Source organism: Nelumbo lutea, chromosome 8, assembly GCF_056320005.1.
Source record: "Nelumbo lutea isolate HS-2025 chromosome 8, American lotus-T2T, whole genome shotgun sequence".
Classification (NCBI taxonomy): Eukaryota; Viridiplantae; Streptophyta; class Magnoliopsida; order Proteales; family Nelumbonaceae; genus Nelumbo; species Nelumbo lutea.
This window is the reverse complement of record NC_142691.1, coordinates 20,578,341-20,650,429: the sequence shown is the minus strand read 5'-3', so window position 1 is coordinate 20,650,429 and position 72,089 is coordinate 20,578,341. Positions and strand designations below refer to the sequence as shown.

The 72,089-nt window shown below is 38.0% G+C and overlaps 1 protein-coding gene across 11 annotated transcripts; it reads right to left on the bottom strand.

Moving 5' to 3' along the window:
* Window positions 1-22,771: 22,771 nt before the first annotated feature.
* LOC148843232 (uncharacterized) lies at window positions 22,772-51,912 on the bottom strand. 11 transcript variants are annotated; one of them, XM_088960123.1, is made up of 6 exons: window positions 51,705-51,912; window positions 50,797-51,046; window positions 50,696-50,727; window positions 37,788-38,155; window positions 37,651-37,684; window positions 22,772-22,987 (listed from the first exon to the last, which is right to left on the bottom strand). In XM_088960123.1, the coding sequence occupies exons 1-5, from the start codon at window positions 51,716-51,718 to the stop codon at window positions 37,677-37,679; spliced, it is 672 nt and encodes a 223-aa protein (XP_088816249.1). In that variant the 5' UTR covers window positions 51,719-51,912; the 3' UTR covers window positions 22,772-22,987; window positions 37,651-37,676. The 11 variants fall into 11 exon arrangements, with proteins under 11 accessions (XP_088816249.1, XP_088816244.1, XP_088816246.1 ...); XM_088960118.1 differs by having other exon boundaries at window positions 37,788-38,162; window positions 50,696-50,729; window positions 50,800-51,070; window positions 51,705-51,909; XM_088960120.1 differs by having other exon boundaries at window positions 37,788-38,162; window positions 50,696-50,729; window positions 50,800-51,052; window positions 51,705-51,908.
* Window positions 51,913-72,089: the final 20,177 nt, after the last annotated feature.

Sequence of the window (72,089 nt, the reverse complement as noted above, 5' to 3'; positions counted from 1 at the left end):
ACGCACTAAGGAGCCTAGTGAACTCTAGTATCTGTTCTCGACAAGCTACTGATTGTGTTAACAAGACATTAAAGAGTTTGAGTAGATTGGATGAAGAGATATTATCTACTAATGAGGTTCCCATTATTGCCCTGCTTAAGAAAACAGGGTTCTCTAGTTCTATTGATGGGGTTTTTTATCATTCTTCGAAGGGAGATACATGAACTTGAAAATTGAAACCACATCGAGATTGTTTAACAAAAAAGAAAAAAAAATAACAAACAAAAGAAAGAACGATTGGGATTTTAAAAGAGAAACGAGACATACAGTAAAGCAGGGGGATGGTGGGATTGGAAAATTTTAGTTGGCATGTGGGAGTGAAACCTTTAAAACTTTACTCAACGCAAAATCACATCCTTTGTCCCTTTTTTGTACCAGACCAATGGTAATCTACCACGTTAGCCTATCTTCCCATTTTAAAAGTAAAGTGAGTTTTTTTTTAAGGGAAAATTTTGGATTAGTACCATGTATTTTGGGTATAGTGCTAATTTGGTCCCTAAACTTTAAAACGTGACAATTTGGTATAAAAAATTTCTAAATGCGACAATTCGGTACTTGCCATTAATCAACCATTAAGTGGCACGTGAAAAGATTCATAGCGCAACTGCCTATCAAATGCAAGCATCATTCGGTCAGGGTACTCTTCCCTTGTCTTTCAAATGAACAAAGTACCCATACTAGAACCAGTTCCTCCACCTAGAGAGTGACAAACTTGAAATCCCTGAAGACAATCATAGTTCTCAGCCTCCTTCCTCAAGACATCAAGAACGGAATCGATAAGCTCTACAACCACCCTTCATCTCTCTCTCTTCGTCCTGTCTTGTCTCTCTTCAACATTCTCTCTTCAAGGTAAAAGACAATGAACAGTGTTTTTAGAAGGATAGTTTTGACATTTTAAAAGTTTTAAAGCACACATGTCATCATTTGTTATGGATAACTGAAAGGCTACTAATGGTAGGTACTAAATTGACACATTTTGAAAATTTGGGTACTGGATTGTCACATTTTAAAGTTCGGGACCAAAATGGCACTAGGCCCAAACATTTTGAAAGTTTGGGTACTAAATTGGCCCTTTTAAATGATATAGTAGATTGTTGTTGATATGGTGTAGAAAAATTTCTATACCAAGGGAACAAAAGATGTGAACTGCCTTAATGCATCTCCTATACGTGTTATTGGTAAGGCCCTCTGCCATGCACACAGATTGTTTAATTTTAGTAATTGATAATATAAAAGATGTTAGGGAATTTTTCATTGGTCAAAATATAGGGAGGTGACATAAGTCACAAAATCGGATCCCCCCAAATCCATAACGCTCCCCAACCCTAGTGCAAGTTGGATTCAGTCCCAAGTATCCACTACAACCAGTAGGAGCCCTTACAATCAACCAGTTGAAACTTTAACAAGGGATGTTTAAAACTAAATTAATAAAATATTTCTATTTATTGTTGTATGTACAACAAAAAAATAAATAAAAAGAAAATAGAAAGAAAAACATAAACATCTTAAAAATCATTAGTACAAATAATGATATGAATAAATTACTTTTTAAAAATTCATGAATAAATTTCTAAATTGAAATGAATAAATTTTTTAAAATTTATTGATATGAATAAATTATTTTTCAAAAAAATCTGAATTTATGAAAAAATAGTTTTCAGTAAATTAACTTTCACTAAATTTAATTACCAAAACATGAAAATTAGTTTATGGAAATCATTAAATTAAAATTTCACAATAAATACCAAAAACCAGTGTAAACTACTGATAATTTTGAAAATTATTAATAATTAGCAAATATAAATTATCGATACTAAAGTTCTCCAATAATATTCCAACTTAATAATTACCAAAAACCTATGTAAATTACCAATAATTAATTAAGGAAATTACTAAAAAATTTCAATTTAATAACTTTAAAAAACTATTAAATTTTCTAAAAAGTAATGAAAATTATAAATATAGTTAAAATTCCCCAATAATTTCCAATTAAATATTTAACAATTGCTAGAACACCAATGCAAATGAAAATAACAATAAATAATTTTTATTACGAAAATTAATTCCAAAATCAATAATTTACTAAAATTGTATAAAAGTACTAAAATGTGCTGAAAATTAATTTATTAAATTTTGTAAATAAATAATTATCTCAAATCAGCCCCCACAAGATAGCCCCCCACAACGTCCCACAGCATATCCCTGTCATGTATTGGAAAAATCTCCCGATGATAATACCAGAAATGATGTTGTCATCATTGGGAGATGTTCCCAATACATGATGGGGATGTGTTGTGGGACATTGTGGGGCAATCTTGTGGGGGGGCTGATTTGAACTCTTCTTCCTTATAACTCAAAGGCTTCATATGCAATAATAATTATTAATTACAATAATTAATCATTATTAATTATTAATTTATTATTATTACTACTTATTAAATAACAATTAATAATTATTAATTAATTAAGTAAGTATTAATTAATTATTAATTATTATTACAATTTGTAATATTATTTCTTTATTAAATTACATAAAGTTAATAATTAATTAATAATAAATTTTAAATGTTAATTAATTATTATAATAATTAGTATTAGTTATAAATTAATTATTAGTTAAATATAAATTATTATTATTAATCATTAATTAATTATTATAGTAATTAGAAGTAGTTATAAATTAAATATTAATTATAAATGATTAGTTGTTAATTAATTATTAATTATGAAATTAATTATTGTTAATTAATAAATAATTATTAATCATTATAATAATTTTTTATCGAATTACATAAACAAATAAAATTTTTCATATATGATTAAAATGGACAATTGACAATTTTAGGAATTAAAAATTTAGAAAAAGATTTTCTGCATTCAAAATTGAGAGAAAATAAAAATTCACCAATATCAATATTCCCCTTAACAACGTAATTACTGTACTTTTAAATATCAAGTATCAGAAAAAAAAAAAAAAAAACAAATAAGCCTTAATCATTCATTGAGTCATAAATTATTGAGGTTTATGTTTGAAGAAAAATTCAAACATGTCTTGTCTTTTTGACTATCATGTCTTGCCGGCATCATATATTTTTCCATTATCATATCTTGTCTTGTCTTTTCATTATCATGACTTTTCTTACCCTTTTTTTCCTTCCATTTCTTTTGGGGCGATCGTTCAACGTTTTTGAATTTTCCTTTTAAATATCTATAGGCTTTGAAAGAGAGTGAAACCGCCATTTTTTTGGGATATAATACCGCCAATCTTGTTTTGCCCCTACTTTGTCTTATTGAATAATTTAGAAATTTCAAAAATGAATTTGTCCCTCTTGGACGACTTGTTACAGGTCTTTATTTATATAAATATATATAAACACCGTAACATGATAATCTATAATTATATTAATCATTTATTTCAACGAATATTATGTTCCACCATAAAGATTTCGCTGAAAATTACAAGATAATAAATGAGTATTACCAACTAAATCTACATGAAACAGATGTTCAAATACTGATTCGCATGAAAACGGGTCAAAGAGACAAATTAACTGGGTCGAATTATCCACTACCCGATCCATTTAACTAAAGTGACCTGTTTAATTGATCACTGATCAGATATGATTTAATGGACCCATTTCTGAACCATTTGGTAATTTTTGACACTTTACTGTTTCTTTTGATAATCTTTAGGTAATTAACTGTTTTTTCGGTAATTTTAAGGTAAGTTACTCTTTTCTGGTAGTTTTTAACTAAAATATATTACTATTTTATATAATTCACTGTTTTGGGTAATTTTAACTATAAAATAATTAATTAAAAATTACCTAAAATTACTTTTGGTAATAATTAAAAACATATTAGTAAAAGTTACCTAATTAGTAAAAAATTAATGTTAGGTAATTTTTACTAGTAATATTTTACTTTTTTTAGGTAAAAATTAAGAATAATTTTTAGGTTATTTTTAAGTAAAAAAGTATGACTGTTTTATGTAATTTTCTGTTTTTTGGTAATTTTTAACTAAATTTAATTAATTAAAAATTACAAAAATTATTAGTGTTTTTAATAATTATTATACTTCATTTTATTAAAATTTTAAATTTTAATTATAATTTAATTATTTATTTTCTCGATGTTGAAAAATACCAACAAATATTATTGTTTTTAATAGTTAGCTAAATCTGTAGTGCTTAATAAAAAATTAAAAAAATTCAATTTAAAAATCTATTTTTTTTTATTCATGTCTAACTAAAAGTTACCAAACATTAATTCCAAAAACTTTACCAAGTATTATTGTTAATATTACTATTAAAAAATACCAAAATTAGTGTTATTAATTATGTACAAAAATTAATAAATTAATGTCATGGTTAATTAAAAAGAATTTATAAATATTACTGCTAATTATTAATATTAATAAATAACAGTAATATTTCTATTATTAATTTTATTGTTAATAATAGTAATAATTTTTATAAATTAATAATTATAAAGTTTAAAAATTAATAACTATTTTCATGATCATTACTATTAATAAATTAATATACTTGAAAAATTATAAGAATCAAATTACAATTATTAATAGTTGTAATAAATTAATAACTATAAATTAAAATTATTGTTATTAATTATGTTAATTGATGAGTCCATTCATTTTGTGTTTTAGTTTTTCTAATCGAATTGGTTTCATTTACATTTATGCTTCGAAAATTCTAGTGGGGACGCATGCTATGCATGGGCTTTGTCAAAAGAATTTGGGGCAAAAGGAGGTAGGAATGTAGCTTGGGTGGGTCCAATTCAAGCTTGACCTAGCTTAATCAAGGCTTTTGCACAAGTTGGGCTTCAGTTTTCGAACTTCTAGTTAGGCTTAGGCCAAAAAAGTTATACCTAAATGAAAATCAGGTTTGGTTTGTGTTGAGTCCTTAGGCAGCCCGAGCTCGACCTGGCCCAATTTGAACCTACCCAACATTTTATGATATACATATCTACTAGACTTGTTCATGGGCAGGGCTCGGGCTTGGCTTTTGCCAAAATTTGAATGGGCCTGCCTCAAGCCTGAGCCCGATACAATATAAATTCAGACTTGAAGCCTAGCCCATGAACGATTCTATTATCTACATATTATCAATATATTCTACTCGGAAATTGGGTTACAAAGCTCAACATGTCCAAAGCCCAAACCCAACTCAAGATGTGGGGTTAAACTTGGGTTGGGCTTAGGTTGGTAAATTCAAAATTAACCTTAGGTTGATAAACTTGGGCCTTGGTTAGTAAATTATACATTAATACTGTCATTTTATTTTTGTTATTTATTAGTAAATTATCAATAATTATTGAAAATTACAAGTAATTTTTCTTTTATAAACCCAAGCCAACTTGAGCATAATCCAACATCTTGGGCTAGGTATAGGCTTGGCTGTGTAGAGCTTTGTAGCTCAATTTCCAGGTAGAATATATTGACATATGTAGATATGTAAATCATAAAATGTTGGGTGGGCTCAAATTGGTCATGTCGGGCTTAAGATGCCCAAGGCCTCAACTCAAGCCCAACTTCATTTTAGGTTAGGCCTGAGTTTTTTGGCTTAAACCCAACTTATGTAAAAGTTTTGGTTGAACTGAATTAGGCTCGGGTTGGATCCACCTAATTTGCACCCTACCTCCTTTTGCCTCAAATTCTTTTAACAAAGCCCATGCATCGCACGGGTCCCCACTAGTGTTTTCTAATTCTATGTTAAATAATGATACCCATATCAATAATTAATAGACTTTTAATTCATTAATTTTTATTTATTTTAATTTTCATTTAATTAATAGTAAAATATATGTTGACAGTAGAATTAAATTATCTATATTAGTAAATTATTTATTATTTGAATATATCTAATGTAATTATTATCTCATATTTTAGTTATTGTTTACTTATTGTCTAATAGTTATTAGTGAATTAAATATTTATTATTATTATTATTTTTGTTGTTGTTAAAATGGTAGTTAGTACTTAATAATTTTAGTTTTTATTTGTAAATAATAAAATAATTATTTATTTGTCAGTCTAATAATCAATAGTAAATTTCATAATATTTCATTATTATTTTGAAATTTATATTAAAATATTTTGTTATTTATTTATTAATTTGTTATTACTATTAAATTGAAAAATATGTAGCAATTATTTATAAACTCATATTACAGTATTAAATGTTAATATTTTTGAAATATTATTTTTTGTTTAAATTGTGTAATTTAATAATTAATACCCATTTTAAGCAATTATTTATTTATTATTTAAATAATTATTAGTAAATTTATAACTAACAAATTTAGTAATTAATAGTCAAATGGTTTCTATTAGTAAAATTAAGTTGGATATACTAGAAAATTATTTATTATTTTATTATTTTTAGCTTCATTATTATTTAATATATATTTTCAATTCAGGTGAACTGGCCTCGCTTCTCAGGCCAAACTGGTTTGTTCTATCTAACACAACCCAAGAGGCGAAATATGGTATGGTTGGGTTAGTCTGACATGGGTTGGGTCAAGCTAGGTCATTTATTAGGTCCAACAAAGCGGGTTAACTCATCTTAATTCACCGAGTTAACATGCTGAGTTGATTCGGCGGACTCAATCTACTCACAATGGGACTGCTCGTGGAGCATCTTGGAGCGCCTTCAAAGTTCAAACCATTTTGTGGACCGTGAGCCAGTGACAGAAACAAGGTTTGAAACCCCTTATTCCAGCAAGTCCGAATCTCTTGCCCACGTTTATTGCAATCACACATGGAGAATATCTCATCTTCTGCATAATATTATGCAGGGGGAGATGTTCCCAATTAATGGGGTGTGGTGTATTGTGGGTAGGTGTGAGCAGGAGATCCGGAGTCTATTCCAGTATCTCTGGCCACCGGTGAGTCGGTGACCACCTAGGATTGATTGCCACTCGCCAATGGTCAATTATTAATTTTTGGTAAATTTTGCTACTCACCAGGATTCCCAAGAGTTTGCCCACTTCGTCCCACTGCTATACAATTTTGGAGGCGTTCAGTTCTTTTGAGGAGATGTCCCTCCCACAGTTATGGAGGTCGTCCTTCCTCTAGTAAATTTTCCAACAATTTCTCGAGTTGGTGTTGTGTCTCATGTGGTTCTAACCAGTTTATTTCAATTCTTTGGTGTATCTTCTCCTAATTACGTACCATCGGTTGTGGATTCTTGGGAGTCTAGGGGCCCGTTTAAGGAACTCATAGACCGCTCGGTCTCGCCTAGATTGTTGGCTTCCTAATACTGATCAATTTGTCGAGCTAGGACATAGCGGTTGAGGGCAGTCACTTGCCTTCCCAATGGGGGTGGGGCGGTATCATCAACCAGCCAGGTTCTAGAGGAGTTGCTTGTGGGTAACCACCAGCTCGAGGCTTTTACTATTTAACATTTGTGATCAACACCATGATTTCTCATTTAGCAGAGCCTCTAGATGATGAGGATAGTGAGGGCCTGTTGCACATGGGAAAGATTCACTTTCATGAAGCCCAGGTGGTGGAGGTTGACAGACTTGTAACAGCATGGGCAAGCTCCTCAAGGAAGCACCTAGCTAGAGAGCTTGAAGCCACCCATCGCTCGCTCGGCAAAGATGGCACAAACAATGGATCGACGCATGGTATACGTACCAAGCTGAATTGGCTTGTGTGGAACTCATGCACCACCTCCAATCGTCTTGGCCATTCTTGGAATCCCCATCTCCTCCTTAGGCCAAGGGATTTTAAACCCTGGTTACAATTCAAGCCATTCTGTAACTTCCAGTCATTTATACAAGTGCTTTACTTTCAAGTCATTTATACAAGAGGTTACCATGGGTCGACATTGTCTTACCCCTCCCAACTCTTAAGATGGAAGTCTTGGTGGATGCATGCTGATGAAGGAAGATTTGGCCCGACCTCTTGACCACTCAACACGTGGCAGAGGCAACAGCTCGACACGGCAGTATGCTCAAGGTGCGAGCCCCGAGAGGAGGAACCAGCGGTCCGAGCTCCCCAAAAGGAGCCCGAACTCTCCCTTTGGCCTCAAGCCTTACGAGGAGCGCAAATGGCAACAACCCGAACTGGCCCGCCGCAAGGCAGTTCGGGCCACACCTCTATCCGAACTCAAGACTTCACCTCGCACACCACTCCAACACTTCGGCTCCAGGACGCCGAACTGAACAACCGTACCTGACTTGACACCAAAGTAGTCCGTATCCTGAGGCGGCGCACCTGACTGACTTAGGATCTGACACTTGACAGCCGCACTTCAACGTTCACCTGCCACCGCCACCTCCAGTCACAGAGACGATTCTAACAAAGAGAGCAGTGGTGGTTGTCTGCCCCAGCAGAGGTGATGACACCCGAACTGGCAGAAGTGCAGAGGTAATGATACCCGACCTGACAGGAGCTTGGGAGTGAGTGCGCAAAGTGGTTATAAAAGGCTCTCTTCCCCCCCAAGAAGGAGGTATGTGATAACTTTGCTCCATCTGTTTTTTATCTTGCCCTTGAGGAAATACTAACTTGAGCTTCAGAGCACTCTTGCCGGGTTCCTCCCCGGAGATTACTCGCTTTCTTCTTCGTTTCAAGCACCTTTTGCTCCAGCCAAAGGCAAGATCGTTGACAGATAGGACCAGCTGGATTGCGCTCCATCAATTGGCGTCGTCTGTGGGAAACGCTTCTAAAAGCCTCCCTCTAAAACTCTCATAACCCCTTTTTTCCAAGAGACCCCAACACTCATGGCTTCTTTCAGCAATGCCGGACGTAGTACGGAGATGAACACCAACTGCCTCTGAACCAACCACAGCTTCCACCTCGGCACCTTGCTCCAAAGCTGGTTAAGCCCTCTCCTCAGGGCAGACGCCACCACCGAGGAGAAGCCTCCCAACTTCAGAACCCCCCCAAGAGCCAGGCCTCATCCCCGGGTCGGGGGGAAAGAAAAATCACCCTCGCCTCGCAGCTCGCTGGCGGGTCGGGAACCTTGCCCGCCAAGTCAGCACCTCGACACTCCAAGTTTGAGCTCCCGCCCACAGAGAACCAATTCAGCATCCTAACGGTGGATTACCAACAGTCCGGGCCCATCGAGCTCGGCAACACAGAGGCCAGCAGCGCCAGTACTAGGCCCACTCAACAACGAAGACGCTGGTGAAGTCGTCGAACTGCCACCCGTCTCCTACCCGAGCTCCGAGGTAAAGAAGAGACAAGCTCGGATGAGGTAAAAGCTGCCCCTATTCTCTCAGTCCCTTACCCCCTCTCATCAGAACTCCTTGTAGTCCCCATGCCCAGAGATTTCAAACTCCCCCCTTTAGACAAGTATGATGGGTCCTTCGACCCCAACGACCACGTCGATGCCTTCCAGTCCCAAATGCACCTGGCAAGGGCCAGTGAATCATGCATGTGCGTGGCCTTCACTACCACCTTCAGAGGGGTGGCCCACACTTGGTACAAGAACCTGGCCCCCGAATCATTAAGAAGCTGAACCCAGTTCGTGCAGGTTTTCACCGCGCACTTTGTTACCAGAGGAGGAGGAGATCAACCAAAGGACCGTAACTGAATTCTTCAAGTGGCACATGGTAGTTAGCTAGCCCGCGACCGTAGCTGAATTCTTCAAGCTCGCAGATAAATTCATGAGAACAGAGGAGGAGATCAACCAAAGGACCGAAAGCGGGATCGAGAAAAGGAAGAGGGAAGGCGAGCCCTCCAACCCAAATGACAGAAGAAGGAAAGATCCAGCCCGGGAGACGAAGCCGAGCCAGCCGTTCCGATCTCCCTTAGCAGCTCGGATGGGCTACACACCCTTAAACGCGAAGTGGGCTGAGATCTTGATGACGATCAAAGATGCCCCGTACGTAAAATGGCCACCTCGCCTAAAGGGAACCCAAACGAGAGGAACAAAAACTTGTACTGCAGTTTCCATAGAGACTACGATCATAGTATCGAACATTGTAATAATCTCTGGGACGAGATAGAGGGACTCATCCGTCGTGGGTACTTGAGAAATTTTGTACAGCATAATAATAATAATAATAATAATAATAATAATAATAATAATAATAATAATAATAATAATAATAATAATAATAATAATAATAATAATAATAATAATAATAATAATAAGACAGGTCGGCAAGGGGAGCACGGTAAGGATGCCCCCGAGTCCAGTAGTAGGCCGGCCGAACCAGCGCAAAGACAATCTCTGGAAGAGAGGCCAGTTCGGGGAACCATCCACGTGATAGTGGGAGGTTTGGTGGTAGCGGGTTGTACTTCGGCAGCGGCCCCGGCATCAGTTTGCGAAGCTGCTCGAGAAGAACAGAACCCTTTGAAGAGGCCGAAGACGAAGGAACCGATTTTCTTCACGGAAGACGATGCGCGAGGGGTCCACTACCCCCACGATGATGCGCTTGTCATAAAACTAAGGATCAGGGACTTTGAAGTCAGGCGCGTACTTGTTGATTCAGGCAGCTCGGCGGACAATCTCTTCAAGTCGGCGTTTGACCAGCTTCAGTTGCAGAGAAGCGAGTTGAAGCCCGCAAACACTCCTCTGGTGGGCTTCAACGGAGAGGAAGTCAGGCCCCTCGGGAAAATAACAGTACATGTGGAAGTTGGCACATGGCCCTGTGCGGTCAGACTCAACCACGATTTCCTGGTGGTTGCGACCCCCTCCCCATACAATGCCATAATAGGGCGGCCAATCACTCATGTCCTACGGGCAGTGGTCTCCACCTACCACTTGGCAATGAAGTTTCATACAGACTTCGGTGTGGGGGTAGCGCGGGGCGACCAGCTTGAGTCCCGCAAGTGTTATGTTGCCGCCCTGAAGGGAAAAACCAAGGTGACCGACGACCTTGAACTGGAGCGGCCTACGGAGCAAGGTGAAAAATGAGCTTCGCCCACAGAGGAAACGGTCGCAATCCCAACTTCAGCTGCGGACCTGGCTCGGACGCTACAGATCGATGCTTCCGTCCAAGAACCTTTACGAACCGAACTGGTGAGTTTCTTACTTTAAAATTTAGATATTTTTGCATGGTCCGCGGCCGATATGCCCGGTATTGACCCCAACCTTATAACTCACAAACTTAATACTGACCCTGTAGTCAGACCCATTAGACAAAAGAAACGCAACTTAGCCCGAGAGCGCTGGAGGGCGGTCGACGAGGAGGTCGAAAAGCTCCTCGCAGCAGACTTCATAAGGGAAGTTCATTACCCGAGCTGGGTAGCCAACCCAGTGCTGGTAAAAAAGGCAAACGGAAAGTGGCGCATGTGCATCGACTACACCGACCTAAACCGAGCTTGCCCAAAAGATTGCTTCCCCCTCCCCAGAATTGACCGCCTAGTGGACGCGACCTCGGGACATGAGTTGCTAAGCTTCTTGGACGCCTACTCAAGCTACAACCAAATCAGGATGGACCAGTCCGACGAGAAAAAAACCAACTTCATAACCGAGTTCGGCCTATACTGCTACAAGGTCATGCCCTCCGGACTAAAGAATGCTGGGGCGACCTTCCAAAGACTTGTGAATAAGGTGTTTCAGCCCTTAATTGGCACGAAGATAGAATGTTATGTAGACGACATGGTCGTCAAGACACAATTTTCGCATGAATTAATACATGACTTAGATTCTGTCTTCCAAATTCTGCGTCAATTTAACATGAAACTGAACCCAAACAAGTGTGTCTTCGGAGTCACCTCGGGTAAGTTCTTAGGGTACATCGTCAACTGGCGCGGTATTGAGGCCAACCCGGACAAGATAAAGGCCATCCTAGATATGAGACCACCCCGAAAAGTAAAAGAGGTTCAGAGGCTAAATGGCCGCATAGCCGCTCTGAGCCACTTCATGTCCAAGTCGGTAGACTACTGCCTGCCTTTCTTTAAAGCAATTAAAGGCAAAGGGTTTGAATGGACCCGAGACTGCCAGCTCGCGTTCGACGAGCTAAAGAGCTATCTCGCTAGTGTGCCGGTCTTAACCAGGCCCGAGGAGGGCGAGGTCTTAGAACTGTACCTCTCGGCAAGCGACGAGGTGGTCAGTTCGGTACTAATAAAAGAAGTAGATCGGGTCCAACGACCCATCTATTATGTTAGTAAAATTTTGCAGGGAGCATAGACGAGATACCCGCAGATAGAAAAATTGGCATATGCACTGATAATTGCAGCTCGGAAACTCCACCCATATTTCCAGGCTCACCCTGTCATCGTCTTGACTGACAAACCTCTGAGGCAAGTCTTACTCAAGCCCGAGGTTTCCGGTCGGCTGACGAAGTGGGCCATCGAGCTCAGCGAGTATGACCTCCAGTATAAGCCACGAACTGCTATCAAAGCCCAAGCCTTAGCAGATTTTATCGCCGAGTGCACGTTCAGCCTCGAAGTTCCTAGGCCGATTGAGCCCGAGATCCCCAATTTGGGTGAGCCCGGAGCTCCCAGGCCAATAGAGTCTGAACCCCGTGAGGTAGCAGCCAGGGTGGCACCTCTCCTAGTTAGGCCAAACGCAAACTGTGATGAGGAGCCCTGGATCCTTCTCGTAGATGACTCCTCGAACCAACAGGGCAGCGGGGCTGGAATAGTCTTGCGCGGCCCGGGTGGCACGAAATTGGAATACGCGCTACGCTTTGAGTTTGCGGCATCCAACAACGAGGCAGAGTATGAGGCATTGATAGCCGGGCTGGCCCTAGCGCAAAAGGTAAGAGCCAAACACATAGTTATCTACAGCGACTCCCAGCTTGTGGTCAACCAGGTTACGGGCGAATACGAAGCACGCGTGCTAACTATGATCGCTTACTTGGCAAAGGTAAAGGAGACTTTGCTCAACTTCCAGTCACACTTCATCAAGCAAATCCTGAGGTTAGAGAACACTGAGGCCGACGCTTTGTCCCAGTTAGCCAGCATCAGTCACAACGTCATGAGAACCGTGTACATAGAGGACTTACCTAGGCCTAGCATTCTCGGTGGGGCAGAGGAGGTCGCTCCCATCCTTGAAGCAGAGCCAAGCTGGATCGCCCCACTCACGAGCTTCTCGCTAGATGGGACCCTCCCTGTGGACCGCAATGCAGCCAAAAGGGTGCAACGCCAGACAGCCAAATATGTCATAATAGACGAACGGTTGTACCGACAGTCCTACCTGCGTTCCTTGCGACCTGCCGAAGCCGAGCTCGTACTCTGCGACACTCATGAAGGTCTGTGCGGCGGACACTTGGGGGGCAGGGCCCTCGCCCAAAAGGCACTTCAACATGGGTACTACTGCCCATCGATGAAGGCAGAGGCCGTCGAGCTCGTCAGAAAATGCGACAAGTGTTAGAAGCATGCCAATATCCACCACCAGCTTGCCGCCGACCTCAAGTATCTCACCAGTCCATGGCCCTTTGCGCAATGGGGCATCAACCTCCTAGGGCCATTCCCGCTAGCAACAGGTGGGAGGAAGTTCCTAGTGGTGGTGGTAGATTACTTCACAAAGTGGGTAGAAACTAAACCTCTCGCAACAGTTACAGCTCGAAACGTACAAAACTTCTTTTGGAAAAACATAGTATGTCGCTTCGGGTTACCTCGGGTACTGATCTCTGACAATGGCAAGTAGTTCGAGGACATCAAGTTTCAGGAATGGTGCCAAGATATGGGGATTCGACAGAACTTCACATCGGTTGCGCAGCCGCAGGCAAATGGTCAAACAGAAGTGATGAACAGAGCTATCCTCCGCGGACTGAAAGCGCAACTAGATCGAGCTAAAGGGTTGTGGGTGGACGAGCTACCAAGTGTTCTATGGGCTCACCGAACTACGGAAAAAACTGCCATAGGAGAGACCCCCTTTAACCTCACCTACGACACTGAAGCAGTAATCCCGGCGGAGATCGAAGTACCTACACTGCGACTAGAAGCATATGACGATCAAACAAACGAAGACGAGCTACATACCAACCTTGACTTACTGGATGAGGTAAGAGACCTTGCGTACATCCAGAACGCAGCTTACCAGCAAAGAGTAGCTCGGTACTACAATGTCAGAGTAAAAAAGCAAAACTTCCGCGTCGGCGACCTGGTTCTCCGTAAGATCATGGTACCCGAGTTCGGCGTGGGCAAACTTGGACCGAATTGGGAAGGGCCCTCCCGAGTAAAGAGAGCGCTCGGGGGAGCATACGAGCTCGAAACATTAGAGGGCAAACAAGTACCCCGAACGTGGAATGTCGTTAACTTAAGACGATACTACCTATAAATTACCAAGCGAAGTGGACTAGGAGTCGCTATCAGAGCCTGAGGGTTAGAATGACGAGCTAACAAGGACCTCGGTACCATAAGACTTAGTCACCCCTTCGGCATGGGCACGCAAAAGAAAAATGCTAACACCAAGCTGACAGGCAAAGTGAAAACAACAAACTGATAAGGACCTCGACACCTCATCATCTAAGGCATATGGTCAGTTCGGCAACATAGTTAGTTCGGAAAAAAGAGGGTGACCAACTTAATCAAAAGAACGTTTCATTACAAAATACTCCGTGTACATTCAAAACAAAAAAATTTTCCAGCAGTTCGACAAATCTTAGTCCTCATCCTCGGAAGGCACGTCGACGATACCCGAGGGTCCCGCCTCATCCTCAGAATCCGGTTCACCATCAGCCGCGTTGGCCATCTCCTGAGTAATGCGCGAAGTAGTTATGGTGTTGATGTCGAGCTCGGGGTACGTATTCCTGATCATCCACCGGCTCAGTTTAAAACCCCTTCTGTACGAGCCCACCATCAGGTCGTCAAAGCGCGGCGAGGCGATATAGTCTTCAACGACCTTCTTCTTGGCATCCTCGATGCCCTGAGAAAAGATCTCTGTCGTCTCCTTAATATCCTCTTGAAGGTATTCGACTTGATGCTGCAAGTCCAGCCTCAGGTCCGCCATGTGCTTCACCACCACTCCCATGGCCTCGGTGTCTCTCTGAGACCTCGCCAGCCTGGCCTGTGTAGTAAGAGAAGCCACTTCGGCAGCCCAAGAAGCCGCTTCGGCAGTGCGGGAAGCCTCTTCGGCAGCTCGTGCCCGCCTCGAGCTCCTTTCCTCTTGGGCCGCTAAGGCATGGATGGAGGAATTCACCTACCAAAAGGAAAAATAACGAGAATGTTCAAAGAACAATAGCAAGAAAGGTAATGACAAGGAGCCCGACAAGAAGTTGCTGACTTACCACCCTGGCATAAGAGGCAGCATGCCCGGATACATGGCTCAAAGGAAGCTCGGTCCACGCCGCGACCTCCTTAGGGTAAACGGCCTCCCTACTTTTTTGAAGAGCGTGGTTTGGCGACAACACGCTCCTGAACTCGCCTTGGCCTCCCGAGCCTGAAGGCCCAACTCGCGTATAAGCAGACTCGGTGTAAGGAGGAGCCCCTGTATAAGCAGCCTCGGTGTAAGGGGCCCCTGCCGTTTCCTGTACTGGAGGGGCCATCTCGGGCTCCCTGGGCGGATCCACTGGCGGGTAGCCCGGTACCTCGGGCTCCGCATCTCGGGGCAGTTCGGCACGAGTCCGTTTGGCAACTCGCTTCCTCCTCTTCATGACATGAAACAGGTTCCCATCGCGAGTCTTTTCTGCGTTCATCACACCTGCTAAAAGAGATCGACATCAGGAAAATGAAAGAACGGAAAGCAAAACAAAAGGCAAGCCTTTGAGCAAGGAACCTACCCGAACTCAGGCCAGCCTCAATGAGCTTGGCCTCCATCAGATAATGGTGGCATTTTAGCCCAAGCCGTGCCCATTCCCGGAGGCCCTTCGCCGTCTCCCTATCAAGCGTAACACCGGCATCGGGGGCAGCCATCCCCCACCCGGTTTGGAACGGCCACCCCATTGCACTTCGCACCCCGAAGTAGTCCCGTTTCCATGCCGGGACCTTGTTGGGAAGATCGTGTAAAAGCTTGAACCCCGGGCGAGGAGATAGGTAGTACGCCTGCCTATGCCCGGGAAGGGGACCTGCTTGCTTCTTAAGCATTAGAATGGAAGAAAAGATCTCCAGGTCTAAAGGCAAAATCTGTTCGCAAATGAGGGAGATAGTCCCCACCAAATTATGGATAGAATTCGGGTGGAGCTGGCCGACGGTAACGCCGAATTGGTTCATACCCTCGACGATGAGGGGGTGGAAAGGTAGGCGCAACCTAGCGACGAGCTGCTCCCGAAATATCACGATCTCGTCGGGACCATGTTCCCAAGGTAAGTCGCCCGAGGGTATAAAGTAAGTGTACTCCCTAGGCAGGTTGAACTGGGTGATAAGGGAGTAAAACCCCTCAGGCGTCATGGTTGAAGGCCCAAACTTGTCTAACATCTGACCTCAACGGGAGGAGGATGCCAAACTACAGGATGTGACTCGGCCTACGGGTTCAAACTCTTCCTCGAGCTCTACCTCGGGTTCACTAAGGCTGTCGGGGGATGCAGCTCGGTTCGTAGAACCTGCATCTGACCCCTTTGAAGAACTGTCTAAGCTGTCCGAGCTAGACATCGGGAGGAAAAGAATACCAGGAAGAAAGTACTGACTCACCCAGAAAAAGCAAACGGACTACGGAAGGTTGACGCGAGCTAAAACTTGGACGTGAGCTCAAGAAGCAAACGCAGGAGAATGGCAATGAAAAAAGACTGGGGTCCCCCACTATTTATACCCATAGTGCCCGAAAATCGACGGTTCTAATCAATGCAAATCGAATGGCCCACGTTCAAGCTGATCGCACGCCTCCTAAGACCGAGACGTGACTGGCCGCACGTCTTTTGAAACTGAAGCAACGTCGGCGCATGTCTCCCCGCATTAAAGGCGGCAGTGGCGCGTTTTTCAAATTTGAAATAACGCCCGCTGTCACGTCTCCCAGCGACGCGTTTTTTAAATTTTGAAATAAACGTGCATTGTCACGTCTCCCAGCATTTAAAGACAGATTAGCACATTTCCTGACTTTTTGGCACTCGATAAACCCAGAAATCTCCTGACGAACGCGCATTTCGCGCTATCAGTCAAACCAGTTTGATGTACGGGTCAAATCCACCCGCCACCTTGCAAACTCCCCGCGCCAGGGCAAGCCCCTTTTGCGCGAGGAGTGGGGGGCAATTGATGAAGGAAGATTTGGTCCAACCTCTTGACCACTCAACACGTGGCAGAGGCAACAGCTCGGCACGGTAGTACGCTCAAGGCGCGAGCTCCGAGAGGAGGAACCAGCGGTTCGAGCTCCCCAAAAGGAGCCCAAACTCTCCCTTTGACCCCGAGCCTTACGAGGAGCGCAAAGGGCAACAACCCGAACTGGCCCGCCCCAGGGCAGTTCAGGCCACACCTCTATCCGAATTCAAGACTTCACCTCGCACACCACTCCAGCACTTCGGCTCCAGGACGCCGAACCTGAACAACCGTACCTGACCTGACACCAAAGGAGTCCGTATCCTGAGGCGGCGCACCTGACTGACTTAGGATTTGACACTTGACAGCCGCATTTCAACGACCACCTGCCACCGCCACCTCCAGTCACAAAGACGGCTCCGACAAAGAGACCAGTGGCGGTTGTCTGCCCCAGCAGAGGTGATGACACCCGAACTGGCATAAGTGTAGAGGTAATGATACCCGACCTGACAGGAGCTTGGGAGTGAGTGCGCGAAGTGGTTATAAAAGGCTCTCTTCCCCCCCAAGAATGAGGTATGTGATAATTTTGCGCCATCTGGTTTTTTTATCTTGCCCTTGAGGAAATACTAACTTGAGCTTCGGAGCACTCTCGTTGGGTTCCTCCCCGGAGATTACTCACTTTCTTCTCCGTTTCAGGCACCTTTTGCTCCAGCCAGAGGCCAAGATTGTTGACAGATAGGACCAGCTGGATTGCGCTCCATCACATGCCTTTGTTGTGTTTGTTATCTCCTTGCTGCTATAGATATAGTATATCGTAGCTAGTGTCTTACCCCTCCCAACTAGGTTATGACTAAGATACCCTCTCGGGTGATCGGGTTGTCTACAAGTCACTTTCCTTGATGGGTTTTAGTTTCTTTGTGATCAACATAATGTCAAGTTATGACATTTTACCCAAAGGACACTTTGGTGTTTGCTGCACACTTATCCTTGACAATTCAGGAGGCTTAATTAAGCTTCTAATGAGTAGCTGCCTTCCTACGAAGGTACCCTCCTTTGAAGTTATCAACTCCTAATTAAACATGCCCTTATGTGTTTATCCTCTTTCGTTCTGATTCTCTAAGGAGATGAAATGGACACCCTTGGTGGAGCTACTAGGTGATAAATTCCTTAGAAATATGGCCTCGACTCACCCATTCCATGGTTGGAGCTACTTGATTTGTGGCCTTAGGACAAGCCTAGTCAACTTGTGGGCAGGAAATTCCGACTGTTGTACCAAAAATATGTCCTCCCACATTCGTAGAAGATGAAATTCTTGGACATGAATAACCACAATCTGCATCATTTTATTTTGCTTCCCATTGACCAAGAATCCTTTGGTTTTTTTTAGATTTATGCGGGGACGTATATTGTCCTGGGTATCACTTGTACCCATCTCCTAGGTGGATAAATAACTTCCCCCAAAGGGGAAATTTGTCAACACTTGAATGGGACAAAAAATACCCCTTCTAATAATAGATTTTTATAGTTAAAATGATCATTATCTTATTTTCTTGAGAAATAAAAGAACATGATCGATAAATGCACTTACCCCGATAAGTGTTTCCTAGGAAAAATTTATCCAAATAATTGCGTTCACACAGGTAGAATGGGCCCAGTTTAGGACCAAATTCTAAGCACCTCATTTGGGGATTGCAAGCACAGTATTTCCCAGTGACTTCTGTTATTATATGACCTGAGAAACCCGGAAAGCCGATAAACCATGTTTTGTGAAAAACTGAAAAGTTGCAAACAGATTTACATGATCCGAAAATCAATTTTTTGGCAAAGTTATCATTGGTAATTTCTCTCCAAAGCAATGCATAAGTCCTCCCAAATTGGCCCACATTTAAACCGTAGAAACTGTTACTGCGGATGATACATCTGCGGATCAATTATTAAGAGATTGTTCGTAAATGATATAACAGTTTCAAGTAATTGCACATAAAGCCATAATTATTGTTTTTACCAGTCATACTTTAACTATTTCTTATCGTAGAAAAAAATGTATGTTGTAACTAGTTTTCTTTAGGCTGTGTTTGGTTGCAATGCAAATAAATTTGCACTGATGTAAAATTATGGCAGTACAAATGATTTGAGTGTTATAAATTCTAATATATTTTTGTTTCAAATTTTAGCTTATTTTGTTTGATCCAAAATAAATTAAGATCCAAAATAAATTAAGACATAAAGCAGAATAAAGTAAGATCCAAAATAAAATTAAACAAAAATTTGCATTTTTTATATTTACCCTCTCATACATTTATACTAGTGCAAATAAATTTACACTGCAACCAAATCAGCCTTAGCAATCCACTGGTGTTTAACATCCTTGTGGATTCTTTGATAATGGTACGTTATCATAAAAACAACCTACATAGACCCTTGTAAGACATGAGATGACACCTAGAATTGTTGACGGGCAAGGTAACCCAATTGACAGTTTTAGACCCATGAGCTTGGGCTTAGGATCTAAGCACCTATCTAAACCATTTTTCAGAAAGGGTTTAGGATGTTTCAAATAAGTTCATCTGAATCCACCGGAAGTTGATTAGCTTAAAAAACTCTTTGGATAAATTTCTTAAATTATCTTATTGGTTCTGAAATTGACTAAGAGTATACCATTATTGTTTGACTATTGTCTAACCGTATTCTCTGACAATTGATTAGCTCTACCCTTACTATTAACATCCCTTAATATTCTCTCAAAACTTATAGACACGCGTTATGTATATCTTTTTTAAACCCAATTTTGCCTTACCCTCTTCTTCCTTTTAACAATGGCAAACCGAACTAACTCAGTCCTTAACCGGCGGAGATAGCCCCCTCTACCTCCTATCTCTCTCTCCTTCTTTCTTCCCCTTCGTTCACTCTCCTTGTCTCCCCTGTTTCATCACTACCCATCAGTGTAAAGAATCACAGTTGGCAATTGGGAAGAGGTCTTCGGTTGATGGTGCAGGGGGGAGCTTGTCCGAGAGGAATTTCCCTCGGATTTGCATTTGGGAATACAAGGGGGAGATTGTTCATGAAGATGCCATTGCAGAGAATGAGTGAAAGGGCGAAGGGGGGGGGGGGGGGGGAGACAGAGTAGAGAGAGAGAGAGATTAGGGAGCAAGCAAAAAAATGCCAATGCCGCTTGAAGTTGCAACTCGCCCTCGTAAACCCAGAACAAGCGGATCATTCTTGTTATTGCTTCGACTCATTCCCCACTTGTTCTGGGTTTTTTTTACTAATGTGATGTGATTGTTCTGGGGCTCGGCGATACAGCCGATGGAAATGAAAGCTTATGTGGAAGATGCTGGACGAAGCCTTCCCGCCCAGATGCTGCACTCAACCTCTCCTTAAAATTTCTTTACTGGAATCTGGCGGAGTTCCCCCTTGCTGGAATCCGGCAGCGCTCCGGCGGTGCTTTCTGGCGTTCTCCAACATTGCTACCAGGCCTTGGCTCTCCAGCGTCGCTACCAGTAATCTCTACTGCTCCGGAGGTTTGAGATCTCCAGTCAAATACAGGCCAACTAAGTTATGAATCTAAGTTGCAATGCACAGTGCATAGATGGGCTCACACTGAAAGACACCATCGCTGCCAGTATTTCAAGGGGAAATCTGGTTTTCGGGGTGACGAACGATGCAAACGGAACATCGTCGGTGACAATGTTCGCTAATCCATTCTGGACTGAGGTGGCGGTACTATCCAATCGATTGATGATGAACGTGAAGCGGATGCAGAAGCTGGTTGGGGTCCGTTTAGGAGTGGGTTGATAACTGGTATCAGAGGGCCCCGAAACATCCCCAAAAGGCTTCCCTTGTAATACAGAAGGCTTCTTTGGCAATTGATAATCTTGTCAAGGGAAAGCAACTTCCCCAGAAGGGGAGAGCAGGACCTCTGGTTCTAACACTTAATGTCCCCGGTCCTTTGCCACAGTGGTGAAATCCTCCCCCTCTTCATCCCTTAAATATCCCACCCATTTCCATTAAAGGATGCGATCCTAAAACAATTAATCGGGCTTTAGATGCCAATCCAAATTACAATGTTCGAACTTCTTTAAGTTCTTCATACCTTGATGTTCAACTCAGATCTGAACTACCTCTACATCGAAGGGCATCCAAGAGCGATGTCAGTCTCTCGAGAGGGCATATAGTCCCTACGGCTACTATTTCAGTTTAGAGGAAGCGGACAGTGGACGGTTGGTATTTCAGTCTCTCTTTCCTTCAGTCTCCTCCCAACACTTCACACATAGAAAAAGAAGAAATCTGACTCCCCGCCATCTTCTTGGCAATAGATTGGTTGGAATTGAGGGATAAAGGTTGCCCCCGCCCCTGATTTCTGCTGACGGCCGATGGGAAGAGGGCAAATTTTTCATCCGTTGAGTTTTATTTTAAAAATTTGAAAAATAACGATGAACAAATTTGATATTTCATTTCTTTCCATTAGCATTTATTAGGGATGTCAATTTTTAGAAATAATAAGGATGCAAACAGAGGGATAATTTTAAGAAATTTATCCAAACCCTTTTTATTTCCATCGCTAGCAGTATGCTATATTTAATTTGGGGATTGTACTGAAATATTGGATAAAACAGATGGGAGTGACCCATTTTTCCCCTTGACGAAAGGTAGTCTCTGTAACTGTAAGGCCACAAATGGTAGGGTCCCCGGCTGGCTGATTCAAAATCTGGTATGATCAAAGGGGGTATCCTCCTATATGTATGATATTTGCTGATGTTGCATTTGTTTTTGTTCATCAAATAAAATATTCAAATTATTTTTATACTTGGGGGTGTTCTTTTTTTGGATTTTGAGAGGGGGAAAGTTGGTCAATGGGTTCCCATTGACCAAGGATCCCATGTTTTTTTTTTTTTCAGATTTATATGGAGATTAGGGAAAGTTTATTTTCCCAGGTATGATACCCATCTCTAAGGTGAATAAATAACTTTTCCACGTAGGGGGAAAGTTATCAACACTTGAATGAAACAAAAATGCCCCTTTTAATATTGAATTTTTATAGATAAAATGGTCATTACCTTATTTATATGAGAAATAAAAGAACATGGGTAAATGCACTTATTTAGGTAAGTGTTTCCCAAGAAAAACTTACCCAGATACATTTACCCTGGTAAGTAATTTACGGTAAAGCGAACGCGGCCTTGGTTCAAATTTGAATAATATTAAAATACAACTTTAGATCTAGACATACCCAATTCAATTAACCATAACCAAAGAAGCATCAAACCCCCAACTTGCATTTGATATCATGGAGCCCCACGCCCCCATTAACATCAGCACAATCACTTCTCCATGCATCCACCTTCTGTTCCGTTCTTCTCTTCCCCTATAAGCACAAACCTTACCATTTGGGGCAAGGTTCAAAGAAGCGATTCCAACAATTAATACAGGTACTTGTTGTTTCAATAGATACCATCTAAGCCACATGTATTCAAGGAGATCGACTTCTATTAGGGCAAACCTGTGCTCACTCCGTTGTAATATCCTTTTGCAATCTTTCATTAAGAATATCTCTATGAAATGAAATATATAAATATGAAAATATTTTCAATGCAATGCAATAAAGACTTCTCAAACAGGCTTTGCCCTGACTGAAACCGAACTTGTATTGACATCGGCTTCTATCAAGACCTTTTAATATTGTTTAAATGCTAAGGATATATTTAATACTTATCATTTAGAGTATTCGCATTTATCCAAAAACCAGTATGTATCAAACAATCCATATGTTGTCCTGACGCACAACAAATTAGAAGCTGTAGCATGAGTAGCTGTCTTAACATTCCTAGAAACATACAAAAAACTCTATGCCAAAAGTTCAGCTCCAACACCCCACTGAAAAGACCAAAGGTCCCCCTGCATTCAAGACAAAATTATCGTTAAAGAAGCAAATGAAATCAAACAACCCTTTCTTGATTCACACTATTAATGACACCATCACAAAATTTTTGAAAAGTTCCATTCAGAAAGATGTACCCCAATTACTAGTCTTATTATATGCCTCATTACAATTTTGAGGAGATCCACTAGAGTAGAGACTAGAACTAATGATTTCATTGACACAATTTAAGATCCAAAAACACAAATTTTTAACTGAATCACAAACAAAATTATATATATGTATATAAAGAGAGAGAGATAGATAGATAGATAGATATATAGAAATTTTCTCTTTTTTTTCTCTTTTTTATTTTTTATTCCATGTCATTTTGTAAACAACCAATGAGACGTTTTCCTTCCCAATAAAAGAATACCTAAAATCTCTCTCTCTCTCTCTCTCTCTCTCTCTCTCTCTCTCCATAGGTTCCCAATAACCTAAATAATATCCTCCCTGAAAATACCTCCCCCACTTTCTCCTAAATTATCTCTAATTCCTATTTATCATATCCCTCACTTTTTATCTACTAGTAAACATGTACATGCATTTGCAGGTGGCAGAACTATCTATATAATTCATGGGCAGTTTGGTTATAACCATGGTTCAAAGTATTGACAACTAGCTGATATGCCGATAGGCCGTATTGACCTCGGTCGGTGCTTTTTTTTTAGTTTTACTTATATTTTTGAAATCAGTTCAAAGGGGCCAATTTAAGGCCCAACTACCCTCTGAACTAGTGGCTGACCTAATAAAACCCCTATAGGGGCGTATCGGGAAGCCACCGGCATGATATGTATTGGCCAATACGGGTTGATACGTATTGATACTTCGAACCTTGGTTATAAGTGAACGGTTTCTTAAGTGAGAATAAAGGACATATATGGCCTCTTTATTCCCACTGTATCCTTAGACAAGGGGGCTAGAAATGTTCGATGAAAATTCTAGAAAAAATAGGAATTCGCTCTTTTATAGGTAGTATGGATATCTATCTAAATAAAGTTTGAATTAAAATTTTAAAAATTATTTAAATATTTTAACAAAATTATATAATAACTTTAAAATATTTATCAAAAACACAAAAACAACAATAATAGATTTAATAATATAAATATTATTAATAATTTTATATTTCAACAAAACTCATCATGAAATTATGTACAAACAATATAAATTATGGGTTTCTGAATTATTTAATTTAAATGTTATTCAAATAATAAAAATTTAACATTAAAAATAAAATATTATTTAAAATTTTCAATAACAAAATATCGTAAATAACAAAATATTAAAAATGGATAAATAATTATATAACAAGATATTTAATATTATGTAATAACTTTAAAGTAAAAAAAATTAAAGAAAAAATAAATATTTTATATATTATTTAAATATTTAAATAACAAAATATTTAACATGACTAGATTTTAAATAGTAAAAATAATGAAATTATGTAACAAATTTAAAAATTTTCTTAAAAGTAGAAAAATAATTATAACATAATATTTAAATTAATAATAGCTTAATATTTTACAAAATTAATAATGACGTAGTAGTAAAAATTATTTAAGGATTATTAAATTCAATAAATAATTCTTGTATTTATTATATATTTATATATACTAAAATTAATATTTATTGTATTGTTAGTAATTATTTATATTTTGTGATAAATATATTTTCACTCATTATGTCTAAATCTATTTTTTTATTTAACATAAAATTTTCAATATTTATTGGAGATTAAACACTTATTATTTAACATTTTAAATCATGGTTTTCAAAACCGGACCAGACTGGGCAGTTGGACCTGAAAAACTAGGAACTGGTCAGGTGACTGGTTTCGTTTTCCCCCAAAAACCAGATTTGCCCCCAAAACCGCTGATTTTGGTAAGCGAAATGCTGAACCAGGCGATTAACCATTTGAACCGTTTGAACAGTTTTGACCTTTTTTTATTTTTTTGAGTTCTTTTGATTTTTTTATCAGAATGGACCGAATGTTTGGTTGAAACGGTTAGACCGTTGGACCCGTTAACCAGACCCTTGATCGGTTTGGTCATCAAGTCGGTTTTAAAAACCATGTTTTAAATATAACTTATTGTACTTATTGTATATTTTTTATAATTTATTGATTAATATTTATTAGAGATTAAACTATTATTTGAGATTATACTATTTATTGACTAATTTAATATATTTTTTAATATTTATTGTATTTTATTAGTTATATTTTATATTTTCATTATCAATATATTTTCAATAGTTATGTTATTTTTGCTATATATTTTCAATAATTATTGGAGATTAAACTATTGTTATTTATTAGAGATTAGACTATTAATTTAGATGAAATTAGGAGTATTCACAAGTTGGATTAGTTCGGTTATGGGTTGTTTGGCCAACCAAATCAACCTAGTTAGGTTGGGGAGTTGGTCATCCGAAATCAACTAGCCACTAATGAAAAGTGGCCAACTTGGGTTGTATCATTTTGGGTCGATTTTTTGTTTGGTTATCGGTTCAAAAGATTTAAATTGAAAAAATTAAATTTAAATTAAAAAATTATAGTGACATTATTAAAAAATTATATTTTTGATATAAAATTTTTTAGACCAAGAAAATTGGGAATTTTCCACTTTTCCTGTATTAGAAAAATATATTAAAATATAAAATATTAATATATATCCATGGTTGAATCATTCGATTTTGGTCAATTTACAAATGACCAATGCAAAATTGATCCAACCTGGTTGGGTTGGGAAATTGTTGAACCAAAGCCAATTGGAAATACTAGAAAACCAACTTGTCAAGTTGGTCGGAATGGTCAGTTTCATCAATTTGTTGAACAACCCTGGCTGAAATTAATTAGTATTATTTTTGTATTGTAAAAAAATAAAAGTAGTATATAAAATATAAGAAAAATCTATGATGCGAGAAATATATGGTATCGGAAGAGTTTTGACAAATGAAAATCCACCCATGAATTTTGATAAATAACACTTGATTGGCTAGCATACCAGTTGATTGGTTAATAAATTTTCAGATATCGTATCTTTCCCATATCATAGTCAAACCCAAAATATAAATAATTATTGATTATTTAAAAATTAAAAATATAAAATAATTGTATACTCTTATGTGTCTCTATTATTTAGCATTTGCTTAACAAATCCTGTGAATTGTATAAGTCCCCACTAACATTTAGTAAAATGCTATAGAAATCCAAGCAAGAAATCTATCCTGACCTAGCTTATCATCGAACCTACAAATTAAGAAACAAATAAAATCCACCACAATACTAAATTGATTCTCCCTATGAGTGACACCCAACAAACTAGCAAAAAGAACAGTTGTAGCAATAGAACAATAACAAAGCAAATGAATAGTTGTTTTATAATCATACCCACATAAAGAACAAGATTTGATATCCACAATTTCTTCGTCAAAAAGTTGATCTCTAGTACCAGCAAAATCTTTGCAAATTCTCCATAAGAGCCGAGAAGGAATTTTTAGTTTCCACACCTTGTTAATAATATCTTGAACAGAGTTATGAAAAGTATATGATGCATTTCACTCCAATAGAAATTCTAAGGCTGTTTTTGTTTGAGGTGGAAAATCGAAGCAGGGTAAACTTTACACTCCGGTTCGATGATGAGATGTTCTTTTACATCTTAGATGAGTGTAAAATTCCACTTTAGGTAAATTTTACAAAAAATCAGTGGAAAGTTACCACCGATAAAATCCATGTTAAACTCCATCTTCTCAAACTCGATGGACTCGCTCTCTCTCCTTGTTCTTCTTCCTCCCCGGTTTCACTCTCGTCTGTTCCTACATAATACTGCAACTTCCAAAAGTAGCAGCTCTCCCCCTTCTCCCCTTCAACTTCCGTTGGAGACTCAACCATCGGTGTTGCAGATATGTACCCCTTCTTTGCTCAGCCTCCATGCCATAAGCTTCTTCACCGGCGTAAGAAGTTTTCATTTGTTCCTTCACCCAGGTTGGTACCAAACGACAATGAATTGGAGCTCGCACCTCTTCTCAGTGCTGTAATGGTAAACTGGGTTTGACCGGTGTTTCCACCATCTCAGAGCACTTAGGGTGGGACTTCACGGAGCCAGAGCCGGAGGACAGTGGGACAGTGGGACCTCACGGAGTCAGTCAGTCAGAGCCAGAGAACAGTGGGATAGTGGGACAGCCGGATCTGGAGATGAAGAGCAGGTTGTCAAAGATGAAGAGCAGGTTCTCAATAGGCTAGAACTTTTATTTTTCTCTCTTCGCTTGTTCTTGCTGATGATTTTCCTGATCGAAGCAAAATCATCCTTGAGGGAAGAGTTCCAGAGTTCTAGAAGAAGAGTTCCTGAGTTGTTGATGATTTTTCTACTAGAGTTTCTCGAAGCAAAATCTAGTAACATCCTTGACAGTGGTTGTCCTGCTTCAGGCACAGAAATCTGGTAGAGTTTATGCTAGAGTTTCCCGAGCTTCAGGGAAATAACTTCTCTGGACGGGTTCCTATCCAGAAAAGAAAACTTTCGTCTCTAAAGTTGCTTAACTTGTCTTGCAATTTGTTTTCCGGCCCGATTTCAGACAAATTGATCGGTTTCAACGGAATCCGAACTTTTGATTCTTCATTACTACAGCTGCATTTAAAGCAAGGGAAGATTGGTGGCAGTCGCCGTCGGGTCTTGAAGTTGAAGGTAAGAAAAGGGAAGAGGATGTCATGGGGATGGCGGAGATGTGAGAACAAAGCTCACTGGTATCTATGGGCGTTGCTCGCTCATGCTTATTATCAGTGTATACAACATTGCTTCACCTTTTCAGTTGAGACCCAACTTCCGTCAAGACCCAGTTGGAAAATTTACACCATAGAAAACCAAACGTGATCAATGTAAATTTTCAAAATCAGCCGGTTCACATTTTTCCCTAGTGTAAAATTTGAATTTACACCTCAAACAAAAGCAGCCTTAGTTGAAAATATGCCCCTTTGGTTTGCACCGTGGTCCTAACAATTTTATCCAAGAGCCTCGTAAAAGTATGAGTACTCAATATTTCATTTACCACAGGATCAAGAAAAACATCTCTCAACTTTTAAAGATTTCAACCCTCTTCATTAATAGACATAAAATCTTAAACCATTAAATCTTTTGCTTCCCTATTAAGAGGACCAAATAGCAAAATGAAATTTCTAGATGGAATGTTCCAAACATTCAACATTGAAATTGTATGCACCTACACTGCCACATCAACAAACATATTTTTCAAAGTTGTCTTGTACCTAATGGTTTCCAAACATGAAGCAAGACCAACAATTTTTCCCAGCGATTTTATCATGGTTCGTAGGATATTTGGCTGTAAGCATTCTGACTCATAAAGAGTTTTCCTTATTTAGGAACCTCCATGCTAACTTCAAAATAAAACTATTCAAAACTTTAGCTTTCCGAATCTAAAATCACTTGGGCATTCTAAAGCTACACAGTTTATCCCAATTAATAAGAGCATTTATATCCAGATTTGTTCTTATTTCTATAGTCTCAGTTTGGATGGAGTACAAATACAAACGTGTAGAGTTCAAAACCTTGTATTTTGTACTATTTTGCATGTACTTGTACTGCTTCCTAAGTAAGCCGTAACAACAAAAAGACATTTGGATTTTGTCAATATCATTTACACCTTTTTTTTGAAAATTGAATCATCGACACACGGTGACTAGGCATGCCTAGATTGTAATACAGATTTCATCAAAACTTATTTACCTGCATAAGAAATTAAGGCAGCCTTTTTAAAACTAAGCTTACAGTTCATTTTACCACAAAAGAGGAACCCCTAAATACTTAGCATCAAAACTAAGAGCCTTCATTTTAAGCTGCCACCTAATAATGCTTATTCCTTTTGTGGAAATCTTCTTACTAAAGATCAGACATTCAACTCTAAAGGCCTTTCTGAGCACTAAAATATCAGTAAAAAGTAACTCAGGAGCTGATCTACTAATAAAAATACCCACCAATTTATTATTTCTCTCAGCATTAACAAACCTTCCACTACCAAAATGAAGAAATATAGATAAAGTGGATCTCTTTGTCTAAGACCTATATAAGGAAAAATCATTTTACACCAATTCTCACAAAAACCCAAATACCTCATAACCCGCAAAAGATAATGCCATTCAAGACTATTATAAGTTTTTTTGAAATATCCAATTTTATAACCATGACCCCTAGATCTACTGTATCTTTTTCTTGTAATGTATCAATCAATCCATGAGCAACAATCTACCCTAAACAGAAACATCTTGAAGAGGAGGAATTCATCTATGGAATAGGGATTTCATTTTAATGGCCATTAGTTTAGTTAATATTGTATACATACCCATAGGCCTAAAATATGTGATAAAAGTAGGATTCTCAAACTTTGAGATCATAGTAATGAAGGAATGATTTATTTTCTTAAGAAGTTTCTATTTTTAAAGAACTCACCAACAATATTAAAAATATCGTCATTCATATACCCCCAAAATCCTTGGTAAGCAATGGAAGGAATAAAATTAGAACCAGGAGCTTTAAAACCACTTTGCCACCTCCACTTGCCTCCAAGAATTGTTATAGAAAAGGTAAGTGGCATTGCACTACTGGTAATTGCATTTCTAAACACTTGTCTTATCATCATCTATCTCCTTCGTATAAATCCTTCCTTGTTTCCATTTCCAAAGACTTCACACCAAAAATTGTTATAGAGACTCTTTCTCGACTTGAGTGGAAGCAATTCATGCAAGGTGAAATAACAACTCTTTTGGAAAATAACACATGACATATTGCTGGTCAACCTGATGGGAAATAGCTAATCGGTTGTTGTAGATGGGTATTTTCCATTAAAGATAAAGAAAATAGTACTGTTAGGAGACATAAAGTGTGATTGGTTGCTAAGGGCTATACTTACACTTATGGGGTGAATTATACAAAAAGTTTTCTTCTTGTGGCTAAAGTGAATTCTATACATGTCTCATTATCTGTTGTTACCTTTTATTCATGGCCACTTTTTTAGATTGATGTCATGAATGCATTTTAAAGGATAACCACATGAGGAAGTTCACATGGACTTCCCTCTAGGGTTTATCGTGATGTTCAAACAAAGAAGATGTGTACATTAAAATAATCACTATATAGACTAAAACAATTACGCCGAGCTTGGTTTGATTATTTTGGCAGTGCTTTCTTATCGGTTGGCTACAATCAAATTGAAGACTTTTCTTAGTGATGAATTTGAGATTAAAGACTTGAGTGGTTTATGTTATTTTCTTGGTATTGAAGTTGTTCAATTTAAGCATGTGATTTTTATCTCTTAACACAAATATGTCATGGATCTTTTATAATAAACTGGTAAGTTGGAAGTTATACTGATGGACACTCCAATTGATCCAAACCATCGATTATCTAATTCCACTAATATTCCTTTGAAGGATAGGGAAGTGCTTTAGATATTGGTGGGGAAGTAGTTATATCTATGTATGACTTGGGATGATATATTATATGTAATGTTTGTTATTAGTCAGCATATGCATTTCCCGACTAATTCACACTTGATAGTAGCTGAAAGAATATTGGCTTACTTGAAGTGAAATCTTGGTAGAGGGGTTTTATATCCTAATAATGGATATATGTGCATTGAGGCTTATATTGACACAAACTAGGGTTTGGTCTATTGATGATAGGAGATCAACTTCTGGTTTTTACACTCTTCTTAGAGGAAACCCAATCTTACGGAGTAAGAACAGACTATGGTCGTTCTATCTAGCACAAAAGTAAAGTATAGGGTTATGGCTATAAGTGTTGCTCACAATCTAATTCAGCATGATTATAGTAAGAACAATGGGATTGATAGGCATTTCATCCAAGAAAAAGTGGTCATGGGAGTAAGGGTGTCAATTGCACTGGATTTGGTCCAATCCGGTCCAGTCCAATGTGAATCCATTACAAATGGACCTGGTCCAATCCAGTCCAATGAATATTTTGGACCGGTCCAGAGACTGTCCAATGTGTTCAAATTCCTGTTAACTTAGACTGGCTTCAATTCAAACCTGGTCCATTGACACCTATGTTCTTATCTTTTATTAATGGACCAGATATTGGCCCAATCCAATATAAATTCATTTTGGATGGATTAGGTCCAATTCAATATGTCTTATTGGTCCAGTCAATCCGTCCAAATGGATTTCGATTTGGACGGAGTCCAACCCAAAATCAGTCCATTGACACCCCTACATGGGAGAACTATGTCTTCCATTTGCAGTTTTTGAAGAACAATATGCGTTCTCACCAAAGGAGTAGTAAAGCAACGATTAGATAATTATATATGCAAGTTAAGCATGATTGACATTTATGGGGGAATGCTGTTAAGTTGGGCCTCAGAGTTTTGTTTTTATTTATTATTAATGGGTGTCAAATCTTAGTGGGCCTTAGGCCCGTTATGTTTTTTACTCTTCTTATTGCTGCCACTCACTAATTGAGGGCATATATGTAATTTTTCATCTTTTAACAATAAGTACATAAATAAGTGCAACAGCACAATGCTTCCCACGATTCATTCTCTCCCAAAACCCTTCATTTCTCTTTTCCTCTCTTCTCTTTCTCCCTGTTCTCCTTACTTTTGACTTATTTCTAACTTGTTACAACTCTAATGAAGCAATTTTTTTTATTCCTTTTTTCTTTCTTTTTCTTTTGTTGTAATCACCAACTAGTCAATAAAAGTAAAAGCTTATCAGGGTTTCCTATAAATACAGCGACTTCCTTTCCTCTCATTCGAACAGGTGAAGTTACCACTAGAGATACTAAATTCAATCAATTTAAATTGGTATAAAAAAATTTGAAAAATCCGGGTTGGCACTGTTCTAGTTAAAATTTCCTCTCCTATTCCCACTATCACTATCATCATTAATTCATTACTAAACAACTCACAAGATACACTAAAATCACAGGGAATTTGTTTAAAAATCATTCAAGAATTGGAATTATTTACTTTTCCTTTCATCATAAATAAAACAGAACAATAATTTAACATTGGGGGGAGGGGGTAAGAATTTAAAAACAACGACAGAAAACCTATTCAAAACTTTAAGTAGTTCAGTATCAATGCCATTTTTCCATAAAAACAGAAAAAAAGCAAGCCCTCCTAGGTGTTAATGAACTGATTTTGTGTTGGACCCCATCCAAATCAAAATCAATTTGGATGGATTGGACGGAACAATAAGTCATATCGAATTGGACCTGTCCAAACTTACTAGTCCAAAGTATTTATTGGATTGGAACAAATCTGGATTGGAACAAAATCTAAATTAAATCCAATTTGAACAGATTAGAGTGTTCAGACATTGAATTAGACTAGTCCAAAATGATCCAAAGAAGATTGGACCTGATATATTTGTAATGGACTCATATTGGACTGGATCACATTAGGCCAAATCTGGTCCAATTGACACCCCTACATGCTTGCTATCCCTTTAGAAGAGGAAACAACACATATTACCATATTTTAAAGCAATACTTTAGATTAACATCTTTGCACTTAGGAATCTTTCTCTCAGCTAGAAAGAGGAAATCAGGGAAAAGCATCTGAAACAAACTTTATCACAGGTCGAGCAATCCCATGGAAGTTCCAACTCAACTGATTCACAGCGGCTGCAATAGGCCAGCCTCAGCCCATCAAATACATAAAAAAGAAACTTTGCTTACTTGAGCATTAGATTTGAATCATTTTGCTGCTAGTTGTTTCTTTGGGGCTCCCAATTCTTTTAATTTTCTCCCTCAACATTAACTTTCTCATATTAGAGCCCCCAACTCAAATCCGAATATTACCCTAACTTAATGACCCAGCCTGCAACTGAATTTCTAAGGAGGGAACTTGAAGATATCAGAACTATCATAATTACCCAAACTCGGATCCAATTGTCAAATGAGAGTAACCAAACTAAGTAGATGGACCCTACTGACGTTTGGGCCCCATTTGGATACAAGAGCCCATCCCTCTTCTTCGAAGCTTCGTTGAGATGATTCAAGATACTCAGTTCAAATCAGGGTCATAGTTAGTCAATGACTACTGAATCTACAAAAGAGTTGTGTCAGACACAGGTAATCGTGAACAACCTCCACGTCACTCACCGGCTTACTCAAAGCATCCGTCCCAACTCCCAAGATTTTTATTGGGCTAGTTGGATCTATTAATCCACATCACAGTTGCTTGTCCCAACGTTTAAATGAGAAACTATTGGTTTATTGGTTACGGTGTTTATCTAATGAGTCAGATTTAATTTGAACAATTCCAACTATTTTCAATTTTTACGGCTTGCATCTATTAGGGTTTGAGTTTTTTTTTTTTTTTTTTTCTAAAATCAAAAATCAAAGAGAAGAGGGAGACCAAACTTAATACTCCTGATCACCATTGCAGAGCACATGAAAAGCGCAACCATTTTCGTAATACGAACTGGTTTGTCTCACCATTGCAGAGAACAAGAAAGGAAGTACAACCATTTCTGTAATATTTTGTTTTATTTTCATTCTGATTTCTGTTGCGCCAATAACTCTGTCTCACCATTTTGAAAACTATGTAATATCAAGCAAAAAAAAAAAAAAAAAAAAAAGATGAGATATGGTTTTATTTCTAATACGTTAACAAACAACTCCCTACATGTGAAAGAAACACATTAACCTAAGGTTAACAAGCCAAATATTATCCTTGTCTTTTTCTTATATATTGGTGAGATACAAATTTCATGCATTAAAAACAAAGTTGTTTTCCATAAGTTATTGATGAAGTTATCGGCAGACGAACAATTCATTGCTAAAGATTAAACCTAGTCATTGATGAAGTTATCAACAGAACAAAGAAGATTTTTTGCTTAAAGGCTTAAAGCTAACTTGTTCTAATAATAGAAACAAAAGGGTTATTGGCGGAAATGAAAAGGTTTAATAGACAATAAAAATAAAACAAAAAAAATAAAAGCTAACCGGTTTATGGAAATGGTAAAAGTTGAAAATAGTTAGAGTTATCACACACACATATACATATACTAGTAATTAAGGACATTTGTTGCGCGTAAGAAAAATTTTCTTCATATTAATTACTTGAATTTTAGAAATCTCATAGTTAAGATAGAAATCGAAAATTAGCAAAACTAACAATACGATTAAAGATAAACTTAAATATTTATTATTCAATTATGACATCATGGGTTTTTTTGAAAAGGTAAATCACTAACCCACATCTAGATAAGAAAATAACTTTGCTTTTGGATTAATTTTAAATTAGGAAAAATTATAGTTGGAGTCCGTTGTACATTTAAAGTTAGGCTACAGGTTGGTCCATAAATCAACAAAACTCTGACAACCAACTCTACATTTCAAATTATAAAAACTCTTGCCATGTCATTGGAGGCTTACGTGGCTATTGCTAACATGGGACTCTTAATCCATGTTGGACACAACAAAAAGCTTATACTGAAATTGCTCTTTAATGTTGGGTGATTAGAAAATAAAAAAAAAGGGATTTTAGTTTCTCTCTCTCTGTCTCTCACACACACAAAGTCATCTTTATATACTCAATGACTATGTGATTTGAAAATAAATAAAAATGGATTTTTGGTTTCTGTATTTACATTCTCTATATCAATTTCTCTCATTCTCTCTCTCTCTCTCTCTATCGTTTTCCCTTAATCTCTCTCGTTCTCTTTCTCGGTTGATCTCTCATTCTCCCTTAATTTCTATCGTTCTCCCTTAGTGTCTCTCCCACTCCCTCTCTCGTTTTTTTTTTATTTTTTTTTCTTACATACTTATATGGTATTAATTAGATCGTATAAAAGAACATGAAACCAGCTTGGTATGATTAAAAAATTATTACACCAATTTAATAAAAATTCACAAGAAGCTCTTAGCTATGAAATTTATACCAACTAGAAAACAATAGAGATTGAGGAATAAGGAGATATTGACTGAGAGAAAAAGTGAGGGGGAAGAATGAGAAAGATGAGAGAGAACAATAGAGAGAGAGAGAGGGATTTTGATTTGGCTATAGATCGAAGTTAAGAGAGTGGGAGAGATAGAGGGAGTAGGATATCGAGAGATGACTATGAGAGTGATAGAGATTAGAGGGAGATCGAGAAACAAAGGGATTGAGAGGGAAACTTAACCTATTTTCAATATAAGTTTTTTGCGGTGTCCAACATGGACTAAGAGTCCTATGTTAGCAACAACCACATAAGCCTCCAATGATATGGTAGGAGTTTTTTAATATGAAATGTAGAGATGGTTGTTAGAGTTTTTTTTGGTTTTTGGACCAACCTGCAACCTAATTTTAAATATACAACCAACTTTGACAATAATTTCCCTTTAAATTATATATTTCATTTACATTATATAAAATATTTTTATTTATCACACTTAATTGTTTGTCTATGGTATTATTTGACTCAAACCACTGACCCACCATCTAAAAAAAATGTTTGATTTCTAGGTTAACATTAAATTTTGTATTACATTTTCATCATTGACAAATTTTTTTCTTATGTACAAGACTTATTTTTATTCAATATAATGAATGCACAATATTAGAGATGTACCCAATATTTTATTTTTTATAAATATGTAACATTAAATATGTACTCAAAATTTTTTCTATCTTTTTTTTTTTAATTTTTGTGATTCTTTGTATTTTTTATTATTTGATTATGATATCATTTCATTTCTAGGTAGATTTTGAATTTGGCATTCAATTTTCATCATTAACAAAAATACATCTTACATTTCATAGTTATTTATTTTAATTTTTATTATTTAATTATGACATTATTTATTAATCCATTTGACCCCAAATGGTCGAATTGCTTACCCACCACCGGGAGGGAAGAAAATGGTTTTGTTTTCAAATTACTTTTCAAAATATTTGTTTTTATATTATTAAAATTAATATTGTGTATTTAATTACAAGAATTTAAGGATGAGAAAAATATATCTTAAATATAGGATTTAATTAGAGAGAATAGGAAAATATTTTTATTTCCAATTGGTTTTAAATTTTACATTCCATTTCCTTCATTAATAAAAACATTTATTATTTATCATACTTATTATTGTTTAATATGTATGTTACAAATGTTTCCAATTTTTTTAATTTCTATTTTTTTCATTTTATCTATTTTTATTTTTATTATCTAATCATGGCAACATGGATTAGCCCATTTAACCCAAAATGATTTAATTTCTTATCACCAACTAGATGAAAATACTATTTTTAATGGGTAGATTTTAAAAGTATAAGCTTTTATGTTATTGAAATTATTAATTTATTAAGTATAGATTTAATTAATAGAACTTAATGATGAAAAGAAACAAAAAATGACTTAAATATATGATTCAATGAACATGAATGCAAGTTAATAACTTAAATTTGGATTTAATGAGAGAATTAAATACATTGAATATCTTTTAAATACCTCTTTAACCCATTTAATATCAATAACCAATTACCCTATTTGCCCTCACTTTTTATCAATATATTTAAATATAGAGGGGTAAATTTTGTCCTTAAAAATTCAGTTCGGTTGTATGTTATTTGGCCAATCAAATCGACCTAGTCAAGTTGGGGAGTTAGTCACCTAAAAGTGATTGATCATTTGTGAAATCGATCCACTTGAGTTGTATCGGTTTGGGTCAATTTTTAATTTGGTTAGTCAATTAAAAAGATTTAAACTTAAAAAATTAAAACCATATTTAAAAAATTACGGTGGCAATATTAAAAAATAAATTTATTGTATAAAATATTTTAGACTAAGAAATATGAAAAATTTCCCACTTTCCTATATTAAAAAAGTTTGTTTAAAATATAAAATATTAATATATCTATAATCATGTCATTCAATTTTAGTCAATGTACAAATGACCAAAGCGAAATTGATCCAACCTGGTCGGATTGGAAAATTATTGAACCAAAGCCAACAAAAAATAATAGAAAATCGACCAACTCGGGTCAAGTTGGTCAAATTGATTAGTTTCATCAATTTGATGAACAACGCTAACTGAAATTAATTATCGTTATATTTATATTGTAAAAAAAATATTAAAAATAATATATAAATTATAAATCATTATTAATTATTTAAAAATAATAAATAAAAAATAATTATATACTCTTATTTATTTCTATTATTACACGGTACGGTTCCCACTAGTACATCATTAAACAACACTATAAATTAACTATCTTCAAAAGAGATAGGAACTTCCTTTAATAATCCACTACAGCCATGAATGCAAACAAGAAGAGCCAATTGTCATCCTATTCATATATATTCCCATATAGGATTCGAATGCCTCTTATATATACGTCATAAATTCGGACTACAGCTTTTTTGTGTATTTTCTATGGATCCAAATTTGATTCGTCAATATTTAAATTCATGCATGGATCAATTCCGTTGGATTAATAGTGGGCTCAAATCGATACTGAAAATCATCAAATATTATAGATTATTAATAAAATAAACCAAAAAATTCTGATACTGCATATCAAGGATAAAATGAAGGTAGGGTTGAAGAAGTTATCAGAGATAAGCAAAACTCAAATCTAATGTGATGAAAATAAAAAGATTGAGATATCATTAGTTCATTACCTGATGAATCGTTTCGCTGTAGTGGACTAGGGATCTGCCAACCATCAAACACAAGTCATATTAATTTTACTTGGATAACATGAATCCCGTATCGGTTAATGGGTATGGTAGAGTATGGTACCTAAAATCTGTAATACCTTTTTTTCCATGGAAAGGCGGATACGGAAATTCTTTATACGGAGCATCGAAACCAGAGGATGAATCTTCCCTAGCTGCTGGGTTCTTGTATCTGAGGTTCCTCCTAGACGATAACGAGATGGCAAAGGATGGAAGGTCGGCCAGCGTTGTATCTGAGGTTCCTCCTGAAGCCATCGGCACGGGAACCTTGGCGGTTAATAACGATAGGATTTGTGGGGGCTCCAGAGCATAAGATTCCTGAGCGTGCAGTACTCTCGAGCTACAGCTGAGAGCGTTGAGAGCTTTGGTCGGAGATCCATGGTGTGTAAGTGCGATTGGTAACACTTGGCCGGAGAGCTCTGGCCTTCGCTGGCTTGAGAGCTTTGGCCTTTTAACTTAAAAAAGGAAAAGTAAGGAAATATAGAAATATAAAATTAAGGTATGTATGTTAAAAGCACTTAAAGCACGGTATTCGCTTTTCATTTCTTTGTAGTTTTTAGACTTTTTTTTTTCTTTTACAATTTTTAGTGTTTTCTCTATATATCCCTTTTTCTTCATCGTATTTATTGTATCTCTTCAAATTATCTAATTTTCCTTTACTTTTTTATTTTTTTTTTGTAATATTTGATCAGTTTTCTATGAAACGGTCTCATAAAATAATGGTTTTTAAAACATTTATACACACACCAGACAAATCACATACAAAATCCTTTCTAAAGTTGATGGAATTGCTAAGAACAAGTGCGAAGTGATTAAATTTGAAAATGAAGAAACCTTCCACTACCAAAATGAAGAAATATAGATAAAGTGGATCTCTTTGTCTAAGACCTAAGTAGCCTTTTCAACTACCATTGGTTAAGAAAAAACAAAAGAATAGTGGACACATTCAAAAATCATTTTACACCAATTCTCACAAAAACCCAAAGATCTCATAACCTGCAAAATGACAATGCCATTCAAGACTTATAAGCTTTTGAAATATCCAATTTTATAACCATGATCCCTCTACTGTATCTTTTTCTTGTAATGTACCAATTCATGAGTGACAAAAGCATCTCGAACTTGAAGAGGAGGAATTCATCTATGTAATAGGGATTTCATTTTATTAGCCATTAGTTTAGTTAATATTGTGTACATAATACCCATAGGCCTAAAATATGTGATAAAAGTAGGATTCTCAAACTTTGGGGTCATAGTAATGAAGGAATGATTTATTTTCTTAAGAAGCTTTCTATTTTTAAACAACTTACCAATAAAATTAAAAATATCATCATTCATTTCCTCCCAAAATCTTTGGAAAACAATGGAAGGAATAGAATTAGAACCAGCAGCTTTAAAACCACTTGCATCCAAGATAGTGGAGTCCAAGATGCATAATGATCCTCTAGATCCTTTATTACTCTATTACTCTGTACTCCTACTACTACTACATCTCCATCAAAGTTAACCTTCCTATTGTCATTAGAAAAGGTAACTGGCATTGCACTACTGTAAATGCATTTCTAAACACTTGTCTTATCACCATCTATCTCCCTATAAATCCTTCTTTCCATTTCCAAAGCCTTCACACCTAAAATTGTTACAGAGGCTCTTTCTCGACTTGGGTGGAAGCAATTCATGCAAGATGAAATAACTACTCTTTTTGGAAAATAATACATGAGATATTGTTGACCAACCATCTGCTGTAGATGGGTATTTTTCCATTAAAGATAAAAAAAAAAAAATAGTACTATTAAGAGACATAAAGTGTGGTTGGTTGCTGAGGGATTGAACAAAAGAAACAGGCTGTGACGTAAATCCATTGTGTAAGGGATTGAACAACAGAAGATTGATGACAAGGTTACATATTGGTATGTCCTGTCACACATATAAATGCAATTCCAATATATTGTTTGAATTTTGGTTTTTAATATTATGGTCAAATCAATTATTTATATATAGTATATATGTTATTTATTATTTATTTAAAATATATTATTTATATTGTATTTTTGTAAATTTCTTATATGATGAAAATAGTTGAAAAAAATAAAAAACGACCAAAAATCATTGAAACGGGTCGACAGGTTGATCGTCTGGTTCAACGGTTCGTTGACATTTTTAATGGTTTTTGGTTAGGGATCGAGTTTGGGGTAAAATGGAACTGGTTGCCTAGACGGTTCCCATGCTGATCAGTCCAACCGTCTGGGTCAACTGTGGTTCAAAAACCATGGGTTGAATTACTTACCCATAGACCTGCTCATGGGTCGGGTGGTTCAAAAACCGTCTAGATAGGCTCTCTCCTAGAGGATGGTCTTTAGGACAACATCGTCTAGTTTCTCAGGACTAACACCGATGTGTTTGCGTTGTCTGTAGCTAACATGTCAGGGATCAACCCCCCAAGGTCATAATTCATTAGCTCAACACTAATACACACTACTAACCTGTGAGGTAGAAGAAGAGGAGCTTTGCCTCTAAACAGTGGTAGGCAATCAACAAGGTGGTGCAGAAATTGCTAGACGTCAACTTCATCTGAAGTGACCTAGTCAGAGTAGCTAGCGAATGTAGGGATGATAAAAAAAGGCCAACGAGAAATGGAGAATCCATATCGATTTCATCAATCTCAACCAGGCCTACCCAAAAGACAACTTCCCCTATCAAGGATAGACTAGCTCATTGATGCAATGATGGAGCATGAGCTCTTAAGCTTCACGGATGCCTTCTCATGCTATAATCAAATCCTGTGCACCCTCGTTAACCGTCAAATGGCCACCAACTCCTCTCAAGACAGCTTGTCCTTAGTCAAAGCCTTCACCTTGGTCCTAGGGACCGACAACTCAACAAGGAACGGTCATCCCCCTGGGCGGTGCATGAAGAAGAATCTCTCTTTCTACTATTTCACCGAAGAGGGGGGCCCAACGAGCACCTTGGTATTCAACTGAGCAAGAAGTAGTAGTAGCCCTACTAGTGCTTCTTTAGGTGTAAGAAGTATATGAACATTGACAAGGTGATATCTACATTGTGAATAGTGCAATAGCAAAAGAAGCTCGATGAGTACCTAAAGGAGTTTGACATGAGTTGAACCAGCTAGACCTGGTGCCACCTCAATACAACCACAAGTCCAACATCAAGAGGGAATCTTAGCCTAACTATCAGGCTATGTTCATAGAAGCAAAACTCAACAAGGAAGCCGAGGTGGTCTGTTCACCTATTCCGGGGTACCTCAGCTCGTACTCCTCGAGAATGCAATAGAACTCCCTAAAACGGGCCAAATCCTAGGGTGTTAGGCCATAGGGAGAGGACGGGAAGTGGTTGCCAAACCTTAGAGGGGTACTAAGCTCCCTCTTGGACACAATCTCTAGATCGGCCTTGCCGATCTCCCCGACGTTGCCCCCTGAGGAACTTCAGCCCCCTAGGTGTTGGCCTCCTTGCCTTCCAGGCCCTCAACCTCGATCATGTTGGCATCGGTCTTAGGGACCGTGAGCACAAGAACCTCTTACTGGGACTTAAGATCTCTTCCACTCCACTACGGCCGAGCACTACACTCCTCAACTTTAGAACTGGAGGAGTGGTGTTTGAGTTAGTCAAAAGCACCACCTGTTAGTCTCCATGGCCTGACTCAAGCACCTTGAATCATGTCATTATGTCAACACCACCCTCCTCAGACCACATCAACGCCGCCAACGGCGACTGCATGATGAAAGAGCGCAGCAAGGACAAGAGTTTCACATAGACAAGGAAACATACTCCACCGAGGAAAGGGAACCCCCCAAGCACCTTGGCGGGTATCCTCATCCCAAAAATCCCGCTGGCCTAATCTGACTACAACATAAATATTCGGCTATAAATAGGAACCTCCCCCACAAGGTAAAGGACTTTGGACTCTCGACTCACTTCAGCACCCACTACACTCACCTCAGTTCAGACTAACTTGCTCCCTTCAATTTGTCCTGACCTATCTCCCTATTACTACTAACTTGAGCGTCGAGTCTCTAACTCTCCTTGTGCTTTCAAATTACCTTAGCGTTGTCCAATTGGTAGGACTATCTGACTGTATTCTCAGTTCAGGCCACTTCAGATCGGATAACATTACCAATCTTTAGGATTTTCAATATTAATCACCACTTTCAATAAGTTATGTGACACAATTTCTCTACATGAAAGAAAAGTTTCTCCAATTCTATGACCTACTTCAAACTCGAGATGCTCTAATTGCAAGTTATGCAATTGCATCCAAACCTCAGCTTCTTTAATGACCAACTCAGATCGGTTACGACCCACAATCCATTCAGGAATTATAAGCCATTGATCAACAACATTCTGAGGTCCATGTTGTTTTACATTATCATAATCCTTAAAACAAAACCTATTATTTTAAATACTCTTTTTAAGAGGAAGCACTATAAGACTATTGTTGAAGACACCTTAGCAAGCATGTCGTTATCAAAATAAAAGAAATCCGCCCTTGTTGATCGTTATCATCAAGCAGATTTTGCAAATTCTTGCTGTAAGTCAGCTGATTCATTCATTTTACAATCAACAAACAACAGTAATTCTAGAGGGAAAAAAATTGCAATAGAAAGAAACTCTTACTTAATTTCGGAGGACAAAACATATCTATTGCAGGTTAAAGAAACAAAACAAAGGGTAAAAAAGACTAACCTGATACCTATAATCAGAATAGCTACAAACAACGATAGCCTTTGTACACCACCATTCAACAAACAAGGACCAATTAAAAGATGGAAGTCTAGGAATTTTTTTCTTTTTTATTTTTTTATTTTTTTAAATTCATGTCATTTTTTAAACAATCAATGAGATGCTCTTATTCCCCATATAAAATTACCTAAAATCTCTCTCTCTCTCTCTCCCTTAAAATTTCTCCTAAACTAACTCCCCCTCTCCCCTACTCTCTCCTAAATTATCTCTAATTCCTGTTTAACCTCTCCCCCACTTTTTATTTATACCAATCTAAAAAAAATAGAATTAAAAATTTTAAGAATTATTTAAATATTCTAACAAAATAATATAATAACTTTAAAATATTTATTAAAAACAGAAAAATAATTCTGATAGATTTAATAATATTCAAATTATTCATAATTTTATATTTTTACAAATTTCAGAATGAAATTAGGTACTAACAATATAAATTATGATTTTCCAGATTACTCAATTTAAATGCTATTCAAATAATAAAAATTTAACATTAAAAAATAAAATATTATCTAAACACTTGAATAATTAAAGATCTTAACTAAAAATGTTAAAAATAGCTAAATAATTATATAAGTATCATGTCATATCTTTAAAATAAATAAAATTCAAATAAAACAATTTAAATATTTTACATATTACTTAAATATTTAACATAACTAGATTTTAAATAGTTAAAATAACGAAATTGTGTAATAATACTAGAAAAATTAATAACTAAATAGTATGGAAGTTAATAATAATTTAATATTTTACAAAATTAATAACTAAAGTATGTAATAATAGTCTAAAATATAATTTTATAGATTATTAAATTCAATAAAGAATTAATATTTTAAAATTTAAATAATGATATTATTTAAATAAGTAAATAATATTATAAATAACCAATTTTACTTATATCAATTAATAACTTAAGAGAATAATGTTCAAAAAAATAATATTTATTACTGATAATTTTAAACTCTTAATTTATATTTATTATATAATTATATATACTAAAGTTAATATTTATTGTATTTCAGTAATTATTTATTGCTTTTGTGATAAATATATTGTCAATAGTTATGTATAAATTCATTTTTGTTTTGTTATTTAACAGAAAATTTTCAATAATTATTAGGGATTGAACTACTACTATTGAACTTTTTAAATTTAATTTATTGCACTTATTGTATTTTTGTTATAAATTCTTGATTAATATTTATTAGAGATTAAACTATTGTTATTTGTTAGAAAATAGACTATTAATTTAGTTGAAATTTGGAGTGGTCATGAGTCGGCTCGGTTTGGTTGTAGGCTATTTGGTGAACCAAATCAACCTAGTCAAATTGGGGAGTTGGTCACCCGTAAGTGATTGACCATTTGTGAAAATTGGTCCACTTGAGTTGTACCGGTTTGGGTCAATTTTTGGTTTGGTTAATCAGTTAAAAGGATTTAAACTTAAAAAATTAAAATTACATTTAAAAAATTATGGTGGCATTATTAAAAAAATTATTGTATAAAATATTTTAGACGAAGAAATATGGGAATGTTCCCACTTTCGTTCAATTTTGTTCATGTCATTTTGGGTGGTGTACAAATGACCATAGCGAAACTGATCCAACCTAGTTGGCTTAGGAAATTATTGAACCAAAACCAATCGGAAATAATAAGAAATCGACCAACTCAGGTCGAGTTGATCAAGTTGGTCAATTTCATTAGTTTGATGAATAAGCCTAGCTGAAATTAATTATTGTTATTTTTGTATTGTAAAAACTTTATTAAAAGTATTATACAAAATATAAATGATTATTAACTATTTAAAAAATTAAAAATATAAAACAATTGAATACTCTTATTTATTTATATTGTTGCACGGGTCACCATTAGTACATCATTAAACAGCATTATAAATTATGACAAGTAACTAACTATCTAACAATTACTGTTCAGAAGGAGGAACTTCCTTTACCAATCCATTACATCCATAATATGCAAACAAGAAAAGTCAATTATCATCCTATTCATATATATTCCTCTTGGAGGGAGATTCAAAATTTCAACAATCTCTCCTCCCTCCCTTGTGCTCCTTTATTTTTGTCTTTTCATTTTTCCACTTTTAAATTAATGGAAAGACTCCTTGTCTCACATTGCTTGGGAAAGGATTTGAGTTGGAATATATCTATGGATTTGCTCTCTCTATGGGTTGGAACCCATAGGAGGAGAGCACTATAGATATTCCCATGCATGTGAGGGGGTTGGGAGTGCTTTTCATACACGCACACCAAGTCGGGTTGGGGCGTGGGTGAGGGTGCATGCGTGTGTACGTGTATATGTGCACTACACCAAATTGTTTTGGTTTTGACTGAAATAAACGATTTGACTTTTGAATTTCCAATTTATATTTTAAACATTTTCTTTTCTATTTTGTGTCTCTTCAAACAGGTGCACTGTTCTGAAGAGGCCTCTGTTTGAATGGACAATTTTGTGTCCATTCGGGTGGCTGAGAATACTCTAAAAAAGGAGTGTTGGTCGACCAGAAACACACACCAATGCATAGTCTTCTCTGTCAATCATTATTCTCTAAGCATCCATCTGAGCATCATTTTTGTAGTTCGCGAAGGTCTGTTAAGCGAGTGCACGCCTACTAATGGCCTGTGGGCTATTTTATCTTGGCAATCGATTTGCATTCACCCGACTGTACCATATGGGGCAAATGCGGTTTTAAGGAGAGAAATCAAGTTGCATGACCCAACCCTCCTTCTCTCTGTAGTTTTTCAAATTCAAAGTTCAACAATACTATAGTTCAGCAATTTCTCGGTTTGGAAAGCAATTACCAATAAGTTCCATTATACCTTCTATTATTATTTTCCAACAATCTTAAAACTATAGATATGAAACCTATCTCTGCTAACCCTTTCATGAGGAACCAGATACTATCATCAGTTTCCAATTTCTCTAAGATTGAACTTTTCAATGGAACTAAATACAAGCATTGGATACAACACATTCAGTTTGCCTTAGAGCAATTAGGGGTAGCCTTTGCTTTGATTTAACCGAACCCACTAAACATAGAGGAACCAACCCGTTCTGTTGTTGTAGAACATTAGACTACGACCGACCACCTCTACATAAACCACATTCTCAATTTCTTGTCCAATAAATTGTACAATGTTTACTCTTCTTGTGTCTATGAAATTTGGAATGCATTGGACAACAAGTATGCTCTAGAAAATGCTGAAAATAAAAAATATGTGATTGTCAATTTCCTACATTTCACCATGAAATAAAACATGGATGTATTTGTCCAAATAGATGAGTTTCAGGTGCTTGTGGGGGAACTACCAAAGAAAGGTATGATACTGCCAAATGAATTTATTGTTAATTCTCTCATAAAGAATTTGTCACATACATGGAATGATTTCAAAACAAGTATGAAGCATAAGAGGAATGACACTATTTTAGATTAAGTAGTAGTTCGAATTAAAATAAAAGAAAAGAACAGTAAGAAATATGAGGATTAGATTTCCAAAACCAATCTAGTTGAGGAAATGTATACAAAATTAAAAAAGAATTTGAATGTAAAAAATGATAAAAAAATTCAAGAATCAACAAAAGAAAGGAAAATGTTATGTATGTGGCAAACCTAGGCATTATAAGAAAGACTCTTGGTACTGAAAGAAGAAAGACTTTGGGAAACCAAAAGTCAACTTGACTGAGGATGTTATTGCAACCAAGGTAATTGAGGCAAACTTGGCTAATAAACCGAAGGAGTGGGTATTAGACACTGGTCCACGAAGCACATATGTGGAGACCAAAACTCCTTCTAGGATTACACAACTCAATCTAAGGGAGAGCAAGTCTTCATGGGAAACTCACAAACTTCAAAGGTCATCGGCAAAGGAAATGTGCTCCTGAAATTGACTTCGAGAAAAATCCTAATGTTAAATGATGTGTTGCATGTGCTAGAAATTGGACGAAATTTGGTGTCGGAAAAACTCCTCAACAAAGTAGGATTAAATCTCATATTTGAAGCAGATGAGGCTGTGTTGTCTAAAAATAATGTATTTATTGGAAAATGATAAAATGTTGGTGGACTATTTGTACTAAACATTTTTTATATTATTATGAATAAAAACGCTTCTTTTTCTGCTTATATTGTTTAATCATTTGATATTTGGCATGCTAGATTAGGACATCGTAGTGTTCCTTATTTAAAATGGTTATGTAAACTAAGAGTTTTGAATGTTACTATTGATTTTACAAATGAAAAATACCAAGTATGTGTAGAAGCAAAATTCACTAAAAACCCTCATAAAAGTGTACAAAGAGAAACTAAAACATTGCAACTTATACCTAGTGATATAGGAGACCTTAAGTATTATAAAGCTTAAGGAGGAAAAATATATTATATAACATTCAAATGACTTTCTAGGTATTCAAAAGTAGTTTTACTTAGGTTAAAAGATGAGGTTGAACAAGCTTTTATAAACTACAAGACTGAAATAGAAAATCAATTAGGAAAGAAAATAAAGAGACCTGAAACAGATAAATGGACTAAATATGATGGAGAAACCATTAAGAAATTTTTTGAAGAAAATGAAATCATAAATGAAACCATAGCCCCTTATCAACCTGAATCTAATAGAGTTGCAAAAAGACTTAATAAAACATTAAAAGAAATAATGAATGCAATGCTAATTAGTTCAAGTGCACATCTGAACTTGTGGGGAGAAGCAATCTAACGGCTTGTCACTTATATAATAGAATACCACCCAAGAAGAAATGACAAATACCTTTTCAACTATGGCATAACAGAAAACCTAGTTTAAATTACTTAAAAGTTTCGAGTTACTTAGTAAAGTTTGGAATGCTTAAACCTAAAAGAAAGAAATTTGACCAAAAACATGTGACTGTGTTCATTGGATATATACAAAATAGTGTGGCTTATCGGTTTCTTATAATTAAAACAATTAAATGCAAAATAGAAACCAAGACCAATTAAATGCTCAAGGAATTAGTACTCCACTTAGTCAAGACAACACTGATTCTAGGAATCAAGAACCAAACTTAAGGAAAAGTCAAAGACAAAGGAGAAACAAATTTGGGTGACAAAACATTCACATTTCTGGTGGACAATGACTTAATAACCTATTAGGAAGTCGTAACATCACCTAATGCAATATTTTGGAAAGAAGTCATAAAAAGTGAAATAGACTCTTCAGTCACTAATCACACTTAGGAACTTGTAGATTTTCCTCTTTGAACTAAGGCACTGGATTGTAAATGGATTTAAAAAAAATTAAAGTCAAATGGTACAATAGATAAATTCAAAGTCAGATTAATTACTAAAGGGTTCAGACAAAAGAAATATGTAGATTTCTTTGACACTTACTCGCTGGTTGCAAGGTTAATTACAATTAGAGTTTTGTTTGTTATAACATTCATTTACAAACTAGTAGTTCATTAATTTGATGTAAAAACAAATTTCTTAAATGGGGAATTAGAGGAAGAAATATATATTAAGCAACCTGAAGGCTTCATAATGTCAGGACAAGAAAATAAAGTATGAAAGCTAATTAAGTCTCTGTATAACTTAAAAGAAGCTCTCAAACAATGGCATGAAAATTTTGAATGTGTTAGTAACTAATGGATATAACAGAAAAAATTTTAATAAATGCGTTAATAGCAAATTTATAAATGATAAAGGAGTCATGATCTATTTATATGTTGATGATATGCTAATAATGAAAACAAGTCTTGAGGTAGTAAAAGAAACAAAACAATTTCTAATATCCAAATTTGATACGAAGGACTTGGGTAAGGTTGATGTAATCATGGGGATTAAAATCCATAAACAACAAGGAAATTTTATTCTCTTTCAATTACACTATGTAGAAAGTATTCTTAAAAAAAAAAAAGTAGACATTATGACTGTAAACTTGTTAAAACACATTTTGATTGTAGCATTTACTTAAGAAAACATGTAGGAGGACATGTTTCATAAAAGGAGTATGCAAGTATAATTGGATTTGTGTCTTACTTAATGAACTACACAATACCAGATATAAACTATAGTTGTGGGAAAATTAAGTCAACATACTCATAATCTCTGAAATGAATATTGGGAAGCTCTAGTAAGGTTGTTAAAATATTTAAAAGGAACTGTAAATTTTAGTTTATACTACTTAAATTTTCCTCCTGTTTTAGAAGGCTTTATTGATGTGAATTGGATTTTGTGTTCAAAGGGTAGTACTTCTACCCATGGATATGTTTTTACCCTAGGTGGAGGAGTAGTATCGCGGAAACCAATAAAGTAGTCATGTAATACCAACTCAACAATGAAAGTCAAATTCATTGCATTAGAATTGATGAGGTCCGAGGTAGAGTGACTAAGGAACTTATTGACAGATGTACCACTGGCCACTTCCGGTTCTGTCTATATCTTTTCATTGTAATAGCCAAGCAACAATAGATAGAGCAAAGAACCAGACTAACAATGGTAAAAGAAGTCATACCCTCTTAAAGCATAACCTGATAAGACAATACCTCAGTGAAGGTACAATCGCTCTGATTTTCTATAGTCTGAAAAGAACCTTACAGATTCGTTAACCAAACTACAAAATTTAAAGGTGATTTATGAGGCATCAATAGGAATGGGGTTGAAGCCCGTTAAATAAATCATTAATGGTAGGCACCCAACCTATGTGAAAACATATCCTTAGAATTATATTGAAGGGGGTAAAAACGAGTTACTAGATGAGTTGAGAAAATACTATCACTTTGTGTTTCATTTTAGATGTTAAGGTAAGATAATGCTTACTACTGTTTAAGGAGGTTGACCATAAGGCTCTTAATCAGTTAAGAATAGTGTGTGCAGTGACACTAAATAATTGACCTAAGTGAGTGTGAAGTGTGACTGCTTTTAAGAGAGATTTAGGGCTGACTCTCTAAAACACTCGTGATTCCAAGAGGGAAATAAGGCCGAAATGTTCTAAAACAAAAGAACCACTAAAGAATTGATGAATTATGTTGGTTGGTAGGTTAGCTAGTTACGACAAAGAGGACAAGTTAAAGGAGTCTGACTCCACTCGTACCTAAGTGTTTATTGAAGTCCAAAAGATCATCATGGATATTTTTCTCACTATGATGTTCGGATTGTTTGATTTTCTTGTAATTTTGAATCTTGTGGGAGATTATTGGAGGGAGATTCAAAATTTCAAAAATCTCTCCTCCCTCCCTCGTGCTCCTTTAGTTTTGTCTTTTCTTCTTCCTACTTTTGAATGCATAGGAAGATTCTTTATCTCACATTGATTGGGAAAGGAGTTGAGTTTGAGTATATCTATGGATTTGCTTTCTCTATAGGTAAAGACCCTTACAAGGAAATCACTATAGATACTCCCATGCATGTGAGGGGGTTGGGGGTATTTTTTACACATGCACGCCGAGCCAAGCTAGGTTGGGTCATGGACGAGGGCGAAGGCACATGTACATGTGTATTTTTTAAACATTTTCTTTTCAGTTTTTCCTATTCCTCCTTGTGTCTCTTTGAACATATGCACTGTTCTGAAGGGGCCTTTGTTTGAAAGGATACTTCTGTGTCCATCCGAGTGGTTGAGAACATTCTATAAAAGGAATGTTGATCGACCAAAAAACACACACTAGTGCACAGTCTTCTCTATCAATCGTTATTCTCTAAGCATTTACCTGAGCAACATTCTTTGTGGTTCGCGGAGGTCTGGTAAGCGAGTGCATGCCTATCAGTAGCCTATGGACTATTTTATCTTGGTCATCGATTTACATTCACCCAGCTGCACTATAGGGGGCAAAAACCCTCCTCCTCTCTATAGTTTCTTTAATTCACAATTTAACAATATTACAGTTTTGCAATTTCTTGATTCAGAAAATAATTACCAGTAAATTCCATTCTACCTTCTATTATTATTTCCCAACAATTCCCATATAAGATTCAGGATTCTAATACCTCTTTTATATAAGTCAAAAATTCGGACTACAGCTTTTTTGTGTAGTTTAGGTTCTTTTTCTATGGGCCCAAATTTGATTCGTCAATATCATCAATTCCGTTGGATTATATTGGGCTCAAATCGATACTGGAAATCATCAGAATATTATAGATTATTAATAAAATAAAATAAATCTGATATTGCAAAGTACGGTTGAAGGAGTTAGCAGAGATAAACAAAACTCAAATCTAATGTGAAGGAAAATAAGAAAATTGAGATATCATTACCTGATGAATTGTTTCGCTGTAGCACTAGGGATCTGCCAATCATCGAACACAAGTCATATTAATTAGGGTTCCATAAAATTGGTATCTAAAAACAGTAATACCTTTTTTTTTTTATGAATCGGAGGATAAGGAAATCCACTATATGGAGCATCGAAGCCGGAAAATTTATCTTCACCAGTTTCTGGGATGTTGCGTCTGAGGTTCCTCTTCGATAATAACGAGGTGGCAAAGGATGGATGGTGGGTGTTGGCTTCGGCCAGCGTTGGGGGAGAGTAAACACCACTGGTTTGCGATGGTTCTGGATTTATCGTCCAGCGTTGGGGGGGCTCTGGCGCGTAAGACTCCTGATTCCTACAGCTGAGAGAGTTATAAGAACTGAACAGAGAGACGAGCAACAGGAACAGGTTAGGACGAAAACCCATTTGTGTAATCTATTGGATTGATGGGAGATCACTAATATATTGTTTAGTTCAGTTGATTCTTTTCAAATGCCGAAGGAAAAGAGATTAGGGAAAAGATGATTCGGGAACAGAACTAGCGAAGAGATTCTGCAGAGTTTAATATGGAGTGAAGGTATAATATAAGAAAAAAAGAATTTTGTTGTTCAATTTTTTATTCTAAAAAAAAAAAAAAAAAAAAAAAAAAAAAAAAAAAAAAAAGCTAATGACACAGGTGTGAACTCGCGCAAAGGGAAGGGAAAGAAGAAAAAAAACGTGGGAGTTTGATATGAGAACTTGACAAGTGGGTCCCGTCCCGATGGACGGAACGAAGGAATTCATGTTACTGGTGAAAAACGGAGGACGAAAAATTGGATGATCAAACATCAAACATGGAGTGACCAACTGAGGGGTGGCTCGGTTGGCATGTTAGCTGGATCGCTCCAGCATATATGCTGCAAAGAAAAAAAAAAAAAAAAACGAAGTAAAAGAAACACGACACTCAGAGAACCATAGAACCATGATCTCTCTCTCTGTGATTTTGCAGAGAAGCATGGAGTGGGCACACATACCTTATAGTTCTCATTATGATTCCTAACGATCGCCTCTGTTTATGCAGACAACCATAGATCTCTCTCGTCTCGTATCCTCTTGTCCATCTCTCTCTTTTTATTTCTTTGGCTCCCAAGTCCCAACCTGGATCTCTGTTTTTCCCTCAGAGATCTGCCAAACAATCCGAACAATTTCCTCCATTCCATTTCTCTTCCACTTATCCTTCCGTTTCTATGCAACAAGTCAACTTTTAGGGTCATCAATGGAGTAGGTGAACAATAATATTTATTTGATAACTTTATATTTCGACTTTAAAGGATTATAAAAGGGTAAATTTCTTAAGCTATCCATAATTATGGTTTAGCTAATTGACCAAGTATACTCCTAATATATATATATATATTCTTTTGATTAGGGTTGTTTATGGGTCGTGTTGAATCGGTTTGGGTCGGTTTGGGTTCTAAGTTCATCATTGCTATAAGCACAGAAAAGAATACAAGACCAATAACAATAATCTTATAGGGAAATCCCTCTTGATCAAATGCTACATTCCACTGAAAAAGTTCCATTTTATTAAATGCAACCAAAAGAAAAAAAGCTACATAGTTCAAATCAATTAATTTACAACAGGAAGCGAGGCACGGAGAACAAGCCGACATTTCAAGTCATGCTTAGGCCGGCAGAGACTTCAACTCATACTAATGGAATTGTCGTCGGTCACCGTTGGTTGGGTCTGGAGCATTTCAAGTCACTACTGGTTCAATAGTGACAAAGGAGACCTGAAGAAAGAGCTTGTAGTGGCAGTTGAAGAGATCGCCGCCTGCCTTCTCCTTCACTGCACAAGCCACGTGCCTTAAGGAGAAAAACAAACCAATCTCAGATCTAGGTTCAAATCAGAAATTGATGAAGGGTTTTTTAGCAGCACCCTGTTGTTCGGACTGCTTCTAGGTGGTTGATGATTCAGAGGCCAAAGTGGAGGATTTTTGCTGGATGAGGACTTGGATGTCGAGTTGGCGGTAGATTGGGTGCCGAGCTAGGTTGATTGCCGAGCTGGGTAACTCTTTAGAGAAACCTACAAGGAATCAATGTTAAAGGACCCGGAGTTGCTAACCCGGCGAGGTCGCTCCGATGGTTAAGTTAGTACTCTCTAGTAGATCACGAGTTAAAAACTCATAAAGCATGAGGGCTAGAATGTGCTTACTCGCCTCTCTCCTATGTCATTGTGGTTGGTGCTCTTATATAGGCATTGTTTGGTGTGGGCCTCATGCACTGCATCCGAGATTTCTGGGAGGTTGTACCTGTTAGACAATGTATGCCCTTAGCTGTAATTAGAATGATGTACATTATGACATTTAATGTAAATGAATAAAGTACATATTTGATTCATGTTATTATGGTGTGTTTCTATCTAATACCCTTAAATTGGACACATATGAGACTCGTGTTAGTTTAGAATCTTCATAGCCGTTGGTGGGGAGATTTATCCTGCCAAGGCTGACACTAATGTGCCGCCAAGTTGGTTGGGGTGGCTTGTCTCAGTTGCCAGAGTGAGACCTAAGTTACATGCAGTGTTGGTTTTTTTGAAACCTTGAACCGGACTAAAATTTCAATATTGCCATGTACCTTAGATATAGATGGGTAAAACTGGAATGTTACCCCTCACCCCTAGACTCGATTATGATACTACACTAGGTGTTGGATTGGATTGTCTTTGATATGCCAATCAGTGAGATCCTTAGAGGGGGTCAAAACCTAGGTATGTTGGGACAGTCCGAGAATTCATCTGAGTGGGTGATCAAAGTGAAAGGATCATCCCCTTTGTCGGACAAAGTGAATGATCGGGGATGCATTCTCCCTGATGGAAACCAAAACTGTCGGCAGTCGATTTCAACCATTGAAATTTGTTTTACGAAATATATTATATATATATATATATATATATATATATATATATATATATATATATATATATTATGGTTTCAAAATATTTGCAAAATGTTTTAATTCACGGGATCCATGTGAGAAGAGAGTGTAGCATTGTACCTTGTGGTCAAGAGAGAGGTCCTCTCTTGCCGGGCAGTGTTTGATCATTATGGGTTGAGAGGTTAAGTGTAAGACAATTGAGGGTAATACCTAATGGGCTAATCTTACATTTGCCCACAGTCCTTGGGCTTTTATAAGATGGCTTGACCCAAGAACCATTTAGTGTAAATATTGGGCCCATTAAGAGCCCATGGTGATGGACTCATGGGGTTCACTATCTCCTAGAGTGAATTTAGCCAGACCTTATAACAGAAGATGGGTTGAACCCATGTGCCTGATGTGTAGATCAACGTTTGGGTCCCATGCAATACAATGATACACAACTGGGCAGCAGTTTAGAGGATAAGTGAGCACATAAACTTAATGGGCCTAAAGCCCAATTTGAACAGGCTTAATGAGATTAATTAAAGAGGGGCGATTTTGGGATTTAGATCAGTAGATAGGATAAGGGATTGTCCCTATCCACTCAGAGAGTTCAGATCCAAATAAAGATTTGGATCAGGAAACTCTTAATTAGTCTAGGAGTGTTGATATTTGTCTGCAGATAAGATAAAGAATTATTCTTATCTCTTAAAGAGAGTCCAAATCCAAATACAACATTTGAATTAGAAAACTCCTAACGGGATTAGGAGATGCTCTCTTTAAAGGTTATAAATAGAGGAGCAGGGAGAACCTCCAAGACACAATTCAGTTCAGAGGTTACAAAGAGAGAAGAACCTTTAGTTCCACTGCTCCTATTTTCTGCTCTCTCTCCTGCTCTTGTTAATATACCAGTTCGGTCTCCACTGCGGTAGCGATCAGGAAAGGGTTCTTGATATCACCTTTTGGCAGAAAAGGTGATTTGAAGTTGTGCTCACTTGCCCTCCATCAAATTCTTGTTGAAGAGCCATCCTACTGATTCTGCTTCATCTTGCACCGTGTCATATTCAATGGAAGCAGTATTTAGATTCATCCTTGGGCATGAACACCTTTATTGGAGATTACTATTACTTCATATCAGGTATAACACTCCACTCCCTTTTGGTTTCAGATTTGGTCTGGTTTAGGTTCAAGATTGATCATTGAAAATGCAATTTTCTAAAATAGGGAATGTGATTCCCACATGGGAAAGAGAGAAATTTTTTGAAATTTCGCCCAACCTACTTGTAGGGTTCGGCCATCCATATGATGGATCTCTCGCCCCTTCAGTGCCTAACTGGTCCGAGATCCTCAGAAGTAACCGCCATGCATGTTGACCATCCTTCGGAATATCCGGTACATGGGCGAACTTCTGAGAAACCTGGGAGTGTCAGGATATGCATGCTGATTTTTCGGTGAGCAAGCCCTCAAGGGAGGTCGCTTCTCACGTCGAGGTCACTTTGGCTAGTGACAAGGTGCTACAGGCCAACCCTGGATGAAGTGCTGCAATCCGACCTAAGTTGTGGTCAAAGTCGCAAGGTTAGAGTGAAGATGAACCGTGATGTGGAACTCCAAATCATCTCTTAGGTGGTGTTTAGGTGTCATCCAGTTGTTCCAAGATGTCTTGTGTCACGATGTCATTAGAGGGCCGAATCCACCCTTATCAATTGCCTCCCCACTCTTGAGCTGAGAGTAGCTCGACAAAGGGAGTAGATCACTCTTTTTGGCCCGAAATGACTGATTCAATAAGCTCGTAGTTGTAAGCACTGGTCCAATTTGCTTCTCAGGTCAGAAGGGTCCAAGTGTTTGTAGCATTACGTAGGACCTCATAGTCTTAATTATCAGGGCACGAGAGCGAATTCATCCGCTCGAGAAGAGGTGGGGCAAGTACCTCAAGGGCATCTACCTTATTAGGGATGCGACCATCAATGGGTTCTACAGTCCAACTAAGTACCTCAAGAGCGAAGCTCATCATGCTGTCATCAAGAAGGGGTTCTGTGTGGTTGTTTTATCAGGCCGCTCCACCTAAGTAGACTTTGATGCAACGTTTCTCAAGATGGTTCTCAAAAGAGTAGCTAGTGAGTTCGATGCAAAGCCAGAAACCAAGATGGAGGTTGACCGTGAAGCGATCGGCCAAGTCTGCGTTTATCATGATGTTGAAAGCAAACTAGTCTTTCCTTTGTTTTTCTTTCATGTGCCGAATTAATCTTCTTTCCATCATTTCTTTCTCTCTCTTTCTTTTTCTCCAAAAAATTATTTTAAGTGTGGATTCACTTGAGGTGTTGAACTAGTGGGCTGGGCATAGTTAGGAATAATCCAAGGTCGATGTAAGTCAAGGGGCGCGAACACTATAGGGAATGTATTCGACATGTTTGCACATCAATGAAGGTGAACTGCTATTTTATTTTGTCCATGCCGGAGAGGCGATTGGGGTTTTAGTTACCCCTGCCAAAGCGATTAGGGTTTAGGTTGCCCATGCCAAAGCAACTGGGTCTTGTGTGGTGCCAAGCTCTTTTATTAGCTCACCACCATAACCCTTAGGGCTAGGGAGTGACTCGTAGTACACTCTCCTTATTCTTGACTTTTCCCATGCCGAAGAGGCGACTAGGTCTCAGGTTGTGCCGAGGTCTTTATCAACTCGGCACTTTAGCCCTTAGGCTCTAGGAGTGAATTTGTAGTCCACTCTCCTTAATATTATTTGGCCAATGTGCGGCCGGACCTTTTCGCCTAGGCGGGTGGTCATTCTATAGTAACTTCTCATATGGATGCTTGTATGTCATCACATGGGATTATCTTCCTAGGTGAGTGCTTACGAGACCACAGCGTACATGTTCTGCCCCCCCTTGCGAGGGCATAATGTTGTTGTCGATGTGAGTCAGAAGCTCGGGGCCACGGGCTGCGCTACATCAGCCTCATAATGACGTTGGTCGTCCACTCCTACAAGAAGCCACATGGAGCTTGACCTGCGGGGCAGCTCTACTAGCTGTTGGTCACCAACTCGCTCAAGAGCCTTGAGCGGCTTGACCCGCAAGGGCTTTCACATAGTTCATAGGCCGCTAACTCCCGGGGGGAGCCATGAAGGGTGTTCAATCTGTAGGGGAGACTTAGCAAAGAGGACTGATGAGCCTTATTTGGGCTGAAATAAAGTCAGCTGACTAGCTTGACCTATGGGACTGGCCATCAACTTCCCACATGAACCATGACTGGCTCGACCTACAAGGATAGCCTTACTCCAAGGTGGTTGTCACCAGACTACTGGTTGTTAAAATCGTTCTACTGCTGCCTATTCTACATCAACATGAAGACATCGAGTTTCTCCCATGCTCACATTCGGAAATTCATGTTTCATCTCATGGAACTACCATGCTTCAATCCCGGTGAGAAATGTTGATGGATCTACTGTAGGGAGAGGGGCGTTCGCATGTGGTAGCGGGGTATTTATCTAGGTGTTGATGTTGCCCAAAAATGCCTTTGAGTTCATATAAAATGGAAATTACAAAGTGAGAACTTTAATTTCTAAAAGGTGAGATCTTAGCTTTCTGGAAGATAAGGACTTAGCTTTTTAGAGGTGAGAACTTAGCTTCTTGTAGCATTTCCTACAGATAACACCAATTGATGAAGGGTTTTTTGGTAACACCCTCTTGTTCGGGCTACTTCTAGGTGGCCGATGACCCAGAGGCCGAAGTGGAGGATTTTTGCTGGATGAGGACTTGGATGCTGAGCTGACTAGGCCTAGCTGGGTAGCTCTTCAAAGAAACCTACAAGGAATCAATGTTAGAGGACCTAGGGTGGCTAACCCGCTGAGGTTGCTCTAATGATGAAGTTAGTACTCTCGTAATAGATCGCAAGTTAAAAAATAAAAAAATATGAGGGGTAGAATGTGCTTACTCGCCTCTCTCCTGTGCCATTGCGGTTGGTGCCCTTATATAGGCATTGTTTGGTGTGGACCTCACGCGCATCCAAGGTTTTGGGAGTTAATGCCTAACCGGTCCGAGGTCCTCGGAGGTAACCACCATGCACATTGATCATCCTCTGGAATATCCGGTACGTCGACCAATTTCTAAGAAACCTGGGAGTGTCGGGATATGCATGCCAATTTGTCTACGAGCACATCTTGCAGGTCACCGCCTGGTCCTCAGTTAGGTTAGAAAGCCCTTGAGGGAGGTCGCTCCTCATGACGAGGCCACTTCGGCTAATGACGAGGTGCTACAAGTCAGCACTGGACGAAGTGTTGCAAACTGACCTAAGTTGTGGTCAAAGTCACTAGGTCGGAGTGAAGACAAACCGTGATTTGGGACTCCAAATCATCACTTAGGTGGTGTCCAGGTGTCATCCAGTTGTTCAAAGATGCCATATGTCATGATGTCATTGGAGGGCCAAATCCTCTCTTATCAAGAAATAAATACAAGGAGGTGACCGGTGACTTGCAGGTTCAAGAAATCACAAGTAGTAGCCACTACGACCACCATTGTCTCTCTGAAGCCCTTTTCAGTTTGCCCTCTTTGAATCCTGTAGCCGATGAAAGGGGACTCTTCGTCATCCCCTTCCTCTCGATGTGGACGATCTCCACATCTCATATCTGGGTTGAGATCTGAATGGACGACCTCCATTCTTCTGTCAGCGGGCTTTAGCGGTTGCATTTTGAGCGAAATATTGAGATTGGCTTGAACGCAAGGGAAATCCCGTTCCAGATTGGCATGAACCCTGCTGCCATCGATCTTTTTGGTGGTTCTGCTTACGCATCAATGACTTCCACTGTTGGTTCGAAACTGACGACAATCTGGTGTTGACGGAGATGATTGGAAGAAGATAGAGAGAGGTCGAAGGAGGAAGGGGATGAAGGTGACACTGGGTTTTAAAAAAATTTTAACCGGTTACATAGTGTCACGTGTATACGGGTTTTAACGGATGCTAAACAATTGTTTGTTAGAAACAGTACCATCGGTCAATTTTTAAACAGTAAGGGTACGTTTAGGTAATTAAGTAAACCATAATAATAATTTAAGAAATTTAGCCATTACAAAATAACGGTTTCTTTGTCTTTTCATTTCTTTCATGCAGCCCTTGGATCAAATGTGGGGTCTCAACGCGTGGGACAGACGGATGTTATGAATTATGATTGGCTCCCAGCTCTCGACACATCTAACACGTTCAGCTAATCCGATTGATAAATCAAACTCATTTCTTTTATAGCCAATAATGAAAAATTAGTTACTGTTTTTCATCAAAATATAATATTTCACGTTGATTTTTGCTACATTTTGTTTTATTTTTGTTTTAACTGATTATTGATTGTCATTAGTTATATTCATTTTACCTATTTCTGTCTATGGTAAATCTAAATGAAATAAGTCATCTCTTATTAGTTATATTTTGTGTTTGAAATCTGCAAATTATTAGATTGGGCGTGTGCTCCATTCTCATTTCTTTTAATCCCTAGGTAGTGGCGGGATGTCTTACTAGTGCTCCATTGTTTTGGGAATTTATTTATTGAGAAGGAGCATAGCTAGTGGTAGTGGATGATTTTTTTCTCTGTTTAGTTTTATTTTTGTTTTGACAAATTTTTGTTAATGGTCAATATAATCTGAATGAAATAAGTTATTAATTGTATTTGATTACAATCAATTAGATAGGGTATATTCTCTGTCCTCATTTTCCTAAAGCAAGTTTTCCTAGAATGGCTGGATGGCTTACTGTGATCCATTATTTTGAGAATTTATTGATTGAAAGGGACCATAGCTAGTGGTAGTAGACATCACTATATAATATGATTTGGCATATGTCGCTAAATACAAGTAGTCTTCGAAGGTTTATTGATTAAAAATAATAAATTAATTAATCGTCTAAATTAATAATTAATAGTAAAAAAAAAAAGATAAAAATATTGTTGATTAATTAGACATTAATGAATTAATTTAAACAAATTTTAATATTTAATAACTTAATAATGTAATTGGTACTAATTTACATACTATATATCTTCCCTTTCGCATCAAACCAATGGGATGTGAAAAGTTTTTCATCATTTATTTATGTATCATCACTATAATTTTTTATTAAGAAATATAAACAAATAAATAATGCATAAATGTTCTACATATAAAAAATTAGAACATGGATAAACTTAAACTCCATTTCAATATTCAAAATAATTTTAAATACAAATTTGTAAGATTAATGAATAAATTAATAAAAATATTAATTACATTTGTGAAATAAAATAAAAAATATTTCTATAATTAAGTAATACAAATTTGTAAGTTATTTTTATAATTAATCAATTTTAAAACTAATTTTAACAATTTAAAATTAATACAAAAGTAATTAATTTCACGACGTCTAACTCTCCTTTATATTGACATTTATGTCCAACATCGTTAAAAACTACATTCCCGCCATTAGACCTATTCATGGGTCGGGCCGGGGCGGGCTTCACTCTTCATTAACAGATTTTTTTTTTTTTTTTTAAGGCCTGAGCTTGACCCCGGCCCGACCATTGGGCCTATAACTTGGTCTTGGATTGGTCTTAACCCCCACCAAATCCACCTGATTCATACCCATGCTTTATTAGAGAGAGTGGTTCAATTTCAAACATATTTAAGAAGAAATGACAGATTTAATGGAGAGGAGATGTTACAACATTGACTATTGACTATCGAAAAGAGAGAGATGGAAAGAAATGTCAGAATAATTTTATTAAAGAAAAATAATGATAAATTTTAATAGAGAAAGTAAGAAATCTTTGCTTATATTTTTATAATTTAATTAAAAAATAAAAACCACATGTATAACTGTTGAGAAATGAGAGGAAGAGAAAACAATTGAGATAAATCAAGAAAAGTTGAGATTGTTAATGAAAGAACATTATTCCCACTCTCTTTTAATGGCAATGATTGTCATTTCATAATTTATCCTAAAGTTTCATGATTTCAAGAAAAACGTATGGGGAGACATTTTTATAGGTTGGGTGAGATACATGAGACATGTAGATGGGGGTTTTAGACAACTAATATAAAAGTTTTTTTTTCTTTTTTTTTTTTATTTCAGTAAAGTTTTTATTTTTAATTTTCACATGTGTGAAGAATAAGAAAAGGGGAGACTACCGGTGAGGCCTGTGGTGAGAGACCCATTGGTCATTCCCTGGGCCTGATCCAAATTTAGGTTGGGTATAAGTTGAGGCTTTGGGTGACTCAACAACTCAACATTAATCCAATCCAATTCGAGCCTACTTGAAAAATTACATAAAAATATCTTTTTGTCTAATTATGTACACAGATTTATACATATTTACAATCAATTATGCTTTTAAGTTAAGCCCTAAAGCCCAATAAAGAATAACTATGTAAAAATATATGCATAATCTTTCAAAACCTGACTTAACTGCCCGAGTATGAAACTATGAATAACCCAGCCCAGCGCAACCCAAGACCATTTCCAGTCGAGCGTGTGTTGACTTTCAACTGACTCAACCTGCCCAAGTTGAACACCCGGGTAGACATAGATCTAAGGTCCTATGCCATGTAGCGATGTCAACATTGAGTTTAAAGGAATTCTAGGCCAATGCTGCTGCATCCCAGGTTCGACCTTTCTATCACTGTTGATAGGGGTGCAAGTTAGGATGGTTGGGCTGGTTTTATGGTCAACCCAGGCCCATCCATAAGATTTAGGCCTGACCGTCTGAGGTCAAACTTGGTCTTTCTAATCTGGACACAATCTGCCCTGATATTTGATACACTCAGGTAGGGCTTGGGCCCAATTGGGGCTCAGGTTGGTTAATGAGCCCACTCTAAAGTTTGGCATACATGTATGCATTTATGCAGATATACGAGTATATATGTAAATATACATCCATATGTTTATGTTTGAATGTATACAACCGGACTGGGATTAAGTTGGGATAAGATCGAGCTGGGTTAAAAAATCAAACTACCTAAGGTCTAGGCCTTGATTCAATCTGAATAATTGAAAAGCTCAAAATCTTGAGTCAGAATCAGCCCGAGGACCAAAAATCAAAGCAATACATATATAATTGTGGGAAATTGTCTAAACTTACCATGAATGTTCAACATTTTTCTTAAACTCATCACAACTTTTCAAAATGTCTAAAGCTCACAATGTCAGTAAGTTTTTATTTTCCAAAACGCACATTCCGTTAGTGCACCGTTAATGCTTCTTAACAAAGGTGTCCATGTCAGCATAAATAACAATTTTAATGACCAAATTACCCTTGAGTGGTGCATTCGAGAAAAAAAATGGTCTTTTCAGTTTTCAATTTTCTTGTTTTTTTTTTTTGCATTTTCAGTGTTTTGTTATTATTCCCAATATTTTTTTTATAATTTCTGTTTTTTTTTTATTTTTCTATTTTCTACAATCTATAATTTTTTCTGTATTTTTTTTTGTTTATTTACAATTTTTGGTGCTTTTTCTACAATTTTTTATTTTCTGATTTTGTTATTCAATTTCTATAGTTTCTATAATTTGAAAATAATTTTTTATTTTGTTTGCAATTTGTATAATTTTTAATATTTTTTGTAATTTCCATGATTTATGTTTGAAAATATTCTTTTTGAACAATTTTTCTTTTTTCATGCCTAAATATTAGAATGATAATATACTAACACCCGTTAATTTATTTTGTATATATTTAATATTTTCTATGATGGTTAAAATGGTAATATATTAACATTCATTAGTTTGTTTAGTGTCAAATTAGTGACATAATGAGTTTTAGACATTTTGAAAAGTTGTGATGAGTTTAAAAGAAATGCTAAAAGCTCATGGTGAGATTTAGACAATTATTTGATGGGCTAGGCTCAGGTTGAAACACACCCAGGTTGTTTCTAACAAGATGAGATGGTTTTAACGAGGATTTTGTTGGGTTTCCCTCTTATGTGGAGGATGGCCCAAGAAGCCCATGTGGTATTTTTGAGCCCATGGATGAGGGAATTTTTTGTCCAAATGAAAATAGGCAAAGGAAATAACCTTTTAGTGGTGTTGGTTGCCAAAAAGATTGGGAGAAGAAGAGAAGAAAAAGGAAGAGAATCCCGTGCAAAAACGGAGAGAGAAAAGGAGCGGATTCTTTAAATTTCAGTCTGTGCGGTTTTCATCTTGTGCTCCAATTGAAGGTCGTTTGTGGTCCGATTGAGCTGAAATTTTGCAGGCATGTTCGCGACTTAAGGTTCTTCAATCTGAACGTTGGAGATCTGGTTTGGCTCACTGGTTTGTGAGATCTGAGTCCGCGAACGGTACCTCTATTTTGGGTGAGATTTCTCTATTATCTTGAGATATTTGTTAGTTTCCAGGAAACGTATTTTCTTGATGATTTGATGATTGTATGCCTCTAGTTTTATCTAGAGATAACCCTTGTACAATTACTATCTTGATAGTGGAAGTTTTTGGATGACTATGGTTTTTTTCTTTTCCACACCGGGAAGGTTTTTCCACGTAAATTTGGTTGTATTCTTGTGTGCTTATTCTTTGGTTTAAGTTCTACTAAATTGTTTCCTAACAGATTTATACAAAGAGGGAGAAAAATATTATTTTCGCTGTTTTTGAAACTTGGTTATAATTTGTTTGATTTCGTGATTCTCCCAACAGATTTAAGTTTTTCTGTCTGTTTTTTTTTTTCTTTTTTCTTTCTGTCACAAATATGTGTAACAGGTGGATCCAATGATAATGGTCCACCTGTTACACATATTTGTGACAGAACTCTCCCACGTCCAGCTTCTAATACAAATCACAAGCAACATCTAAAAGATGAGATTATGGGAAAATCCTCAACCGCATAAAAAATGCTACAGAAGATCCGCCTCATTAAGAGAAACAGAACATCAGCATGCATATGCAAATTAAGGGAGCAAGTAAATGGTAATAATAGAGAGATAGGATGAATGAATGAGTGCTTCAATGAAATCAAACGACGTCATGTATGAAACCAAAAAGCTTGTTAAGAAAACAACGGCATCAATGCTTGGGGGATTGATCCAGCTGTAAGCTTGTTATGAGAGAAGTTCAATGCACGAATCCCATTTAGATTTCCTCCTATATCATGGGGGATTTTACCTGTTAACTAGTTACCCAGACATGAGATTAAGAATAATGTAACCCTTGTAAGAGTCAAGCCTTCTCTTGGTTGTGAATTCCAATTCTTGGTGTATTGTGAAACTTGTAAATGAAGAATGTATTCATACAAGATATAACCATACGTCGTCACTGGAAAAATGGATTTTCTGTGTCATCTTTGATCCCAAAGTTGATGTTACTGAAGCATTTGGGGTATTGTCCCCAAAAATGTGTTATGGGAAAGATCCATCAACCTTATCTTCTTCAATTGGCATAGTTGATACAGAATTGGACCATATATTTAAGCCATTTCTCTTGGATAGAAGAATACGAAGGTCAGTAAGCGCACTGAGAATGAGCCCCAAAACTCATTATCGCTAAGAAGAATGTGCTCAAGTAAGTGATGTAAGGGTCGTTGATACAAAGGATGGAATGTTTTTTTTTTAAATTGATTACTGGAGAGATCTATCCTTTTAAGAAATGTCAAGTTACTCCAAAGTTGTAATCAATATTCAACTCCTGCTGCTTCTTGAGCTCACATAACTTTGAAGATCAGTAGTGAATTATGTATATATGTATTCTTATTGTCTGGGTAGAAACTCTCATAGTCATAGTGGACTAATGCATTTGGCATTAGTGAAAAGTTAAAAAGCGAAAAGTGAAAAATCAATTTAAAAAGTAAGACTACTTTGCTCTTCAATTTGATCCAAGAAACTTAATTTTTAAGTTAAAAGCGAAAAGTTCTTTTGGGGTATTTTCAAAAAAAAAAAAAAAAAACTAATGCATTTGGCATTGAACTTATTACGCGAGTATTCTAGTAAAAATAGAAATCAAATTAGCATTTAGCTGACGTATATATATATATATATATAATGGTCAGCCAACTTGATGGTTTCATGTGTGGTGGTTTACAGCTTTACATTGAAATGTGACGATGTTCAATATATTAATTAGCATTTAAAAAGAACTATCTTTTTATATATATATATATATATATATATATATATACCATTGATTTATTTTCAGTCCTACCCCATCTGTGAATTATCACTTGGGCCAATCTAAGATTTTTTTTCTCTGTATCTTTTTTTTTTTTTTTTTTTTTTCTTCTAGTAGAATTTCTCATTCTACTGGTTGGAGAAACATCTCATTTTTTATACAAGTCAGGTTCGTCCCTAGTGAGAGATAAATAATCCCTTCTTTTTTTTATTGTATATGGGACAAATCTAAGTATAGGGGTGGCCTTATTTTTCAAAGCATGTTTTTTAAGTTATGTGCTTATTGACCAATAAGAATGAGTTGAATTCCGTTTCTTCCTTGAAGGATGAGAGAGAGAAACACTGTAATAATTTGACTATGGTTTGGTTTGATATATAGAAAATAAGAGTGAAGTAGACAGTATATATGTAGTTGATCAGTCCAGCCTTGAGGGAAGATTTTTAACAAAATTTTGTGAAATTTCTCGATTGAGGTTGAAATAATTCAATCAAGTCTAGGACTATAGTGAGCTTACATTGTATGTCCCTGTCAATGATAATCATCAACCACGTCGTCCTTTTTGCAGATTTTCAAAATTAACGGAGTCCATATACTTTAACGGCCGGCCGGCATTCTGAACCACAAAAAACTATGAAATCGAACTCACATGCTTTATCTTTGTCTTTTCTCATTCCCTCTCTCTCTTCTCTTCTCTTCTCCTCCCTCCCCCACCGCAATGCAAAATGAGCTAGTGCTTAGAGACGCTGAAGAACACCTACACTAGTCTCTCGCAGTCCCAAATTCCCAATATTTGATCATATTTCAGTATAGAACCACCAAACACAAGCCCACATTGGTCATGGTTCAGTAGAGAATCGCCTGGCACGTGCACTGCGGGTTCTCATCCTCTCAAAGCCTTGAACCAAATTTTCATCACCTTTTCTCATTACATCAACACAAATGAACGCAACAATCTTCACAGTCTCTGGTGGAATATGGAACCACCGAATATACAACAACCTAATTAAAATGTGAAAACTAGTAACAGAGTAAGTCATTTGTATTGCTGCTATCCCCATCTACTGAATCTCTATCTAATCCGTCAAAGTAAAATATAGAAGACATGTCAAATGGGTCTGCCCAGCCAATTCCTGAACTGGGCAAGTATGACAGCCCCTTCTATGAGTCAGTCCTTCTTGGCCTCTTAAACCTCTGCTTCGACAATACTCATAATATACTCTATCTCCTCTTTAACTTCTTTCATTGAAATTAAATCTTTTTGAATGGCTAAAATAGAGGTATCTCCAGTGGGATTTCACGTCAAAAAATAGAGTTCCGTGGCCGGAACGACGTCGGTGGCCAATATATCAAGCAATCCCGACCTGTTTGGTAATGTTTTGGGGTAAAAATCTCCCCTGTTTTGGTCCTTGAAATCGATGCTCTATAATGGTTTAACGTAAATAGTTATGAAAGAGGTGGTGATCGGAGAGATTGGATTCGGTTAACATACCCGGAATACAATGATGTTAAAGAAGCCAAATTTCAAGCGCAAGGGTCGATTCTCTGCTCTTGTTTGGAGTCAATTTGTTGTGTTGTAGAAGTGAGACTGATTAAGTTGAAATCTTTAAACTCGGTCGCAGAGAGCAGATAACAGAGGGAAGACTTTTAGTTTCATTTTAAGAATCGTGTTTTGGAGTAAATCACGACTTAAAACCCTGTGCGTGTGTGGTCTCATGGTCTGTGGGTTATATATATATATATATATATATATTAATTTTCCGAGATAGTGAACCAGAGACTTTTATTCCCTCTGGACTCTTGAAGATTGATGAACTGTTCAAGATTTTCTGATATATATTTGGGTACTCCAAATGAAAAACCATGGCTTCGGTTGGCCTTATTACCTAGCTAATATCAAGTTTACCATTATCAAGTGGCCTCCTAAGGATCTTGTAACTATTGTCCCAAACCTTGAAGCAGCTGGAGTTGATCTTCAACTCTATCATGACTACTTGAAAAGGATATTGGCGAATATGTTGGTATAAGTAGTGATTCATTCAGTTTGTGGTGGATAGGAATAGGCATTTATTTTCTCTCCTTTTCTTGCTCTCCTTCCCCCTCTTCTTCTTTCTTCTTCATTGCGTTCTTATAGAAGAAGAAAAGAGAGAGATGTTTCTTTGATTTTTTTATTGTTATTTTCATTAAAGATTTAGTCATTTATTCCTCCGAATTCGTGGTCAGAGAGATCCCCGACGTACGTGATTTGGTTTCTGACATTTTGGTTGTTTTTTGTGAGCTCTGAGATATTTGCTTTTGGTCTTCCACCATTGGTAACAGGTCGGACCACCTGAAGACGAATAGATGACTTTTCTTGAAGTAGATATGAACTGATCATAGGGATTTTGTTCTATTGATTTCCGGATAGATGAATCTGAATTTCTTGCAGTTGTGGAGTGATTTACTGATGCTGGGTTTAGAGACTTCCATCACTAGTTCGTCTTCTGACTTGGTAGACCAGAAATGGCTTTCTTCGTCTCTAGCATACATTTCCATCACTAGTTTGTCTTCTGACTTGGTAGGCCAGAAATGGCTTTCTTCGGCTGCAGCATAGAATTCCATCACTAGTTCGTCTTCTAACTTGGTAGGCCAGAAATGGCTTTCTTCGGCTCCAGCATAGATTGTTGGGAAGCAGACTTCGAAGAGTTCAAAGTCTCTGTGTTCTTTCCTTCTCTCCTAAGTTACCTCTAAGCCATTACAGACAAAGGAAGAAAGGACAAAAACAAAGAAAGAACTATAGAGAGGGAATATGAACTTTGACATTTTCATGATATAGTAACCGAAGAATATAATCCCACTTTATTTCAGTAAAGGAAGAAAAAAAAAACGAAAATGTTGGCTAAGATAATGCCAATCAGGATGAAGAGGACTAGAATCATTTACGGAAGAGAAAACCAGCATTTACCACTGCTTCTTCCCTCGTTTGAGAATGTGAAATCCCATTGCCGCTGCTTCTCCCATCGTTTGAGAAGAAGAACAGTCAAAACGGAGCCAAGAGCACACCCTCATCATTCTTCAACCCAAAACCTTGTCTGAACGAAAGAAAATCCCATTGCCGCATTTTCTCACCATTGTCGCTACTTCTCCCTTCGTCTGAGAAGAAGAATAGTTAGCACGGAAGTCCACCTTAGGATACCTTTCAAAGATAGAAATTTATGGTTCTTCTGATTTGGTGTTGTCTGAACGATCACCGGATGCTTCTCCCATCTCCCTTTGATGTATGTCTGAACGATCTATTTCATTTGATCTGGTGAAAGCTTATTCACTGAATTCTAGCAACTAGATGTGAAAAGTAGAGGTAAATTCGAATCTGAATGTTTCATCTGATCACCGGATGCTTCTTCTGCATGTTTCATCTGGTTCGAATCTGAATCTCTCTTATTCTTCTTCTTGTCTAGTGATTAATGTATGCGTATTAGGTTTTCCATTTTGCATTACGTACCGAGGATCATTAGCATAGGTGGAGTGCGTCGTTTTTGTTGCAATTTCAGTGGTATGTTTCATGCTTGTTTTCCATCCTCTGTTGTGTTAACTAGTATGTTTCATGCTTGTCTTTTATACATGCTTTAAGATCGACCAAACCCTATTATTTTTTGACGTGATCTTTTTCTTTTAAACCTATTGTACATATGCTATCCAATTGGGTGCCATTTGTATTGTTTTTTGGGAAATGCAAGAGGATGAGAATTCATGAGACTCACCTCTAGCTCTCCCGTGAAACCTCTCTAGAACAATTTGACCAAATTAATTCATAAATCAATCTAGTACATTACTTTCCAGATACTACCAGTGTTAAGGATCCAACCACGTCACCTTGGTGATAGTGTGTGTACTAACAACTTTAATTGTTATCACCTTATCCTCTTATCGTGTTTTTCTATTTTCTGGCTAACGTGTGCAATCACTTACGTATTGTACTTAAAACTCAAATTACTTCATATATATATATCATCTAGACTTCCCTCATAAACATACAGCGAGGGAGTTATCTTTCCATTCAAAATACGTGATCGTATCTGATGATGCACAATCCGGTCGGTCTTAGCTGTCAATGATCTTGCCTCTGAATTGAGTAGCGGGGGACCTGAAACGGAGGAGATGAAGAAGCTCCGGGGAGAACCCGGTGTAAAGGCTCTGAAGCCCAAGTTAGAATCCTTCAAAGACAAGATAAGCCAGATAGCGCAAAGTTAGCATACCTCGTTCTTGGGGGGTAGGGAGCCTTTTATAACCACCTCGCGCACTCACTTCCAGGCTTCTGTCAGATCGGGCATGATTATCTCTGAGCTCCTGCCAGTTCGGATGTCATCCCCTCTGGCCGGGCAGAACCGCCACTACTCCTTTTGTCGGAGCCGTCTCTGCGGCTGGTGACGACGGTGGCAGGTGGCGGTGGCAGGAGGCCGTTTGAAGTGCGGCTGTCAAGCGTCAAATCCCAAATCAGTCAGGTGCGCCGCCCTTGGATACGGACATCCTCGGTGTCAGGTATGGTACGTTTGGTCAGTCTGGTGTTTCGGAGGCGACGTGCTGGAGTGGCGAGCGAGATGGAGTCTTGAGTTCGGTTTGGGGAGTGTTCCGAGCTGCCATGGGCCAGCTCGGGTCACGGCCTTGTGAGGCTTAGGGCCTGAGAGAGTTCGGGCTCCTTGCAGGGAGCTCGGGTTCTTAGTAGGGAGCTCGGGCTCCTAGTAGGGAGCTCGGGTTCTTAGTAGGGAGCTCGGGCTCCTAGTAGGGAGCTCGGGTTCTTAGTAGGGAGCTCGGGCTCTTGGCAGGGGATCCGGTCCAGTAGAGTTCGGGCTTCCAGTAGGGAGCTCGGGTTCTTAGTAGGGAGCTCGGGCTCCTAGTAGGGAGCTCGGGCTCCTGCACTGTTGGTTACTTTTGGTGCTTGTGTTTTGGGTCAAATTTCCCCCACTCCCTGCGCTATGGGTCCTGTCTTGGCGCGGGGAGTTCGTAAGGTAGCAGGAGGATTTTGGCCCGTACTTTGAATTTTATTCAATTGATGGCGCGCGCTTTAATTTGATTTTTCAAAAAGGCGCGCGTTTGGGAGACGTGATGGTAGCCGTTTTCTCAAGTTTCGGGAGTCGTGCTGCAGCCGCTTTTATTGCGAGGAGACGTGCGCTGACACCCTGTCAGTTTTGAAAAGATGCGTGCCGATGCCCCGTCAATTTCGACAAGACGTGCGCGACGCCTCGTCAGTTTCGAAAGACGTGCGCCGGCGCCGTCCATTTCAGAAAGACGTGCGCTGGTCACGTCTCGGCATCGGAGGACGTGCGATCAGCGCGACTGTGGGCCGTTGAATTGGCTTTGATCTGGACCGTCGTTTTTCCGGTTGCTGTGGATATAAATAGCGGGGGGGGGGACCCCAGTCGCTGCTACTGTACCTCTCGAGCTCGCGTCTAAGTTTCAGTTCGCGTCCAGGCTCTTCAGCTCACGTCCCAGGTTCCTTCTGCTTGTTCGAGCTTTCGTGGTCTACTCCAGTCTTCTTCCCGGGTGAGTGCTTTTCCTGGAACCCGTCTTCTATTCCCTGATGTCTAGCTCGGAGGGTTCAAACAGTCCAAGCGGGTCTGATGCAGGTTCTACGAACCGATTTGCATCCCCCGGTAGTTCTAGCGAGCCCAATGTAGGTCTTGAGGAAGAGGTTGAACCCATAGGCCGAGGTGCCTCGGGTAGGTTGGCGTCCACCTCCCGTCGCGGCCGGGCTTTAGATCAGTTTGGCCCTTCTACTATGACGCCTGAGGGACTTCGATCCCTCATAAACTACTATAACTTGCCCGAGGAGTACGCCTACTTCATCCCTACGGGTAGCTTCCCTTGGGAACACGGTCCTGATGAGATCGTAATTTTTCGGGAGCAGCTCGCTGCGGGGCTGCGACTGCCTTTCCATCCTCTTCTTGTCGAGGTTCTGAACCACTTCGGTGTGACGGTCGGCCAGCTTCACCCGAACTCCATTAGGAATTTAGTGTGGATGATCTCCCTATTCTGCGAGGAGAACTTTCCTTTGGACTTGGAGATTTTTTCTTCTATTTTAATGCTTAAAAAGCAAGCGGGTCCCCTTCCTGGGCGTAGGCGGGCATACTACCTGTCTCCTCGCCCAAGCTTCAAGCTCTTACACGAACTCCCTAATAAGGTCCCGGCGTGGAAGCGGGACTATTTCGGGGTGCGAAGTGCGCTGGGGTGGCCGTTTCAGACCGGCTGGGGGATGGCCGCTCCCGACTCCGACGTCACACTTGATAAAGAGACGGTGAAGGGCCTCCGGCAATGGGCGCGGCTTGGGCTGAAGTGTCAACAGTATCTGACGGAGGCCAAGCTTATTGCTGCGGCTTGGGCTGAATTGTCAACAGTATCTAACGATCCTGTCTTGCTCTTCTTTTGCTCGTTTTACTGATGCCGAACTCCTTTTCGCAGGTGCGATGGACTCTCGAGGGACCCGAGGTGGGCACTTGTTCCAAGGCATGAAGAGGAGAAAACGGGTGGCTAAGCGAGCTCGCACCGAGCTACCCCAGAGTGTGGAGCCCGAGGTGCCGGACTATCGGCGGAGGATCAGCCTATGGAGCCCGAGGTGGTTCCTCCTATGCAGGAGCCGGCGGGGGCCCCTTATGCCGAAACTACTCACACAGGGGCTCCCGCTTACTTCGGGTCTGCCCACACGCGAGCTGGGCCATCAGGCTCGGGGGCCCCGGGGGACTTTAGGAGTGTGCTGTCGCCTACTCACGCTCTTCAGAGGAGTAAGGAGGCCATGTTTCCCGAGGAAGTCACTGCGTGGACCGATCTCCCTCTGCACCAAGTGGCCTTCCGTGCCGTTACCCATGCCATGGTGGTAAGTGATCTCCCTTTTTTAGAGTTCTTCGGCTTTTATTCTTCTATTCGTTCATTTGATCACTTGTTTCTTTTTGGTAGGTGAACTCTTCTATTCACGCCTTGGCGAACCAGGTGGAGAGGAGCTCGAGGCAGGCATGAGCTGCCGAAGAGGCTGCTCGTGCTGCCGAGGAGGCTGCTCGCCTCGCGCGGTCTAGGCAGGCGAGGTCTCAAAGAGATGTTGAGGCCATGGGAGTGGTGGTGAAACATATGGCGGAATTGAAGCTGGACCTGCAGCATCAGGTCGAGTATCTTTAGGAGGATATCAGGGAGAGGACTCAGATCTTCTCTCAAGGCATCGAAGATGCGAAGAAGAAAGTTGTTAGTGATTATATTGCTTCGCCGGACTTCGATGATCTGATGGTGGACTCCTACAGGAGGGGTTTCAAGCTAAGCCGGTGGATGATCCGGAATACGTACCCCAAGCTCGACACCAGCGCCATATCCACTTCGCGTATTACTCAGGAGATGGCCAACGCTGCGGATGGTGAACCGGACTCCGAGGGGGAGGCAGGGCCTTC

Excerpts from the sequence above, each read along its gene's own strand:
- LOC148843232 (XM_088960112.1), bottom strand. The coding sequence starts at position 51,117 with ATGGGTTTTCGTCCTAACCTGTTCCTGTTGCTCGTCTCTCTGTTCAGT. Across the intron at positions 50,730-50,799 it reads CTCCGATTCATAAAAAAAAA|AGATCCCTAGTGCTACAGCG; the intron begins AAGGTATTACTG and ends TCGATGATTGGC. Across the intron at positions 38,163-50,695 it reads ACAGCGAAACAATTCATCAG|TTAAAAGGCCAAAGCTCTCA; the intron begins GTAATGATATCT and ends TCCTTTTTTAAG.